At 42.9% G+C, this 72089-nt stretch overlaps 1 protein-coding gene, 1 long non-coding RNA gene and 1 pseudogene across 2 annotated transcripts; all 3 read right to left on the reverse strand.

Annotated features, from left to right (window-relative positions):
• Positions 1-6903: 6903 nt before the first annotated feature.
• Positions 6904-9182, reverse strand: LOC135933710 (uncharacterized; annotated as a pseudogene).
• Positions 9183-23883: 14701 nt separating this feature from the next.
• LOC134639261 (glutathione hydrolase 5 proenzyme-like) lies at positions 23884-48675 on the reverse strand. Its single transcript, XM_063490380.2, has 12 exons — positions 48540-48675; positions 35154-35281; positions 34968-35075; positions 29000-29177; positions 28751-28911; positions 28392-28538; positions 28134-28264; positions 26459-26643; positions 26179-26270; positions 25308-25414; positions 25022-25132; positions 23884-24935 (listed from the first exon to the last, which is right to left on the reverse strand). Exons 2-12 carry the CDS (start codon positions 35164-35166, stop codon positions 24798-24800), a joined length of 1371 nt encoding a protein of 456 aa, XP_063346450.2. The 5' UTR covers positions 35167-35281; positions 48540-48675; the 3' UTR covers positions 23884-24797.
• Positions 48676-51128: 2453 nt separating this feature from the next.
• Positions 51129-54463, reverse strand: LOC134639078 (uncharacterized). The gene is made up of 3 exons (XR_010095308.1): positions 54388-54463; positions 51325-51497; positions 51129-51229 (listed from the first exon to the last, which is right to left on the reverse strand). It is a non-coding gene; the product is annotated as an uncharacterized LOC134639078 (long non-coding RNA).
• Positions 54464-72089: the final 17626 nt, after the last annotated feature.

Below are 72089 nucleotides of genomic sequence, written 5' to 3' on the forward strand. Positions count from 1 at the left end.
TCAACGCTGGACTCTTTCTCACCGCCTGTGTGCATCGCGTCATCCCCGGAGGAAGCTGCCGCTAACTGCGCTGTTGAAAAGGCTGTGGAAGTCCCTGTATTAAGCACGTAAACCTGTGACACAAAAATCACCGAACTCGGACGACCAGAGACTGTTTTCCTTCGTGGTGATGAAGGAAAACACTGGGTTGGCACAGTGTTGTCAACTCCTCAGTAAGGAAAATCGCTATTGGCTGTCCTAAAAGTCTCTAGTAGTCGCTAAATGACATCATTGTCTAATTTGCATAATTGCTCATGCTAATGTAATTGTAACCTAAGTTGTTGGAGAGAGAAATAAGATCGTGGAAGAGACATAAAGTGAGTAAAAAAACATCCTAAATGCATTTAGAATTCATTTACAACTACAAATAAAATTTTTTTTTAGCAATTATTGTTTTTTAATGTCACAATTCCAACCAAGCTCCTTTATCCGGGCCTGGACCGGCAAAAGTGACCCAAAATTGGCACTCTGGTGGAGTTACTTTGTGTGTGAGAGTTTGTGTTTATAAGTAATTTTAAACCTTGTGATCCACAAAACAGCATAACAGTAAAAGAAGAACTGACTGCGTTACAGTCAGTGGGGGAGCAGCGGCTTCGCTCATGCGCGATTCATTTGCCGTTTGGACGCATAGGTGTGAATGTCTCCTGCCCTGATAGCAGCTGGGGGAGGACAATCCTCCACCTGTCAGTGCTTTGGCACTGGTGAGGTGCCCACGGCAGCACCGCTGCTTGTTGAGAGTAAGAGCGATAAGCGTTTTCACGTCAAAAAGTCGTCATAAATAAGTCTCCAATAATACCAGAAAAAGTCGCCAGATTTGTAGCTAGTCGCTAAGGGGGTCTGAAAACTCGCTAAATATAGCGACAAAGTCGGTAAGTTGGCAACACTGGGTTGGCATGTAAAAGGGCATTTATTCCCTTCAAGGACCTGCAGTTCAAAAAAGTCCACACACAAATCTTTTTTACGCACACACAAATTCTTTTACACATACAAATCCTGATTTACAAGTACAAAACTGATTTACAAGTACAAAATATTTATGACCACATTTTGAGCCCATAAAAACCCGACCATAAACAAGACGCGAATATCACACCGGAAACGAAGCACCCTACAGGAGTTTCCCCGCCGGAAGTAGCATATGCTAAGGTGCACATAGTCTAACAGTGATATAAGTGACCATTTGCCAGTCTTTGCACCTTATAATTTATCATCATAAAGTTAACAGAGATGAACATAAGATTATTTACAAGAGAATTAGAACAGAGAAGACATTTAACTGTCTTGAAAATGAACTTTTAAAGCAAGATTGGAATATTGTATATGAAAATAAAGAAGTTAAAAAACCTTACGAAGCATTTTTAAGAACACATTAAACACACATTAGTAACACATTACTTGAAAAAAAACTGCTCAGTGGTTGAAATCAACAGGAAACACAACTATGCAGGAAGACCATGAATGACTAAAGGACTACAATAAGCCAGCAAAAAAAGAACACCCTATATCGAGAATTCATAAAAAAGAGAACCTTAGAAAATGAAAGGAAATATAAAACTTACAAAAACAAAATATCTAATATAATGAGAACCTGTAAAAGAGAATATTTTATTAAAAGGTTAGAACACAATAAAGATAACACAAAAGGTATATGGAATGTCATAAACAGTATAATCAAAAATTAATCAAGGAACAATGATTACCCTGGGTACTTTATAGAAGAGACAAAAAGTATTAACAAAATGAAAGAGGTAGTAAATGGTTTTAATGAATTCTTCGTAAATATAGGGCCAAAACTGGCAGAGGAAATAAAGGTCGATGGAATAGAAAGGGACACTGGTGAAAATATTGAAAGGAATAGAAGCTCAGTGTTTCTAAGAGCAGTGGAAGAGAATGAGATATATGACATGGTTAGAGGACTTAAGAACAAAACCAGTACCGATTGGAATGATATTGATATGGTTACAGTAAAGAGAGTTATTGATGGTATTGTAAAACCGTTAAAATACGTTTTCAACTTGTCTTTTCAAAAAGGTTTTTTTCCACAAAAAATTAAGGTTGCTAAAGTTATTCCCATTTACAAAACAGGTGAAAAGCATCACTTTACAAATTATGGACCAGCATCAATACTCTCCCAGTTTTCTAAGATACTAGAAAGACTGTTTGTAAAAAGATTTGACAGTTTTGTGGGCAAACATGAATTGCTGACAAATAGTCAGTATGGGTTCAGAAACAACAGATCAACAGCTTTGGCATTGATAGATTTAATGGAAGAGATAACAGAATGTATGGATAATAAGAAGTAAGCACTTGAAGTTTTTTTTAGATTAAAAAAAAACATTTGATACTGTCAATCATAAAATTCTAATAAAAACACTGAAAAAGTACGGGTTTACGGGACTGGATAAAAAGTTATGTAGTGAATAGGCAACAATATGTACAAATAAACGAGTATAAATCTGGATCCAAAAATGTTTATTATGTATATAAATGATATTTGCCAAGTATCGAAGATTCTAAAGTTTGTAATATTTGCAGATGACACAAATATATTTTGTTCAGGTGTGGAATTGCCACAGGTTTTGGAGGTGATCACACAGGAATTAAAGATATTAAAGAAGTGGTTTGATATAAATAAATTATCATTAAATCTAGATAAAACCAAATTTATGTTATTTGGAAACCATAAGAAAAATATCAAAGTAAAAATATGTGTTGACAATGTATATTTAGAAAGAGTAAATGAAATAAAATTTCTTGGTGTGATCATTGACCACACCATCATTGTTAGGGGGAAATTGGAAAGGGGGCATTGCCGTTCTGGGGAAAACAAAGCAAATCTTGGATCAGAAAGCACTGCACATATTATACTGTGCTTCACTACTACCATATATGAGCTATTGTGTAGAGGTCTGGGGAAACACATACAGAAGTAATACACAAACAATAACTATAATGCAGAACAGGGCCATTACAGTAATAAATAATGCGGGGTACAAATGCACTCTTTATCAAAATGCAAACTATAAAATTCCAAGACTTGGTGAAGGTTAAAACAGTGCAAATAATATATAAAGCAGGAAATAAAATGCTTCCAAAAGACATCTGTAAATTGTTTATAGAAAGAGAAGGGGGGTATAACTTAAGAGGGAAATGGAATTTAAAAATACAAAGTGCTAGAACAAAAACACAGTATGTCTTTCTCAATAGTAGGAGTTAAATTATGGAACAGTCTAACAGAAGAAATAAAAGAAAGTAACAAAATAAACCAGTTTAAAATAAAATATAAAAATCAAATTTTAAACAAATATAAGAATGAAGAAAACAGGGTTAACCCAGGACGGTAATTGAAGTGATGTTTTGGTTTGGTGAAACTATATTGTGATGTTTTTTTGTTTTGTTTTGCTGTTGTTTTATTTGTTTGTTTGTTTAATTTAAAACTAAAAGAAAATTAAATGAATGAGATGTAAAATTTGAGGGAGTAGGGCCAAATAAGTGTATACTTCTGCCTACTGCTTTTCAAACAAAAGAATGGAATGATATTATGTAATGATGGTGAATATACATGTTTGAAATAAAAATGAACTGAAGTGAAATAAATATGACCAGTCTTTGGATAAATAGTACTGCGACCATGTTTTGTACTTCTCTCATGCATGGATGAGGTGCATTCTCACAATTCAGTAAGCGCTGGATTAATGTTACTGTTGATTACATAAGAGGAGATGTGAGTTAATTTTGTGTGATAACTGCCTATGGAAACTGTTTTAAGGTTCTTTAATTCTGTTATTATCAATTGTTGTCATATACGAAGAGTGAGAGGTGTATGGTCACTAGTGTTGATTAAGTTGTTTTATAATATTAATGCAAAATGTGTTCACTGCCCTGTGCAGGTTGGTATTTTTGTTGGAGTCTGAAATTGTGCGAGTGAGACCAGTAAATTCACCTGCAGCGAGCCAGGATTCAGGATCCCAGCTGCAATGCAGGAAGGTTTGCAGCCTACTTAGAAGTGACAGCCGCATTACTTCCTGACAGATAAGCTTATGAGATCTCAAAACAATACACTACCCGGGTAGTACTACTAACATTAACACTATCCACACACACTTCACACACCTGAACTGAAAAGACTGAAAAGAACTCTGAACTCTGAACTGAGTACACAGACTGACAAACATGGACTATTGGAATTTTCTCATTGTGAATTGTTGAATGACTATTTATGGTTTTGTTTAAATAAATGTTAACTGTTTGTTTACCTGTGTGTCACTTGCTCCTTAGTCGATTCCTAGAGAACATAAACCCAAGATCCTAACTTCCTCTACATTCTGTAGTGGTAAAGTATCATGTGTTAAAAATAAGTTTTTAGCGTCACGCTGAGACAGGATATTCCTCATTTCAGAGATATTGCACAAATGGAAGACAGCAGTCCTACATATTTGTTTAATATGTGCATTGAAGGACATATCCTGGTCAAAAATTACTCCAAAATTACTTTCCTGCAACCAGGAAAGAAATTACTAGCCAGGGAGACGTGGCTAGTCGTTGCTCCATTATTTATTCCAATTCAAACTCATGCTCTCTTTTGTTACTTTATAGTATTACAACTGTGTATTTACTTTTTCCAAAAATAGCTCACATTATGATGATGATGATGAAGCTTTATTTGTCACTTGCAGTTGCCTGCAGCAAAATTGGACCCCTTCCAACCATACATACATTACACAAACATCCCATTGGGGAGACAGGTCAGAAGAGGGAGCTTACAGAAAAACAGTGAAATGTACAACACAATAGGGGAGTGGAGGAGGAAAAAAGAGGACTCTACGCAGACTGAGCTCCTGGTAGGGGATCAGTATGAGAACAGAAAACAAAAATTCCTCAGCACAAAAAGCACATGAATCTTCACACTGTAACACCATGAAAACACATGACAAGCAACAGGGATGGGTAAATGGGGTGAGAGGTCGCCGGTGTAGACAGCAGCATGATTCCACGCTGGCCCAGTCAATCGCCATCTGCATCGGGTGGGTGCAACCATCGGAGGCATTTGGAGGGGGGAGGGGGGTGAGTGTACATCTGCGTCAGTGTACATGCATATGTGTGTGTGTGTGTGTGTGTGTGTGTGTGTGTATTCTGTTCAACTTGAGAGAGAGTGTCCTTTTACCTGGTTAAGCAAAGTCAACAGTCCTGATCCAACGCAGGTGTCCTTAAAGGATAGGATCAGAGAAAATTTGTTGTTCAGGAGCCAAATGAGTGAAGGAGATGATTGTTTGAGTTAATGTGAACAACTGCATGCAATTTCACAATTGGTCTAATGTCCTTCACTGGTCACTTGGTCTGTCAATTTCCCATTGCAGAGCCGTGAGCGTCTCCAAGATCTTATCCATATTGCGTTCAATAAACACAGTGTGAGTACTCAGGGATTGCCCATCGTCAATCACGTCGGTCAGCCTTGTGGGACCACTTTCTTTGTTCTTCGATAAGCTAGGTTCAAGCCAGCTCCAATCAGCCAGAACTCTGTTATCATGGTTCCGAATGTGTAGATCTCGTTCAATGTCCTCTATTGAGAGTGTCGCCAGACACATGACGCAACCGACCATCGAGTATCCGGCAGCAAGGGGCTCTGCAGGACAATCAGGCTCTCCCGAGCCCAGGCTTCTCATCAAAAATAGGGTGTCAATTTCGTTAAGGGACCAGTTGATCAAATTCATAATTCTTTAGGTTTTAGAGAACAAGACTGAGAGACTCTCTGAGGGTTAGAAAGTTACATGAGAATACACAAGGACATGAGAAGCCAAGCAGGAACCTAGAAAGAAGCTCAATTAAGGATACTCATCAAGGGCATGCGCCGACTATACTCCTATCCACAAAATGTTCGATTGGATAAATTCATTTGTCACTGATAAATGTCCTCTTCCACTTATTGAAACTTGCAATTATCAATCTATTGTTATTTCAGATCATGCCCCCCTATTGATGAGATGGGGGTTGGATGCCTCACAGTCCTCCGCCTCTGGGAGTGGCCCTTTCTATTAAGGAGGCAAGAGTTCTGCATGTCCTGGTGACGCTCCACCTGTTTCACAGGTGGGTGCAGCCTGATCTATCTAGTGAAAGTCTAGACAGACCAGACCAGCTCAACCACACAGACACTTCCTACCCGATTTGAGGACAAAAGCAGAGTATGCAATATGTGGGACACACACACACACAAATGGCAAATGTGAGATCATGGTAATCTAAGCAGCTTGAACCGAAAGTGACTAAAAATTGTCAAGGCTGAGCAGGACTCAAGCGAAGACTACGAATCACAATAAACAGTTTTTTTTATTTACATAACACAGAGTGCACTATATACAAGTGGGGAGAAGGGGTCCAGCGAATCCAGAAGTCCATGGAGGGGAGGGGCTCCACACGCTCACTGCAACTGCCACAGTCACGAACAGGGTCTCAAGGCAGGGCAGGGAAAATCGAATAGTTATGTCTATAACTTCTGTTCCCTGAAGGAGAGGAACGAGGTACAACACATAAGTATGGGATATCACGCCCTCGCGTGTCCTGGCTGAAGAAACCTTTATTCACGCCTTTAAGGCAGATGACGTGTGATGACACGCGCACGGCCCCGCCTGCACATATAGCCGCTGTCATCACAGTCATCCCTCAGTTCGATAGCGGCTCTTCACCGAGCCAAATTGCTCAGTGGGGCCACCTTGTGTTGTACCTCGTTCCTCTCCTTCAGGGAACAGAAGTTATAGACATAACTATTCGTTCCCTTTCAGTCGATTCACTCGGTACAACACATAAGTATGGGACATATATACACTCCCCGCAGAGCAGCCACCGAACCGGAATCGGGCCACCACTTCCTTAGTGAGTGGTAGACCCAGCAGAAAGGACAGTATGAGCCACCGAAGGGGCTGTAACGTCCAACCGATAAAACTGCACAAAAGTGTGCGGTGATGCCCAACTAGCTGCCGCACAAATATCAGCTACAGGCACCCCTTTAAAAAGAGCCCATGAGGTTGCCATCCCCCTGGTGGAATGAGCCCTCACCCCGTGGGGCAAAGCAAGACCTCTGGTGCCGTATGCCAGTGAGATAGCTTCTATAATCCAGTGGGACAGCCTCTGTTTGGACAGAGATCTACCTCTATTTGGATTGGCGAAGCAGACAAACAGCTGGTCACATAAACACACATTCTGAGTGCGCTCAATGTAGGTGCGTAGCACACGCACTGGACAAAGAGAATGCATCCTCCTCTGCTCCTCAGATGCAAAAGGAGGGGAGCAAAAGCTCAGCAACTCAAACTCCATTGAGCTATAAGATGCAGGCATGATCTTGGGAAAATAGGCAGCATTTGGACGCAATACGACCTTGTGGCCATCAGGAGAAAACTGTGTGCAGGCGGGATGCACAGACAGCGCATGAAGGTCACCCACTCGCTTTGCTGAAGCCAAAGCGAGAAGTAATGCGGTCTTATATGAAAGAAATTTCATATCCACAGACTCAATAGGTTCAAACAGGGGGCTACAAAGGGCCTCCAGCACCAAAGACAAGTCCCAAGCAGGGACACTGGACTTAAGCACGGGTCTCAGCCGGCGAACTCCTTTCAGAAAACGTATGGCGAGGGGATGTGCACCTGGTGTCACCCCGTCAAAGCCAATATGACAAGCAGATATAGCTGCTAAATAAACCTTAATTGTCGAAAATGAAAGGCCCTTATCCAGCAGCTCCTGCAGGAATGTCAAAACATCCACAATAGAGCATTGAAATGGGAGAGTGTGGCGGTCCTGGCACCATTGCTAGAAGGCTCGCCATTTGTAAGCGTACAAGCCTCTAGTAGATGAGGCCCTAGCGCTCTGAATTGTCGCTATCACACTAGGTGGCAAACCCTTAGCAATCAAGTTTAGCCTCTCAGCAGGTAAGCATGAAGGTGCCACAGATCTGGGCGCGGATGAAACACTTCTCCTCCCGCCTGAGAGAGGAGATCCCTGCGGAGAGGAAGCTGCCAAGAACTCGCTGCTAGCAGGCTGATTATTAAAGGGTGTAACCTCCATTCTCTCACCAGAGGACCCCCCCTGGAGAGAAGGTCCGGCCCCAGGTTCAGGTGAGCCGGGACATGGGTGGCTCTCAGAGACAGAAAATGAACACTGCACCATAACAGCAGAGAGCGAGACAGCCTCAACAGGGGAAGAGAGCGTGTTCCTCCCTGCCTGTTGAATTGTCCGTCCTGACTAAGACATGCTGGCCCTCCAGGACTGGACGGAAATGCTTTAGAGCTAAGAACACTGCTAACAGCTCTAAGTGGTTGATGTGCAGCTGGCGTTGAGCTGCGGACCAGATCCCTTTCACTGATGCACCCTTGCACAGCGCTCCCCACCCTCTTAGGGAAGCATCTGTGGACACCACCTTGCGAAACAACACCCTCCCAATCCGAGAGCCCTGATGCAGCAGCCTGGGCTCCCTCCAAGGACGGAGAGCTAGCATGCAAGACGCGGTTAGCGGCAGCCTCCTCCGGGGATGACGCGATGCACACAGGCGGTGAGAGAGAGTCCAGCGTTGAAACGCTCTCATTTTTAACAGTCCAAGTGGCACTACGGCGATCATAGATGCCATCATGCCCAACAAGCGTAATATCGTCTGGAAACACAGTCTGCGTCCCAGCTGAAACTGAGTGAGGCAGCGATGAAACACGGCCACTCTGTGATCCGACAAACTTGCGCGGCTGGAAAGCGAGCATATTTCCAAACCGAGGAAAGAAATCTGCTGACTCGGGATTAGCGAGCTCTTTTGAAAGTTCACAGAGAACCCCAGCGTCTGAAAGTGTGACAGAACCAGTGACAGCTGTGTCTCCGCCTGCTCTCTGGAACAAGCTACGAGAGCCCAGTCGTCTAGGTAGGCTAAGATGCGGATGCCTCTCTCTGAGGGGCGCTAGCGCTGCCTCGGCACATTTCGTAAAGGTGCGAGGAGCGAGCGACAGCCCGAACGGCAGCACTAGGTATTCGTAGGCTACGCCCTCGAATGCAAATCTCAGAAACTGCCTGTGTTTCGGGTGTATAGCCACATGAAAATAAGCATCTGTTAGATCGATTGTCGCAAACCAATCTCCCGGGCCGACTGCATTCAAGAGCTGTCTGAGTGTTAGCATCTTGAACCTGTACGTACGTAGATACGTGTTCAAGACTCGCAGGTCGAGGATGGGACGAAGCCCTCCCCCTCTTTTCGGAACAACAAAATAACGGCTGTATCAACCTTTGTCTGTCTCTGAAGTGGGGACCACTCGTATTGCTCTTTTCTGCAATAGCGCCTTTATTTCCTCTCGGAATATCATGGCCGCCTCGGTGTTGACAGTCGTGTTTACGACTCCTTGGAAACGAGACGGCTTGACCCGGAACTGCAACCGGTAACCCATGGCAACGGTTCGCAGCACCCACGGAGAGGGGGCGCAAGCGCGCCACTGAGGGAAGTGAGCAGCCAGCCAGCTGACCTGCAGCACCGTAGGCGGGGCGTTGTCGCCCCCCAGTGTGTCTGCAGGGAACTGCATCACCTGCCTGACCTGGCTCATTCTGCCCGCAGGCTGAGCATTTGTGATTGTTTGAGAATAAACAACACTCTTTATTGATTGTAACATGGGAACATGTACATTCACACAGTTTGTTGGAGGCACCTTTTCTGGGGCACAACAATGAAAAACAGCGGGAACACTCGATGTGGTCACCTGAACATTTAACACACCTGAACAGGGAGTTACCTGAGGCATTTTGTGTGCAGGGGTTTTGTGCTTGGGAGACAGTGTTAGGAAAGTGCAGCGCCTTCTGGGGCTGACAACCTGAACAGAACTTAAGCGGCACCTCTTGTGCGGCAACAGAGGGGTAAAAGCAGCGTCTCCCTGCTGCTGGACCCCTTCTCCACTCGAAACCACAGCTAGGAGGGCTGAGGCTTCTTCCTCCTGGGCGTCGGGTCCCGCTGGGGGCCCGAGGGTGGGCCATTGCTCCAGGCCGACTGGCGTGGAGCTCGGGCCGGAGGATGTGCTCTCGCTGGCGGCACACCCACTTCAGCAGTGGGTGCCGATCTCTTGCCAGTTGGCAGAGGAGCGGCGGGCCTGTGAGAGCTAGCTGCGGGCTTGGGTTTCGGCTGACGTCTGGGGATGATGTCGCGCAGAGCTTCCGTCTGCTTCTTCCTCAGATCGAATCTAGCCTGAATGGCTTCAAGTGAATGTCCGAATAACCCAGACGCAGACACTGGTGCGTCCAGATATACAGCTCTGTCGCTATCCGGGACGTCAGAGAGGGTCAGCCACAGGTGCCTCTGCGCCACTACTGTCGAAGCCATCCCTCTGCCCAGGGAGAGCGCTGCACAGCGAGACGCACGGAGGATGTGATCTGTGGCGACTCTGACCTCGTTAAGAAGAGGTGCCAGCGGGCTGTCATCAGGAACCAGCGATCCGAGCTCCGCCAGGCCTGGTACGTCTGGAGCATGTTGACAGAGCTCATGGCGCGAGCAGTGCCGGCCTGAGCCCGATTAATCTTCTCCAGCTGCGAAGCAGAGAATCTGCAGTGCTTGGACGGCAGAGTTGCGGGGCCGCCGACACCATGGTTATGGGACGGGGCCAGATAAGCAGCCAGAGACGGCTCCATAGGGGGTGGGTTAGCTAAGCCAGCCCCCTCGGCGCCGTCCAATTCCATGTACTGTCCATAGCCGGGCACAGTGACGCGGGTAGACAGAGGTTTGTCTCATAATGCTGTTAGCTCGCAGAGAAAGTCTGGGAACATGGGAAGGCAGTTTTTGGCCGTTGCGGGCTCCGGTGGGAGGAAAAAACCCGCGAACGGCGACGGCTTCTGAGCTGGCGGAGGAGAGGGCCAGTCCACCTGCAGCTTCTCAGCAGCACGGCGAAACAGAGAGAAAAGAGAGGTGTCATCGTGGCCGACCGGCGCAGCAGCGGCGGCACATTGGGTCGACAATGAGCTCTCCTGCTCATCCTCCGACAAACCATGGATGTCCAGGCCAATGTCCAGCACGTCATCGTCTTCCTGGGGAGCGCTGGCGGGCTTCAACCCAGGCTGAAGCCCGTCAGCGCTCCTGCATGGTTCTGGCTCGTCATCGGCTAACCCGTCAACATATTCCATGTGGTCAGCCCAGCTAATTGCGGGGACATCGACCGGAAAATCCTCATCTTCGGACTCGGACGAAGCCGGGGCTCCAGACTCGGAAAGGAGAGGGTCATACCGTGCGACAGCCGAGCGTCCCAGCACTTTTTCCACAAACGTCACCCGTCTTTCCAGGGTCGAGCGCCGGAGCTGGCGGCAAAATGCACAGGCTTCGGGCTCCATCAACGCTCTCCTAGCGTGGACGATCCCCAGGCAGACAGGGCAGGCATTGTGCTGGTCGCTGTCGTGCAAAGAGAAAGCGCATCCCTGGGGACAGGGGCGAACAGAAGATTTCTGCTTTGCTCGCTTCGGTTTGGAGTCCATTCCAAAACGCAAACGCTGCACAGGAAAAACTTGAAATTAGCGCTCCGCGGGCAGCCTACACACCAACAGCGCGGTGGAGGCTAACACCAACAGGGGCAGTTAAGCTAAGTTCAAGTCGGCAGACAACGGAGCTAACTAGCAGCAGCTAGCTAGCCCAACTCAGCAGAGGTGTTCTCAGCGAGGTGAAGAGCGTAAGAACTGAGGGATGACTGTGATGACAGCGGCTATATGTGCAGGCGGGGCCGTGCGCGTGTCATCACACGTCATCTGCCTTAAAGGCGTGAATAAAGGTTTCTTCAGCCAGGACACGCGAGGGCGTGATATCCCATACTTATGTGTTGTACCGAGTGAATCGACTGAAAGGGAACCCACAGAGCTCAGCAGCCAGCGCAACAAATTCTGGATCCTTTGCTTTTAGTTAGCATTAGCAGCACATCCTGCGTCCGATGTGAAAGGACTTTTATGCAGCGCACTGTGACTCACAGCAATGGTCCCGGGTAAGCCCTGACTTTGTGTTAAACTAATCCTAAAGCAATAATGGTATTTCTAACCACTGATATACCACAACTTTATCCTTTCAACAGCTGCTGAAAGTTAGGGGACCTAGCTTCCATCGGTTCTCTTTCATAGCATTCGTTTCGTGTCTCAGTATGGGAACGCCTCCTGCGTGACCTCATCAGAAGCGCAAATACCATTACAGGCTGGCTAAGTGACGCCCATGTCAGGAGGGGCTAGCACCTCCCTATATAATAGGCTGACATAGCGTCAGATGTCATTCAAAAACCTCTTCTCGCTTCTCACAGAAGCCTGTAGACAACTGTGGTATTGGGTGCTAAGCTAAACTGTCCACAGATTCGAGTGAACAACTCGGTCGCCGGGCGCTTTGTTCCCCGCATTTCAGTTGTCCACTAGCATACAAGCAGTAGCAATACTGTTCTGTAGCTAGTGCTGGTGTCAAGTAGCAATACTTTCACCCTGGGAAGTAGCAATATTTTCCCAAAGCGAAGTAGCAACACTTTGCTAATAAAGGTACCACTAGCTTCACCATCAGGTAGCAATACCCTTCGGCGCTAGCGGTTTTTACACATTAGGTAGCAATACCTGTAGAAAGGTAGCACTACTTTTCACCCCACGCTAGCTCAGGAATAGCAATATTTTCCACACTCAGTGTCGGTCTCGCTAACGTGCGCAACCCTCTAGCTAACCATGGCTACACTGACAACGCAGTTGCAAAACTTTGTCCTTGCGGCAAGAAGATTTCTGCCTGGGATACACACCTCGTGTGTGCGGCATGCCTGTGTTTATCTCACGCTCAGGCTGCCTTGACACCCGCACACGACTGTATCCACTGCGCGGCTTTCCCACGCAAACTACTCCGCCGCAGGCTAGCTCGCCAGGCTAACCTGTCGGGTGGCGACCCTTTGCTGTGTGAGGCTGCTGCAGCGCAAGGGGAAATTGAGATGCCCGATGATTTGGCCGCAACGCCAGGGCCGAGCTGGGCAGAGGTGGACCCTAAGCCCATCGCGACCGCTTTCCCGTCGCTGGAGGCACACGGAGATTGTGAGTTTTTCCCCCATGCTGGAGTCACCCGGGGAGGAGATGCTAACGAGGACGGAGATGAGTCGGCTGACTCGGAGCTCCTGCTGTCTGATGAGGAGGAGGAAGATTCCACCTCCTTGGCTAGCATCAGCTGGGCTGCAAAGCACTTGGCTACCGGCGAGGTTGAAAAACCGACACCGCCGTCTCCCCTGGATCTCGACATGCAGGACATGTGCAAGCGCGCAGCTGCTAGGCTCAACATCCCATGGCCCGCCATACAAACAGAGGTTGCAAAATCTTGTTTTGACGGTAAGAAATTGCCGAAGGCGAAAAAGACGGGGAAGCATGTGTTGCCTGTTTTCCCGGAGCTACTCGATGAGATAGCGGTGACGTGGAAAGCAAAACCTTACAGCGAGAAAAACCCCATCGCGGGGAGCTCTCTGCTGGATTGTGAGGGGATGGAGTCTATCGGCCTCTGCCAGATGCCACAAGTGGAGCCGTTGGTAGCGAGCCATCTTCACCCGAAGACGTCTCTGTCCTCATCGGCTCCATCTCTCCCCTCCAAGACAGACCGCTTCCAGTCTAACCTTACAGATAAGTGCTACAAGGCAGCGGCTCTGTCGGTAAGAGCCCACAACGCCTCCTCTATGCTAATGGCTTACCAAGCTGAGCTAGAAGAGGACATGACAGCTAAACCAGATACCACAGTGTGGGAAGAAATCTGCGTTATAACTGACCACGTCCTCCGCCTCCACAAGGTAGCCGTACAGGCTACTGGGAGAGCCAGGGGCCTCATGGTTCTTCAGGAGCGAGCATGCTGGCTCGGGCTCACCAACCTGACGACTAAGGAAAAAGAGGAACTCCTCGACACCCCTGTCGTCCCTCAAGGTCTCTTTGGTGCGGCTGTTACATCCATGCAGAAGAGATGTGAGGAGAAAAAGAGAGATGATGAGGCTCTGAAACTCTGCCTGCCGAGGAGGGCCCAGCACGCCACCCCAGCGGCACCGCGCCAGTCATTCGCGCAGGCAGCTCACCCGGTCCCCGCTTTCAGGATCCCCAAAGTGCCTAAGACGCAGGCAGCCCCCCAGGCTGCTGGGGCTCCTAAGAATCCTTGGACTCGGAAACAGCCTCCCCAGGCCAGACCTCGAGCGGCCCCTCCTCCTCCCCCTGCTGCACTACCGTGCTACCGTGAGGAGGAAGAAGCGGCTGGCCTGACAGCCTCTCCTCTAGGCGAGAGCGAACCCAGTTTCCCCCCTTCATGGGCCGCTCTGCCGCCAACCAGCTCCATTCCAGAACAAGTTCAACGGGACATGCTCCACACAGAGTGCATAACTCTGGCCGGCGTTCCTGTCACTGGACCCGCCAGAGGGAAAGAGAGCCAAAGTTCGCAGTGTTGTTTCACAAGCACTTCTCTCATGCATTCTGTATTAAGAAAGCCCCGACACGCGCATCCAGGCAGTTTGCCGAGGGCGCTGTTGAGTGTTGTAAAACACATGAAAAAATCAAACATGCTGAAAAACAGAGCAACGTCTGCCATAACGCAGCCCGTGGAGACTCGCGTTTCCACGGCTGTGATAATGCAGATGAGCCCGTCACCTCCCTCGCCTGCGACAGAGGTGACGGGACACCGAAATGCCGTATGTTTCGCGCTACAACCACAAGGGGGCGCCAAAACGCTATCTTTGGTGGAGTGGCCAGTGAGCCCTCTGTCTCTCCACATAAAGAGCTGGGCTACCTGCACTCAGTCAGCATGGGTGCTGAGGACATTGGAAAAGGGCTACAGGCTGCAATTCAATGTCGCTCCACCACATTTCAAAGAAATCATTTACTCTCGTGCTCTGGGCGGGTCTGCCAGCTTTCTCCTGGAGGAAATTTCCACCTTGAGAGACAAAGGAGCTATAAGAGTTGTCCCTCCCGAGGAAATGCACAGCGGATTTTATTCAAGGTATTTCCTTGTGCCAAAGAAAGGGGGGAGGGGGATGAGAGCCATTCTGGATCTCCGTGCCCTGAACCGGCATTTAAGGACATACAAGTTCAGGATGTTGACACACGCCTCGCTGCTACGGTTTGTACAAGCGGGCGACTGGTTCACATCAATCGACCTGAGGGATGCTTATTTCCACATCCCCATATATCCCCCACACCGAAAGTATCTAAGATTTGCTTTCCAGGGATAGCATACGAGTTTGTAGTCCTGCCTTTTGGTCTCTCACTGAGCCCAAGGGTGTTTGTAAAATGCACCGAGGCAGCAGTGGCCCCGCTCAGAGAAAAGGGCATTCGGGTGGCCACATACATCGACGACTGGCTGGTGGCAGCCCCAACCCGCCAGGAAGCGGCTTGTCACACAAATGCTCTCATACACCACCTAGAGAGTTTGAGTTTCCAGATAAACATGGAAAAGAGCACACTGAAGCCAACTCAGTGCATTACTTTCATAGGGCTCAGCCTAGACTCCCTCCGGGTGAGAGCTTTTCTGTCCCCAGAGAGAACAGCGACCATACGGTCATCCCTAGCACTGTTTCGCAGAGGCAACACAGTGACCCTCAAACAGTGCCAGAGGCTGCTAGGTCTGATGGCTTCTTCTCTAGTGGCGATAACACTGGGACGCCTGCACATGAGAGGCTTTCAGCGCTGGGTGGGCTCGCGGGGACTAGACCCTCACCGAGACGGCCACCGTCGCATGAGAGTCTCTGCAGACTGTTCACTCGCTCTCCGCGAGTGGAAGAAGCCAGGTTTCTTGTCCCAGGGCGTTGCCATGGGGGCAGTTTCAGCCAGGAAGGTGGTCTCCACAGATGCCTCTCTTTCGGGCTGGGGGGCCACCCACGAAGGCAGAACAGTGAATGGGGAATGGGGCCCTCACATGCGCACACATGCTCTAGCTCACGAGTGGCCAAGAACCCTCCTCTATGCTTTTCCCCCAGTGGCCCTCATTTCTCCAACTCTGGCCAGAGTGAGAGAGAGAGGTCACTATATGATCCTGATAGCCCCGCACTGGCCAGGGAAGCACTGGCTGGCAGAGATTTTTCAGCTGCTGTGCAGCCCACCTTGGCCATTACTACGCAGAGACCTCCTGTCTCAGGCACGAGGGGAAATATTCCACCCCCACCCAGAGAGGCTAGCTCTACGGGCTTGGCCCGTGAGTGGTTTAACCTGAACACAGTGGGGCTCCCTCATAGTGTTATCGACACTATTCAGAGTTCTAGAGCATCGTCTACTAGGACGCTATATGAGCACAAGTGGCGTGTGTTTGAAAGCTGGTGCTTAGAATCACAGTCCATCCCTTTTCAGTGCTCTGTGGCTGTGATTTTGTCATTTCTTGAGGCCCTGATTGATGAAGGTAAAGCCTTCTCCACCATCAAGGTGTATTTGGCAGCAATTTCAGCCTGCCATATTGGTTTTGAGGGAAAGACTGTTGGTCAGCATCCCTTAATATGCCGTTTCATGAAGGGTGCACGGCGTAAATTGCCTACATCTAGGCCACTGGCTCCATCGTGGGACCTTCCTACAGTATTAGCTGCGCTCTCCTGTTGCCCATTTGAACCCCTGGAACAGGTTGAGTTAAAATTTCTGTCCTTGAAGACAGCTCTATTAATTGCTTTAGCTTCAGCTAAGCGTGTAGGAGAGATCCACGCTCTCTCAGTGCATCAGTCATGCATTCAGTTCTCCTCGGATAATACGAGGGTCAGTATGCGGCTCAACCCTGCCTTTATCCCAAAGGTTGTTGGCACATGTTCCCCTATAGAACTGCCGGCCTTTTACCCACCGCCTTTCTCCTCAGAGGAGCAACAGCGGCTGCATACCTTGTGTCCAGTCCGTGCTCTGCACATTTATATGGACAGAACCCAGAGTGTCAGACAAAGTGACCAGCTGTTCGTGTCCTGGGCTAAACCACACATGGGAAAGCCTGTGTCTAAACAGCGCCTCTCCCATTGGATAGTAGGAGCAATTGCCCTGGCCTATACTAGCAGGGGCCTTCAGCCTCCTGCTGGCTTGCGTGCGCATTCCACTAGAGGTCTGGCAACCTCATGGGCTCTTTTTAGGGGAGTTTCTATTCAGGAGGTGTGTGCAGCTGCATGCTGGGCCTCACCTCACACATTTGCTAGATTTTACAGGTTAGATGTAACAGCACCTAACCTAGCGCATTCAGTCCTCAGTGCAGGTTCTTCCCAGGTGGGAGCTTCTCCCCTGTGAAGTGCTGTTGGGGACAGTTGTCTTCTTAACAGGCATGTCTGGCAATCCGGGAGTCAGTATTTCTCCCATAGTGAGACACGAAACGAATGCTATGAAAGAGAACTTAAGGTTATGTATATAACCCCGGTTCTCTGAGTAGCATGAGTGAGTGTCTCACCAGACCGCCCTCCTTGCTATGGAAGCGAGGAAGAGGTGGGCTTGTTTTGAATGACATCTGACGCTATGTCAGCCTATTATATAGGGAGGTGCTAGCCCCTCCTGACATGGACGTCACTTAGCCAGCCTGTAAGGGCTGGCGTAATGGTATTTGAGCTTCTGATGAGGTCACGCAGGAGGCGTTCCCATAGTGAGACACTCACTCATGCGATATATATATATATATATGTATATATATATATATATATATATATATATATATATATATATATATATATATATATATATATATATATATATATAGATAGATAGATAGATAGATAGATAGATAGTTTTATGACATCTGGAGGAAGTTGATTATGGCACTGTGGGACACAATGAAATTGAGCGTGTGTCACCAAAAAGGTGTGTAAAAAAAAAAATATATATATATATACATATATATATATATATATATATATATATATATTTGAAATGCATTTCATTTATGTTTAAATAATGGCAAACACTTAAACACATAATTAATTACTTTGTTGTACATATCTGGCACATTTTAGAAAAAAATCAGGGTAAGTGAATTATGTGGACATTAAATGTTGCCTCAAAAAGAGAATCCCTTGCTCTGTTTCCTGGTGTTTAGTATTTAGTTTCGAGTTTCGTTTTGTTTTTTTGCAAGTGTTTTTTCATGGTGTTTTGCAAGTGCAATAAAGCAGCCTCCTTCAGTTAACCCTTTGAGTTTGAGTCCTGCATTTGGGTCTACATCCTGCCTGCCGCACAGCCGTATCGTGACAGAACGATGCAACCACACAATGGACCCAACAGTGCTCGCCCCATCTGAAGAGCTCCGTGTGAATATCATTCTTTCTCTGGACAAACTATGTAATCAGTTGCTGGATCGTCCTGAGGAGAAGTATCGATCGGTTCCCGGTCTCCCCTGGCTACTGAGTTCCCTTCATCTGCTTATACAGGATTTTCTCCTTAACACTGCATCTTCACCCACCAACTGCAACCACTCACCTGCCACCTCCGCTGGAGGATTTGCTGCCCAGCCCGCCGGAGGACTTGCTGTATGAACTACCCGCGTGAATAATTATCATCTCACCCAGTTTATCCAGCATTTCCACACCACAGCAGGAGCAGCCACATCAGAGTTGTTCCACATCACCATCACTTTTCCCTGCTGATCCTGCTCCTTCTTCCAGGAGGACGCAACATCCACACCACTGGCAGTCATCAGTAGATGCAGTGAGTCAAAAAGACTTTTGTTTTGCTCCTTCCGACCCAGGAATTACAATTTCAGAGACTGTGTTTTCTGAGGCTGAAATTTCCCACTCGATGAACTTAAAGGACTGTTTATCTTGTGCTCTGCCTGGACATAGAGATACAAAAGTCTGTGTTCTTTCTGCTCCTTCCAAGCCTGGACCCTGTGTCAGTCATTCCTGAGTCTATAAACTCTATGACAGCTAACTCAGGTTTTGTCGTATTTGAAATTGTAAATGCAGAGACCATATTTTCTGGCTCCATGGACTTTAAAGACTTTTTTAATGCTCCTTCCGAGCCCAGGAATGTAATAATACATACAGCAGATGCTGGCTCCAAGTCTGCATCCTCAAAGACTGTTTCTGTTGTTTAAAAAATTGGCTTTTCCAGAGACTCTAATTTTCCCCAGGGGTTCCCCAGAGGTTGGGTTCCTGACCTCATCTGACTCTGGACCCCTGGAAGTAACGGAATCTGTACAGCCTGTGAATTTAAAGGACCGTCCCCAACGTCTCGGGTGGGAACGGCTGGTGTCCAGCAGGAGCCTGCACCTGTGTCTGATTTCGCTGGAGGCACTGGTGAGCCCGTCCAGCTGGTTAACGTATGTTCTGGAGCCTCAGGAGAACCAATATCACCACCAACTCTACGTCCACTACAGCTTTCAGCTCAGCTTCCTGCTCAGTTTTCAGCTCAACTTCCTGCTCAGCCTGCAGCTCAGCCATCTGCTTTGCGAGAGGTCTTCATACCTGCTGATCCTGTATCTGCCACCGCTGGAGGGTCAGAGGGGCTTGTCCAGCTGTCTTCAGTTCCTGCTGGAGGGTCCGAGGAACGGCTTCAGCTGTCTTCTATTCCTGCTCAAGGGTCAGAGAGGTTCCTTCAGCTGTCTTCTCTTCCTGCTGGACGGTCCGAGGGGTCACTGAACAATACAAAAGTCTGCTCTTCTTTCTTGTCCTCTTGTTACTGTTGTAAGGACTGCACTCACTTTCAGCTCACTCTTTTCACTCCCATATGGGGCAGCAGCTGAGGTGAGTATAATTTGGTCTTCTGCGTTTAAGCCTTTATTCTTAAGTTAGTGACTTAAAGTCCAACCTTCTTTTCTCTTTCAGAGTTTAGCAGTCCATGTGTGTCTTCCTTTAAGTTAAGTTACCACTGATTACACTGAAATAAACCCAGTTACCACAACTAATTGATGGCTTTCTTTGCATTCTGACCGGATGAGGCCATGGTGATAACAATTTTAATTTCATTTGAACCTCCTAATTAACAATCAGTCTTCGTATTTCCATCTTCTTAATATTAATTTTTTTTACATTTATTTGTCCTTCACTCACTCCAAGCAGTACCACCATACTTGTCAATGCTCTTGTAACATCTCATTTAGATTACTGTAATTCTTCTTGTAATCTCTTGTCTACTCGTCTTACTTTCAAAGCGCTTCATAACCTTGCTCCCCCATATTTATCTGTCTTCTTCATATGTACTCACCCCCTGGTACATTCCGCTCTACTTCAGCTTCCCTTCTGTCTGTTCCACCTGCTCGCCTGACTTCCATGGGACTCAGAGCCTTTAGTAGTTCTGCCCGAGACTTTGGAATGCACTTCCACCAGATCTTCGGACTACAAACTCTCTCCACTTTTAAACCGCGTCTTAAAACCCATCTATTCAAAATTGCATACCCTTGATGATTAAGTCTTAGACTATTATTACCTTTTTTAGCTTTTATTCCTGCTTTCATACTTTCATCTTTCATACTTGTTTTATTTTTCATTTACCTTTGGTTTTTATTTTGTTGTACTAATGTAAAGTGACCTTGAGGGTCTTTAAAGCCGCCTATAAATAAAATGTGTTATTGTTATTTTCATTATCATCTTGAACAAAAACATTCAATCAATCAATCAATCAATCTTTATTTATAAAGCACTTTTCATACAAACTGTAGCACAAAGTGCTTTACATGGTTAAAAGCAGCCCACCTCACCCTCCCACTCATTCCCCGCACTGTCATTAACAGAAGCGGTCATGATACACACATCCCCCCACCCCCCCCCACACACACATACACACACACACACCTAAAGAGTAAAATTGGGCTGGGTCCGTATTAGCCAAGTGAGGAAACACTATCACAGGGAGCTGTCTGCACCGGGAGCCGGTCACAGACCGCAGCCTCCAGGCTGGGCACACAGCAGGAGGGAGGCTAAGAAGCCCCCCAGCCAGGCTCAGAGGACCCACAGGGCCCCAGCAGCCACGGTCGATCACAGCCCCGGTGCATATTCATCCATATGAAGGACATCTTATGCTATAAAACACAGACAACATGCCTCATAAATCAACCTCTTTATATTTCTGTGCAGATTATTGAGACTTGCAAATTTAAAATGTGTTTCGTAGCTAGGAATCAGTGCATCATAGTCTTTTATGAAGCTTGGAGTTTCTGATATCCAACTTTAACTCATTTCAATACCCTCTCCATCAAGACTTTTACTTTGGAAGGTATAGCCTTGATTTTTATTTTATTTTATTTTATTTTATTTTTTTCACTGCAAGCCAGCTGGTGTCCCTGGTGGAGGTTTAGTATTTACATCAATATTATCTGAACATTATCCGACACTGTTATTCAGTGCACAGCCAGACACGCAGTTGACCTGTCAGTAGCACAGCTTTGAATTAATTTTTTGTTATTTTCTATTGTGGGTTCCAATCACAATTTTTGTACATTTTGGAGCCATTTCCTGTGATGCTGGTGAGTTATATCCAAATGGGTGCATTGTCATGGTGTGCAGCTTTGCCTGGAGACACAAGTCTTCGCCGGTTTTTTCTGTACTGGCCACAGTCATGAATGTTAAGTATGAATGCAGAATTTGTGCCTCACACATAAAAGTAGAGAGAAATGACATGGTACTTGTTAATGAGCCTTATGAACAATGTTCCCTCTAAGCTGCGCACGTGCGCAATTGCGCACTGCTGGCACGGTCTCTGCGCACAGAAAATCTGCGTTGCGCACAAAAAAAAAAAAAAAAAAAATCTAACCTGAATTGAAATTAAAATTAAAACTTTAACAATTCTGTGTTGCAGTGTTAGTCAGTAAGTGACTGGCTGCTCCTGTATGGGATTAGAACGATGCCACCTTATCCCATAGTCCAGCCAATGATGCGATTCACATTCGTATATATGCAGCTAATCAACGTCGTTGACAGGCTATGACAGCGTCCTTATGTGCTGACACCGGTGTTTTAGCTAGCAAAGCGGCGTGGCTGATGTGGAGTGAAGCCACGTTAATGACAACGTGTACAACCATTGGAGATGTGAGCAGGACAGACGGAACAAATGACGGGAAAAGTGTGGACTTTATACCAGTTTTTAAATTGTGTTGATAGGCCACGTAAAACCAGAGTTATGATAAAAATATCTGCAATGTTTGGTTTTCTTCCTGAATACTGTCGTTGTTTATATTTAATGCAGGAAGAAACGGTAAAAACGGCGTTTTATAAGGAAAACGCTCGAAAGCACTCTCTGCCTGTGAGCAAAAACAAACCCTCCCAACCGCCCCTGCCTCCCCTCTGCCTTTCCTATTCGTCCAAAAAAGTATCATGTCGACCAATCAAAAAATGATATGGCAATGTGGCATCTAGTTGTTAAGAAACGGTGGGAAGTTTTAGGAGTGACGGCGGTGTTTTGAGATGTGAGAGATTTGAGACGTTTAGCGCAAATCTTGTGTAGTTAGTGTGTAGTGTAGTCAATAGTTTTGTTGTGTGTGACAGAACAATGAGGCGACTGCTGAATGTTACAGGTGTTACAGGAGTGATACATCTCCTGTTGTCAGGCCTGCAGGTATCAGGCTGTTGTTCTCCTTTATCTCATAGTGGACACAAATTATTTTTTGGAGTGGCACAAATAATTTCTGTGGCATCAAATTTAATGCAGACACCTGATTGTTCTGTAAATAGTTTGAAATGTTTATTTTAAAACTGCATTGGCTGCATTTAAAAAAAATAGCTGCAAAAAACTTTGTTTGCCAAACTGAGTTACTTTTTTGAAGGAGTTACTATATAATTAATTGCTCAACATTGGTCATTATATACTATATTTTGCAGACAGAGAGTGACTCTCTCCCAGACCACAGACTCAGACTCATAATACAAGTCAGAGCTTTGTTTAAAAAAAAAGAAAGAAAGACAGTTGTGTTTTCGAAATTGGAGTTCCAATTATTTTTACTTCCAATAGTGTTAACATACTACACAGGCCAATGGCTAGATTTTTTTACATTTTCATTGTAAGTGGGCTAAAGCAGTTAATTAAAGGTAGTCTAACATAAATATAAATGCTGTAATTTGATTTGATTTTAATAAACCATGTAACTTGGATGGATTCAGTGCTGGTGTGACCAAAGTGCACACGTCTGATGTCGCTCACAGTGGTCCAAGGGATCGCTCAGGGAGTTTGTGTGTTCGCTCAGACACGTGAAAAATTAGAGGGAACATTGCTTATGAACACTATAGTTCATTAATGTTTTGGGTATCAGTTTGTATTAGGGGTGGTGGGGTCAGTAATTGTGTGATGCTTTATTCTGGTTGTCTCCTGTAAGTTTAGTATGTTGCTTTCATACATCAGAAAGCAGACATGTCTGTTTATACAGTTTAAAAACTTTGCTTGGCCTCCTTCTTTTTGCTCTGCTGTGCAAAAAGGAGGAGGCCACAAGCCTGTAATCCTGGGGGCCACCGGAACATGGCGTCTTTGGTACAGGACCGAGGGATGATGTCTTCCACAGCACTGGGACCCTCTGCAGGCTCAGGTTCTTCATGAAGACTTTATAAAAGTCTCCACAAAGCTTCGGGGCACAGGCCTTGAGAACATGGGGACTCACCCCATCTGGTTCAGCAGACTTGCCTAAGTGGAGTCTTCTTATTTGTCTCTGAACGTGCTCATGAGTGAAAGCATTAGGTAGGGAAAGGGCATCAGGACGTTTAACGGAGGCTATGGTGCAATGTGGAGAGAGTGTTGTGGCTGTGGATTGCAGGTTGACGATAGGAAACACAGTCACAGACAGTGCTTTAATGCACTGGACAAGACTACTCAGTATTTTCATGCAACATTTGAACTATAAAGTTTCTGACTGGTGATTTCCAAAAGGCAGCTTGGATGTAATCCAATAATGGAAACAAGGCAGACATTAAACACTGAGGAAAAGAATTTATTGTACACAAAACTGACAGTTTCAAAATAAAACATATCCAGTTCAAGACGAGGTTGTCTATTCCTATCACTAAAACACATTAAACAACTATGAAAAAACACTGTTGCTTCACAAACTACTTGTCTGATTAACTTTTAACTTTTACCCTGACCACATCAGCAGAATTGCAGTTTTGGTTAATTACCCACATTTTATAACAGCAAAACAATAGAATGAACTAAGCAAAAAATCTTAATATGCAAACTGAATAAAAAAAAAAAAACAATATTAAAAAGCATTGAAATGTAGCTAGTAATATTCAGATAAAAACTGACCTTTCTATTTGGCTCTAACAGTCTATGAGATCTAGCTTTGTTGATGCTGACATGCCTGTAACAGTAACTACAGGTTATGCTGTGGGTATTTTTGTTGTTGTTGTTGTTGTTTTTGTTGTTTTGAACTACAAATCAATTGATAACTTAGGGTACACTTTAGGGCAGCCCTACTTTATCTCCCTTCTGGACAATCCAGTGGGCTAAAATTTACAAAGTAAACATGAATTTGATGAGACTTGAAAATATGAATTGTTTACTGGTGGAATGGAACATGAAGTCTCTAGTCTCTAGCTCTTTTTCCAACAGACGCTTATATAACCAAAGATTTCTTCAGTCAGTCTCAACCTGCTGGCCTGCTGCTTAGAAAGAATGCAGGTTGAGCAATCCCTAAAAAATTTTCAACAAACATTTGTTTTTGTTTTTTTTGCAATGCTGTCTTTGCGCTATTTTGCATGAAACCTTGGATTTAAATAATCTGATTGTTGCATTGTTGTCAATATTACAAACTTTTTTAGACACATGTGTAAAGCATGAATGATCTATCAGGTAACAGATGAATATAGATTGTCCAATGTTGTAGCTACAGCAGTGTCCATAACCTTAAAGCCATGCTGTATAACTAACATCACTGACTTTTGGTCTCAGTAACCAGCTGGTTCACCTTTTTTCCTTTCATCAGACCATGCAGAGATACAGCTGCCCGCCTTTTCCACAGCGTTAACTACGTTGTAGAATTGTGTTATTTTATGTCCCTTAGCTTCAAGACCATCAACTACATCCTGCAGGGCAAAGAGGAGAGCGACTCAGATGGAACAAAAGCTGTAGAATTTCTTAATTTATCATTTGAATACACTGAATATATTACCTTTTCAAGCTTAGATTCAAGTTTTACTTCACTTTGACAGTTGACAAAAAGAACAGGAGTAACAATTGCCTCCTTAAGGCTCTTTCCAAACCAAAGGTGGTTCATGACCGCCTTGAAGAGTAAAAAAAAAATATAAGATGAGAAAGTGATGATTACAGGATAAATTAGGGTGAAGAATCTTTTTACTATGATGTAAGCATTAACAGCAAATACAGGCATCAGTCTGCATCAATTTATTTTATTTAATATGTAATGGCACTTATGTGTGTTTACCATGCATACGTACCGAGGCCACTGCCGGTGGAATCATTTCAGCACCAGACCCTCCAATCACCAGCATCTTCGACTGAGACTTCAGCACAGATGGTGCTGTATTGGAGGGAGGCCGCTCCCCTGAGAAATACAACAAAGCTCTTGAATGGCAGAACAAAACTAGAAAACAGAAATCAGTCTGTACGCACATATTTGTGCATAAATCATTCATACAAATGTTTCATACACAAATCAGTGATTGTATTTTTATGCAGTATTTTGTTTATACCCTACAAACAAATTTAGAAGTGCCTCTGCCTGTGCTTATCAACAATTGATGAAAGTGAAAGTGAGTTCTCTCTACTGAATCTGTACCAAGCCTGTCAGTGTGTTAGCAGCATTCAAACATTAATCTATGCGCTAGGGAAAAAGTAGTTTGTAATGCTGGTTATTACTAAAGTAAACTGGTTAGGACTTTGTATATAAATTATAGCACACTGTTAGCTCACCGTGGATACATTTAGTACAAAAATTTGTTCCAATTAGTAAATTTGTATCATTGTCCATAAAAATTAATGCATATTATTTTCTCATATTTTCCTACTGTATGTTGATCCTGTGTAACTCTAAAAAATTTACATGATGTGCTTCAGTTTGGCAGTTTTGTTTGATTGTTGTTTTAATGAAAGGTCCGATGATGCGTCACAATAAATTATGAAATGCCATTTTCTAATTTCTGCAATGGTACTATTTTGCTATTATTAGAAATTACTTAAAGAAATATGTCCTGTCAGGAAAATAATTTCAGGAAAAACATTAAACTCTTTTAAATAATCCGCCTTCTTCGTCTGATTACTTGCATTTCATAAAAAATAAATGTAAAAAGTATCCTGCTGATCTCCTACCAGGAGAGGTGCTATTAGCTCTATTACAGAAGTCAAACAGCTGGTTGTTGAGAATGATTCCAGTGCTTGGAGAGAGGACCTTGGAGCCAAATCTGTAAACAAAAAATATTAAAGTAACTACAGCACCAAGAAACTCTTTGTAGTAGAGAAATAGTCTAAAAATAAGTTCCTCCATAATGTCTTAAATCTTCAGTTTCAAGAAAGAAAAAAAATATACACACACATATATAGATATATATACACACACACATATGTGAAACAGAATGATGCAGGTACTGACTCGTCGTTGATAGTGCTGGTGACAGACACAGCAGATCCATCTTCAGCCAGCACAGATAAATGTGTGGTGCCGATGCTGTCCAGACACGGGGTGTCGCCGTAATACTGGGGATCATGAGTCCTGTCGCTGCTGATCAAACTCCGTATGCTGTCTGCAAAGCTATCCTCTGTCAAATTCTTTGCCATCTGTGTGAAATACAGAGAATTACTAAATAACTAAGTAAGTATGAGGTGAAGGTTTAATTAACACTAGGGGTTATGATTCTGGTTAGTGATGAAGCTCCACATGTGACTGGCAAAGATATGTTCTCTAATGCTTTGTCATCTGTGTGAACTACAGAGCATCAGAAAACATCACATTACACAAAATTGACAAATACTAAAATAATAATAATAATACATACATACATACTAACATACTTAGAAACAAATATTAAACCAATTTAGGTTTATGTGCTTTTAAAATTTTTTATTTATACTTATATGTTCCAAAAGCTACATCACTGCTCAGAATTACACTGAAATGAAAATGCAGAGTTACTGGGAAAAGCTGACACTCAAAGAAATTTTTCACAGTACTCTATGCAGACATGTAAAATACTAAGTACACCGTTAGTGCTTCTATAAGAACTTTAAGGGTAAGTAGTAGCCAGGTACTGATAATCAAATTCCCTTGATTAACTGATCATTAACAAAGGTGAGCACCTATATAAAAGCACTTTGTTAACACAAAGTCAGAATCTCACCCCAGCAAATTAACCCAAAGTCCAACTGTGCAAAGCTCAGAGATATTACAAAAAAACTTCACACCACAACTCATTATCAATGTGCATAAACTGACTGTGGTGGGATGTGGTTTGTGGATGAGCTGCAGGCGAGGGGTGGAGCAGAGGGTTCAGGCAGCAGAGACTCATTATTTTCATCATGTCCCCCCTTTTTAGTAACACGCCGGGGCCTGGAGGCAGAGGTGGCAAGTAGAAGTAACTAGTGTTAAAAAGTGAATCTGAGTGAAGTTAACAGCAGACTTGACCTTTAGCTAGCAAAACACCATGAGACAAACTGCACAGAAACAATTTGTGTGTTTGTTGAGCTGATAGAAATGTTGCACAGCTGCTGGTGATTATTGGATGAATATGATTGCCTTTCATGTGTTATGTTTCGACTCAAATCGGTTTGATGTATAAAGGCTCGCAGTAACGAAATAATAACTTCTCTCAAATGTGTTAAAGCAAAAGTAACGAAAGTTACTTTTGAAAGTGTAAGGAGTAGAAAGGACAGATGTTTGTTTAAAAACGTAGGGAGTAAAAGTAAAAATTTGTTAGAAACATAAATACTCAAAGTACAGACACCTGAAAATTCTGCTTAAGTACAGTAACTAAGTATTTGTACTTCGCTACTTCCCACCTCTGCCTGGAGGAGAGGGGATGCAGCTGGATTTTTCAAATATACTGATAATTATAACGTAAACAGGTACATTTAAATTATAAGTAAATTTTGCTAACAATGCTAATATTATACTCATATTGAAACCAGGGCATTCCCTTTTAAATATTTTACACTATACATTTTGTGTTTTGTGATGTGGTATTGCTACTTTTACCCGTTTCGTCACTTAAATAGAATCACACTATATGCAATAAAGTAGGTGCAAATCTGTAGGATTTTAAGATACTTACTTTGTCTGAGCTGAAGTTTGGATCTCTGATATATTTCTTTAATCCATTGGCAAATTTTAAAGCTTCAATATAACGGTGATAAAACAAAATCTTTTCATCAGTTGCATTAGGTTCTGAATTCATTTTGTATCCTGAAAATATAAATAATTGTTATTTCTTTCATTTAAAACATTGATTCTTAGTGTATCACATTTGTAACGATTGATAAGGATCATTTTCTTATATGAAACAAACTCTACATGCTATAACCAACAAAACCTTTCATGATGTTGAGGATGAAGCTGAGGATGGCTCCTCCTGAAGGGGGTGGAGGGAAGTACATCCGGTACTCTCCCAAAGAAATATTCCACGCATCAGTCACATTAGCTTCATATGATGCCAAGTCCTCCAGAGTGAGTTTTCCTCCTGAGCAAAAACAGTGAAACGAATTATTCTGTTGAGCAAAAATGAACACAATGCATTTCATAATCAAGACAGCTCACAGTGTAGCCTGTGAAGGATCATGATAGATTTTTCAAAAACCAATCGATTTTTAAAATTTGTAATTATATCATTGTGCCTGGCAAACATAGAAAATGGTCAGAAAAGAGAGCAGGATCAAACCTGTCTGACAATACCTGCTTTCTGTATGTCACGGATTAAATTCTTTGCTATTGCTCCGTTGTAAAACACATCTGGTCCCTCGTTTGCGATCGTCTCCAAAGTGTCAGCCAGTTTCTCAAATTTCACAGTATCACCGGTCTTAAGCAGGTTCCCATTTTTATCTAAATATAACTCCCTAAAAGACAAAGACAGTGAAATAAAGCTGAAACATTCATTGTTTGCTCTTCGTATTTTTGAAATCACATTGTGGGTGTATTTCATACCGTATTGACGTATTATTAATGCGTGGGATGTAATGACCTTGGTAGTAAGGAATACGGAATCCTTCTCGGGCTAATTTGATGGTCGGCTGAAAGAGGTCGGCCCACGGCAACTTCCCATAAAGCCGGTGTGCCGCTTCATAACCTCGAATTTCTCCAGGAACCCCAATCCATCTGCTGTCTGGTTAGATAGATAATGGATAGTCAGTGCTGCTAAGTAACTCATACATTTACTTGTGTTTTAAGTAAACTGTAAGGTCCTGACCTTTAATGATCTGAGATGACATTTGTTATAATTTGGTGCTCTTTAAATAGTATATTCTGCTCCATTTTCAGAGGGAAACTGTCACAGCCTGGGGCAGGGGTGCCCAATCCCAGTCTTCGAGAGCTACCGTCCTGCAGCTTTTAGATGGATCCTTGTTCCGACACACCTGAATCAAATGAATGGCTTGTTATCAGGCATTTGCCAAACTTGATGGCATGCTGAAGAGGCAATCAAACCATTTGATTCAGCTGTGTTGGAGTAGGGATGCATCTAAAAGCTGCAGGACAGTAGCTCTCGAGGACTGGGATTGGGCACCCCTGGCCTGGGGGATCAGCGAGACGCTGATCGGCTATTTCTACCTTTTTCTCTCTCTCTCTCGCTCTCTCACTCCTCCTCTCTGTGGCCGGGGCGGAACTCATTGTGGGTTCACGCCCTCGGCCCACGCCCACGGAAGGGAAACACACCTGATGCCCATCAAGGCGATCGGCATTTAAGCCAGGAGGAGACTGCTGGTCTTCGCTGGATCGTTGTCTGCCACGTGTCAGTGAGAGTCGAAACTACAGCACAGCTAAGTCAAGAGTCTATAGTGAACTTTGTAATTAATTCTCGTTTCCTCGTCTACAGACCTCCTGGATACCTTCCCTGTGTGAATCTTTGTGTCAAGTGTGAGGAGCGGATCTGCGGTTGTGAGTGTGGAGAGTTGGAGAACGAGTGATTTCCCCCTTTAGATTTCCCTGGAGCCCCATCCCTCACTTTGTTGTATATAGCACTGCCCTGCACTTCCTGTTTATACACCTGGTGGATTCTGTAAATAAATCCTTGTGTACAGTTGATCCTGGAGTCCTGCGCTTGAGTCCCCCACGTTGAACCATAACAGAAACACTGTACTTTTTAAGTGTGTGTGCATTTGTAACTAATTATGTTGGAGATAACATTTTGCATTTTAGTTTTAGTTTATTTCACTATATTTGCATATTTACACTATTTCTGGCTTATAGAAGCATTTAGCATATCTTATACTTACTTTTCTTACTGTTTATGCAGCCTGTGTGCAGGGGTGTAGCACAGAACTCTGGGCCCCATTAATAAAAGGTGTCTGTAGCCCCCTTTCTTTTCTTGATCCATCTTTCTCATACGCTCCCATTTTTTATTGCTGTATAAAGACGCTTCTTAACAGAGACTATGCTCATTCTATATATGGATCCACAGCTTTGCTTCAAAGTCAACACACTATAGACGATCAGGAAGTAATGCAGGAAGGTCATTTGTACTCTGCTGACAGCAACAAAAGGGACAGGGACATGTGCATCCACAGCAGCCTGTGTCTCTGGCCCCACTTCAGCATTTCACAAGATTTCCAGCTTCAGTAGAAATTAGCCAAAGCAGAAACAATGACTGATTAAGATGGACTTGTGAGGAAAGTTAAGATTCGTCCTGGGGTAGAATTTATATTATCTGGAAACCAGAAAATGGGAAAGATGGGACAACATCCTGGCAAGCTGTCTATTGTTGAACAGCCCATTCAGAAACTGATCTTTCTCTTAGAGGCCGTTTAATGTGACGATTATATCTTTTAATGTATGAAGACTTTATGTGTGAACATTCTCTGCAAATATCGATAGTATCAATACCATCACAGGTATCAGTATCGAATTGATCCTAACGCAGTTGGATTGGATTTGAATTCTTTTCTATCTTCAAAGTCCAGTATGTGTCCCACTGTCCATCCATTCGTACATTCTCCATCACAATTCAGTCTTGCGGGGGGGGCTGGAGCCTATCTCAGCTGTCTTAGGGTCAGAAGCGGGGTACACCCTGGACAGGTCGAATTTGGCAAATGTGTAATAAATCAGCTCAAAAATCATGACACATTGCTCTCCCCTACATAAGCTCCCTTTATAGGTTAAAAGTATTGGTATCAGCAATACTGATCTTAATTTACTTAGTATAGGAGAGATACCAAAATTTGTAGTATTGCGCAGACTAAATTCTATTTCGAGTATGTAAAAAGCTGTGTGGTTAAGCCCCCAAAAGTTGATTCTGTTCATCTGGACGTAGCGTTTTCAATTTTGTCACTCATCCAAGTGACTTCTTCAGTCTCAGCTGACTGCAGGTTTTCCCAATCTTATACCCTTGGGCCCTCTCCTCAATTCAGAGATGGTCTTTCCGTGTGGTTAGGGGTTATTTTAAGTTTAAAAATCATTAATATTATATTTCTCTTTGTTGTTAAAACACACACATAATTTGGTGGAAAAGTAATATAGTAGGACACTTTAGCCTACCCTATTGAGGCCGTGTCACAGTCAAATTTCATTGTGCTCTGGGCTGCAATTGCTTATTAATCCTTTTTTGTCTTTTAGCAAATGTATTTAATAACAGTATTTTAAGTTTGGAACCAATTTGCCTCAGTAGTGTATCTTCAAACCTATGTAATTCTTTTGTTTAGTCTGAAAACACTCTCTTTATGTTTCCTAGGGGTGAAATTCCCCTAGGTGGCACTGTTGCATTTTAGTCATAACACCCCCTGACCACCTCTCCACAACAGTAAGCATGTACTTAGTTTTTCAGTGTGCCATCCACAAATTCAAACTCTATCATGCAAAAAAAAGAAAGCCATACATGAACATGATCCAGAAGTGCTGCTGTCTTCTCTGGGCCAAAGCTCACTTAAAAAGGACTGAGGCAAAGTGGAAAACTGCTCCGACATCAGACAAATACATTTTTTTAGTTAAAAAAAAAAAGTGGATCCTGCATCCTCTGGGCTAAACAGGAAAGGGCTTTAACATTGTTAAGTGCAGCTTATTATTGTAGTGGGTTAGATTTGGTGGATGTTGGTTCATACATCGGCGTAACTTTGTGCTGAACATTGGGAGCGTCAAGAGCTCTGTCTAAATAAATAAATAAATCAGGGTAAATTCCCAGATGGTTAAACATGCAAGTATTTTGCTGGTAATACCTGAGACGAAGAAAGAAAATCAACAGCGTATTTATGCAAGATAATTTGTAATTTTATTGGGGGGGTTATATTGGGGGGGGGGAGTCTGATTATTGGGGGGGTCATAACCCCCCTAACCCCTCTGGAAATTACGCCTGTGGGTTCATACATGGTGTCTGTGAACGCAGCATGAACATTCACCCCTCCCTTAGCTGTTTATCAGAGGTTGGTTATAGGAACAGCTGTGGTCCACTCTTGAGCTCTAGCAACTTGCATTCATTCCTGTTCAAGGTGATCACAGACTGTTAAGTATTGCAGACTGGATTCAGTTCCCCTGGAAATTGCTTACTCTGTATAACTGCTAAAGTAGGATTATCATGGGTTATCTACAGTTTGGCATATAGTAGGGTGGACCCTGAATGACTGTTTCCCCTGTTTTGTTGCAGGCCTACTCACTGCTGTTGTCTTGTTGTAGCCTTGTTGTTGTTTTACTGTAATTTATAGACTGGCATTCACTTGTTCCTTGTTTTATGGTATTTTACTCTTGATTGTTTGTTATATTTTAAACATGTTTTAAAAAGGAGTTGTATCTTATTTTTTCTTGTTGTCTCGTATTTGTTGTTTCGTTTATATCTCATTTACTGAGTTGTTTGATATTTTATATGTTTTGATTTATAGGTTTTGTTGGGGGTTTTTTGCTTTAGTGGAGGCACGGCAGCTTGTTGTGGGGGCTAGGCATGTGTGGTGGAATCCCACCTGATGCATGTGCGTGTACATACACACTAGGAAATAGGTATGATGCTAGGACTGCAGTGAGACTACACTGGTGAGTAACTGGTGGCATCCTTGGGCACTCCTCCCTGTAGGTTGCCTCCCCAATTGCCGGTCTCCACCATTTTGTTTAATTATTTTACTGACCTGCTATTTCAACCAGGGTAGCACTGTTGCAGCGAACCTTGTCCTTTTAATTAATGTTTGCTAATAAAGTGTTTTGATTAACGGTTTTTGTGTTGTCAGCCCTGCTACTTAAGAGGTTCTCTGGTTTTGCAGCTCTATGCTTTTAGTAGTTTTGTCTAATAAACTTTTTTTTGACTTGCCTTACCTCTGCTTGTTAATAACGAGCCTGTGGGCTTCTGTAACTAGTACAAGATTTGCACTAGTTACTGTAATCTCTCCTGGGGTGTAACTCCCTCCCCAGGTGGCGTTGTCAACATCGTTTTGTTACCTTTACTGGTTATCTGACTTCACACCACCACATTATCAATACTCAATTCAAAACCTTTGAAGTTATGGGATTACATTATTACCTATGGAATTGGCTGCTTGCACATCTGGCAATGCAACATCAGTGCTGAAAGGTGTACACAGGTCTTAGAGCAACTTATGCTTCCATCGAGTTGACATCAGCAAGACCAAGCTAAATGGCATACTGCATCTATTACAATAGCATGGCTTCACAGTAGAAGTACCTGGGTTTTAAAATGGCCTGCCTGCAGTTCAAAGAAAAAACACTGGGTGCATGAAACGGAAGATATGCCAAAAAGGACCCAGGACTGTGGAGCAGCTATCCTTTGGCAAACAAAAATGTTTGTATGTGTGGTTTTGTTTTGTTTGTTTGTTTGTTTTTTGACCCAGTATTTAAATATATTTTTGTTCCTGAGTAAATTATTTTCTTGTGCTTTTGAGTTTGATGATGTTTCCTTTGTGTCCAGTCTGTCTCTGTCTCATCTGAGAGTCCTGTCTTTAGTATCTTAGTGTGTGTGTGTGTGTGTGTGTGTGTGTGTGTGTGTGTGTGTGTGTGTGTGTGTGTGTGTGTGTGTGTGTGTGTGTGTGTGTGTGTGAAGCTCGCTTCCATACAATAATGATACTGAGGTGAGTTGTTTAGGACGTCCAGAGCTTTCATAAATTCTCATACAAAATTACAACGTAATTGAACTTTTTTATCAGAAGGAAAATGTGATTTTTAGGAAACTCAAGCCTGCTTTAATGTTAGCTTATAACCAGTTGTTGTTGTTTAGCTGGTTCGCTGTTGACTGCCTGGAGTTGGAAGCGCTGATTGTCCAGTCTGCTTACAGTAATTAAATAATAATCTTTATAAACTCCTTAGTGTGTTAGAGTCCTGACTTTAGTTCAGGAGATGAGGTTAGAGGTGAGGAGGAGGGTGACATTTTAATAAGATACCAGTCATGCTGTCTCTTTCCTTTGCTTCTTTGGTGACAAGAACCCTATCTCAGATGATAAAACGTAGGTATGATCCTTCATATTCTGAGTTTGTCTTGCAGACTAAGGTGCAGAATTTTAAAAATACCTCTACAGATAACTGACTATACCTTTAAAACCTTTGTGTTACATCTTGTGCATGATTTGGAGAAAGACCTGTTAAGACCTGTTTGGAGAAAGACCTGTTAAGACCTGTTTGGAGAAAGACCTGACAACTTCAATCTCTCTGGCTGTCTCTGAAACTAAGGAGCATGTGTTTCATGGTGTTTATGCTAGATTATTCTGATAGTGTCATATAGGACACCGACTCATTGTCTTTAATAACTGCCAACAGCCAAACCCTCCGGTGGTTTGCTTGATCTCTCTCTCTTTTTTTTTTCTTTTTTTTTTTAGTATCCCAGTTTTGCTTTCTTGAGGAAAGAGGAATGACTCACAGTGTGCATTAGCAGTCACCTGTACCGAATAAATGAGCTGTGGCATAAAGGTGAGTCCAAGAGCAGATTAGACTATTATATTATAAATATTAGCATTATGGCAGAAAAACAGCCCACCTTGCTTCCACTCCACAGTCCACTCTGTGGTGTTAGGACACAACTTAAGGAGGTCAGAGGTCACATTTTTGGGGACAGTCTCTCTGGAGGTGATGATTTTCACTTTACCTTTGAAAAGATGACATATTATTACTGTATTCCCCAGCAGGGCTGAAGTGCTACATTAGAATAAGGATATCTTGTTACCGGAGCTGTCCATCACAGTGAATATGAGCCCGCCTCCGATCCCCGAACTCTGTGGGTTGATGATGGAGGTGCACAGCAGCGCAGCAATGGCAGCATCTACTGCAGAGCCGCCTTTCTGAAGGATGTCCCTGAAACAGTTCATTGTTATCACTTTATTGTTATTTTTATCATTAGTGTTAGGGGTGCACAATTAATTTAATTTTAATCTTTACTAAATTTGTGATGTCCTACAATAAATTGCCATGACTTAATAACACGATGATGTGTTGTCTTTGTTTTTACTGCATGTGCTAGGGATGCACAGTTCATTGAATTTTAATCTCAATCACGTCCCGCCATAAAAGTGACCATACTGTTTGCAGACAAACAGGAGGATCTTGAAATCTATAAACCACTTTTTTGGGTTTCTGTGGGGAGTCTAGCGTCAGGACTGTAGGGTAATTTCCAATAGTCCAAGTTCAAAAAAGAGTCTATGGCTGATGTGTGTTCCTGGTTTCCAAAAGAAATGCTTCCAATTGAATTATGATTTGAACATTGTTTATTTATTACAAACTGAAGAAGTAACAATGAACAATGAAAAGTTCCAAAGAATGAGCATTTATCCAGAACTACCTGTGCACATGGTCAGAAAACTGTGAGACTCAGAACCTCTCTGTCCATGCTCCTCCTCTTTCCATGCTGCTATTGCACTTACATACTTCAAGTGGTAGACACCTTTTAGATTATAATCCCAAACAGTGACATGTCATTACCTTACAAATGTTCAAATTTATTAATCCTGACTAGATTAATTATGTAGCAAATCTATGATTTATAAAACAAACATGAACTCCATCGTAAATTAAAATATAAAGCAGACGCTTTGCAGCTACATTACCGGCCCCTAATTGTTCTAATAATGTATTGCCTGAGAACAGTTGCCACATTTTTTTTAACTTTACAAACATAATATGAATCTCATTGCTCATTGTTTGCTCATTGTTGGCTCATTGTTGGGGCTTAGTCTTTACCACTTGCCCTTTCAGATTCCACAAGCAGACAAATCTTGGTGATGGGGCTGTCCAAAACATTAGTCTTGGCGGGGACTCGGCGGACGAGACCCTTCTTGTCTGGAACTGTTTTGAAGATGTTTCCCATAATCCATGAGTTTCGTGTCTAATGATGAGGCCAGCTCTGTGTGCACTGCATGAATTGCTAAACAAGTGACTATTATGCCATATCTTTTTAAGATTGTTCTTCCACATCTTAGTTCGAATGTGCCGAAGTAGTCTACCCCAACCCGGGTAAAGGGTGGATCATCTGGCAACACTCGCTCTTGTGGAAGATCAACCATCAGTTGTTTTTAACTTTCCCATGTAAGCGACGACATGTCACACACTTTGCGATGATCTTTTTAATGGCTGTGATGGTGCTTGGGATCCAAAACTTCTGTCGCAATTCAGAGAGCATGTGATTGCGCACTCCATGCCCAGTTTCTTCATGTATCTGTTGGAGGACTAAGTCAGAAATGTGAAAGTCTCTAGACAAGATAATAGGCTGCACAGCAATTTCTGGCATAGCTGCCCAAGTCAGCCTTCCACCAACTCTCAACAGATCCTCTTGTAGTACGGGGTTGGGTTTGTATAAGTGGCTAGTGCGCTTCATACTTTGTCCCTTGTGTTGAGCTGAAACTTTTGAGAATTTCTCCTTTTGACAAAATCTGATTATGTCAAGCTCTGCTTGATCCAGGTCTTCCACTGAAATTTGTGTAGGCTTAAAGCTTGTCTTGGTACTGTCAATCTGACTTTGTATCAGCTGTCAATCATTGTCTAGGTTATTGTCCACACTAGCTATATATAGCTCTTTATGTTTTTGATAGAGACTCCAAAGTAAGGCTTTAAGTTTCAGAAGCCACACCACTGCTCTTTTCAACTTTATCCATGAGGAGAGGTAGTTTATCAGTCTCTTGAATAGAGCAACATTTTCTTACACCTCTATCTTGTTTACTGTGACTCTCTTGATCTCAGGATCTCCAGAAGTGATTTCTGAATAATTCAATGGCATGTTAGGCCATAACTCTACCGGACTGCAAAGAAAATCTGGCCCAGACACCCACATTGTGTTCTTCATAAATTCATCTACTCTTTGCTCTCTCGAGGTGCAGTCAGCTGGATTCTTGTCTGTGCTGATGTGTTTGCACTGTTCCACATCAGAGCTGCAACTCTGTTTGCCACAAATGTACGAAAACATGTGGTCTCATTCCGGAGATACTGGAGCACCACCGTACTGTCTGTCCAAAAACTGATTCTGCAAGGCTCAGTTGTAGCTCTCTTCTCAGGACACTATCCATCCTAATGACTACTGTAGCCGCAGTCAGTTCCAGACAGTGTATGGTAGGAGGCCTTAGAGGTGCCCCTCTGGACTTGACCATCATAAATGCACATTGTGTCTCATTGCTTGTGTTACGCATGAGTAGGTAGCTGACTGATCCATATGCATCCTCACTTGTGTCTACAAAGTGATCTAGTTGCACAAATACATAATTTCCAAATTCTTTGGGTTTGAAACAAAGCAGGAAGGCTGGTTAACTAGTCAAACCACCGCGTCCTCATGTGCTCAGGTAAGTCATCATCCCATCCAATCTTCAATCTGCACAGTTCCTTCTTGCTGGCAAAACCACTGGTGTCAAAATGCCCAATGGGGCATACACTTATCCAATGACAGAAAGAAGTCCTCTTCTTGTGAATGGGCCATCTTTGATGTCGATCTTAAATCTGAATGCGTCTGACTCAACATACCAATTGAGACCAAGCACCCTCTCGAGTGGAACTTTGCCATGATCCAGGTCCAGGGTTTTCATTTGTGCTGCCAGTTCAGATTTTGGGATGGAGTCAAGCACCTTCCTTCTGTTGCTCATCTTGACACATTGACATAGCTGCCTCCTCTGTAGCTACAGACTTGAGACAGTCATCAACGTATAAGTTCTGCAAGACTATTTGAACAACTTCAGCTCTGAACTGCCTACTTTGGTCTACAGCGCACTTCCTCAAAGCAAAATTGGTGCAACTGGGTGAGGATGTGGCCCCAAACAAGTGCACAGTCATCTTGTGCTCAGTCAAAGCTTGATTGCAGTCGCCACCTGTCCACGAGAGGAACCTAAGTAAGTCAGAATCATTGTCAGGCACCTTCACCTGGTAAAAGATTACTTCCACTTCCACCATAATTGCAACAGGTTCCTGTCTAAATTGTATTACAACACCAATCAGACTGCTGGTCAAATCTGGACCCTGAAGAAGTTGATCATTCAGGGATGTGCCCTGATAGGATGCTGCTCAGTCGAACACAACTCTTCACAGGGTGGTATACGGCGTGATCCGGTTTATACCACACTTTTCCTTCTTTGTGTGCCAATTCATCATTTGACAGTAGCCTTTTTTAAAAAGGTCTTCCATGAAGTCTCTGTACTCTCGTTGGAAGCAGTCATTCCTAAGAAATTAAAACCTCAAGCTACATGCTCGTTGCTCAGCAACTGAGCAATTATTTGGCATGTTGACCAATTTGTTTTTCAGAGGTAGGCATATTGTGTGGTGGCCGTCCATCACTTTTGCAGATTCCATGACCATGTCCACAAACTGATGGTCCTTGCTTGACATTTCCGCTTCATCATGTTTTCCTCCCTCTGGAAAATCCACCATGAACTGTCAAAGCTACAGGTTCTCTAAACCACTCACTGATATGCGGTTTGCCATAACCTTGGTTGGGCTTCTTTTGTCTGCATGACAGCAATTTTCTCTTAAAGGTCCATTCACAGTCCAACCTAGCTTGGTCCTTACAGTGTACGGTCCATTACCTACACTGCTTACAACCTCCCATGGCTCCATTGCTTTAGGTACATTTGCTCCAATAAGCAATCTAATGTCAGTCTCAATTTGAGGCAGTTTTACTTCTTTAACCCTTGGAGGTCGACGGACGCGCCAGCGCGTCAAAATCACATGGCCAAGAAGGGGGAAGAGGGGGAAGTTTTAGGAATGACACCAGCGAGAGAGATAGTGAGCGAGCAAAAGAAAGAGAGAGAGAGAGTTTTGATACGTGAGAGATTTGTAACGTTTAGTTATGCTGATGAATGTCACAGTTGCTCCAGAAAGCCACCAAAGACAGACTGAAATATAAATGCTGTCTCCAGCTAGAAAACAGGAGGACTAATACACTCCACAGAGTTTAGGTCTGTGGTGTGCTCCTCTGTCTTATAGTGGACAGAAACTATTTTTTTGGAGTGGCACAAATAATTTGTGTGGCATCTTATTTAATGTAGCACACCTAAGAGTTTTAAACACTTATATATACTTTTTTTGTTTGAATTTAGATCAATTGTGCTAATACAGTATGTCAAAATTTAAAAAATAACTCTAATTTCAGATATTTGAGGTTGTGCTGAAAAGAATGATATCAAACAAGGCAAGATACACAGTTTTTAAGGTGAAATACAGAGGTCAAATCAAAAGTAGTCAAAAACGGTTAATTATACCATGGACCCCACAGGGTTAAGGTAAAGCCACCTTTCGAGATCCTTCTGTAGGGGTATGTTTTCTTTCCCTACAGGTATTGTCCTTTGTGTGAAGACATCTGGCAGATCAATAAAGTTGTTACCAGATAAACTACTGACCTCGAAGCCTGACACCACATGAGTTCATTCATTGATCTCAGTAGTATGTCAGTTTTCCTTCCAGTGAGCTTCAATTTATCCATTAATGTCTCTGTACAAAATGTGGTAGAGCTTCCTGGGTTCAAGAAGGCGTAAGTCTACACTACTGCATTTCACTTCTTGGCCTTGACCTGGACAGGAACTATTGCAAGTGTGCAGTCGTCTTCCCCGGCCCCAGTTGGCCCACTATCCTCAGACTCTGCACAGACAAAGGCACTTAAGATAGTTTGACTGTCACTGTTCTTAGTTTTCTTTTCTGCATCAGCAGACAAGCTGGAGACAGGGTAGAAAGGACTGACTAAGACCAGTATAAGGTCAGTTGCAATAGTCCAAGTAGAAGGAAATGAGAGCATTAATTACAATTTCACCATCTTTCACTAAAGAAAAGGCCTCATTTCAACATGGAGCAGAGATGGAGCTGTGTTTAGCCACTAAGTTAAAAATAATAATATAATAATACATTTTATTTATAGGCACCTTTAAGATCCTCAAGGTCTCCTTACAATAATACAAATATGTCAAATATCACACCAAGATTTTTTGCATAGGGTTTGGTGCTGGACAGATTGTGAAGCTGACCACAAAGCTCTGTGATGGAACTAAGCACTTTGAGTGCTCAGTTTCAGTAGAAAAGAAATTTAAACAATTAATTAATTAAACAACAATTTAGAAGTGAAAGGAGTGCTCTATGGATTTAATCCCTATGTGTTAAAGTTTGTATCCAAAGAAGCAGAAAAGAGTCGCATTGTGTTGGCAAATAAATAAAACAGTGGAAGTAAAATGGTTACATAGTGTTTCAAACAAATAAACTGAGAAAAATATTGAAAGCTGTAGCAAAAAGAGGTAAAATAAGACTGAAGATCACGAGGTTTAAGTTAACTGAATTTAACTTAGAAAAAGCTGAGTAATTAAAAAAAGAAATGAAAGAATCAGAAAAATGTTGAATGTAAGCTGATATTCTTTAGGGGACTGGGAAGACTTGATACTAGAATTGTGACTTAAACAAGCTGCTTTCGACCAAGAAAGGTATGAACTACATTCCAGGTTCCTTCTATACCAGGTAGGATTGTGCTAGGTAGCTGATATGCATTTACATGTAAATGTTTTAGTAATATCTCTGTAAAGATTTGTTTTCATGTTGGCTTAAAATAAAATATCGCTGCTGGTACTGTAACTTAAGTATGGGTTTAAATGTAATACTTAGGAGAGGCAAAGCATGATATCCACACATTGGTCCAGCATGTCTATTACATTTGCTGTGATTCTGGGATATTATTCCCTATAATCCTCTATGTTGTCAGTACAAACAATGTCAGTAAAAACAGAGATTTGTCAGTTGGAAACAAAACAGGTCTTAGATCCGGATCTTTAAAGTGAACGATGGGATTCTATTCCACACACACACACACACACACACACACACACACACACACACACACACACACACACACACACACACACACGCATGTCTGGTTTGCTATCCTCGTGGGGACATCCCATTGACATAATGCTTTCCCTAGCCCCTTACCCTAACCCTAACCATTAAAAATGAATGCCTAACCCTAACCCTTACCCTAAACCTAACCATAACCTAATTGTAACCCTGACAGTAAAACCGCATTTTGAGTGTGAAAATTGCTTTCAACCCCGAGGGGACCTGGATTTTGGTCCCCACGGTGCAGAAAGTCCCCACCAGGATAGTAAAAGTCAGATTTTGGTCCCCACCAGGATAGTACGAACCCGTACACACATACACACACACACACACACACACACACACACAGAAGCAGCAGGAAGAGAGACAAGTAAGACAACAGTGGGTCCAAAGAAAACCGACTGGAAAGGTGGAAAAATTAAACAGTGAAATCTGGATGCACTTCAATTGCATTGTAATATAAAGACTAACTAAAACTTTCTATGATGCTACTTTTTTAAAGTAGAGAGAGCCAATGTATATTTTGTTGCGTAATTGTCCATCGTTTTACTGTAAGTGGTTGAAATTTTATAAATATTAAAGATGCAATCAGAGACTGGATTTTTTTTTTGGCAAACTGAGATGGGTATTTGTTTTTGTACTTTAAAATTTATTTTTGTTACATGTTGAGAAAAATAAGCCATAAAAATAATAAAAAATTGACATAATGTATATTTTATACATTGGTAATTTCTTTTACTCAAGATTTTACTTTATTTTTGTTAATAAATTACTTTTGGAAACAAAAAATTTGATGACATGCTTGGAGCCAAATAAGCAGACTCTTTTCAGTGAGCTGAGCCATAAGAACCAGCTCTCTTAAAAGAGTTAGAATTCCCATCACTAGTAAGAAACATAGTTTTAAATAGTTCTAAATAGCATTACTATTATTATGACCTTCAGACAAATATATTGACCTCGAAGAAGAGGTCAAAGGTCAAATGTGGCATGATATTTTTAATTTTTATATTGTACTTTTTATATGTTGACGATCAGAGATGGTTAGTAATGTGTCAAGTGATGAGTAAAGTAAGGGAGTACTATTGCAAAAAAGTAATTGGATTACTGTTACTTTCCCTTAAGCACGCTGCGTTACTGTGTTACTAAACTGTGATTTTGTTTGTGAGAGTGTCTCATGACAATGGCGTAAGTGCGTGCGACGTTCGTGGAAACAGACGTGTGTATGTTGGGGGTGTCCAAATTCATAGGCTGCATCCTCCTGAGGCCACATTTATAGGCTGATTACGTTACAGTGACGTGACTAAGGCTGTCCAAATTCGTAGACTCCTCCAAATGCAGCTGACAAATGCGTCCTCCCTTTCTCCAGATTTAAAGGATGGGTCGGGTGTATCCTTCATGGCCAACCATATCCCAGAATTCATAGCACGACCCAGCCAATTCCAGTTTCCAACAATGGCGGCAGCTACTTTTACAGTTTTAATACTACTCTTATTACTTTTTCTGGGTCACAAAATAAACTTTGAAAATATTTTCAGGCGAGAACGTAGCTGTGTAAACTTCAAATATCTGCTTGGTTTATGAAGACATCACATATTTGCAAAAGTGCTCCAACGTCTGTTACCCACCAGCTCGATAGCTAGCCGGGGCGAGAAAAGCGAACTCCTGGCACATCGTTTTCAAACCCCACCCCCCGCGATCTTTCGCTACTCGGGTTAAACATGATATATAAGTCACTTAGATAACTTAAAAATGCTTTTGTTTGGCTGTTTTCAGTGTTTTATTTGTTTGTGAGTAAATCGGTTTGGCTGAGATTAAAGTTATAGTTTTCACACAGCTGAATAAACGTCAATCAGAAAACTGATTAAACAGAAGTGTGAGATGATTGAGAATTTACGCCAGTGTCCTGTTATACTTTACATAGCAAGGAGCATATGGCTGAGTTTATTAGACTCCATCGAGACAGCTGGTGACGCAAAACTGAAGGCTAGACCGTCCAATTTCACAGCCGCTCACTTCCGGTTTATCCGGTCTTTGGATATGGCAAGCCATTTCAGCCAAATATTGTGAATTTTCTAACACGGCTGGTTAAGAAATGGCGTAAAAAAATGCTGTTTAATAATTCAGAATGCTGTAAAAAACTACGTTGACCCCAAAAACCGCCCTATTTTATGCCAGAGAGTGGCGCCTTGAACGCTACTGCTGAATGCAATTGCTTGCCCTATTCAGAGGGCCTGGCCCACGTAGGCCGCGAAGGCAGGGTCCTCAGGAGGATGCAGCCTATGTTTAAAGCGTGGAAGTACTGACCTTACTTTGAGTTTGATTCCGTAAAAAGTGACAAAAACATTAGCGTCTGCTGTACACTGCGTGGGAAGAAAACTTCTTTTTACAGCAATAAAAACAACTAAACTTCTGAGCAAGTACCTAGCACGCTGCCACAGGAATGTGAAATTTACAGAGAAACCCCCGTATCTTCCCATTGACATGACCACTGTTTAAATTCCCTGCTGACTTGGCCTCAATATGTCTAGAGGCAAGAATCAAGTGCACCCAAGAGGAATAAGCGCATCAGTGGTCATGTGCGCAGCACGCAGAGGGAGAGATGAAAGGAGCAGCGGCAGAGCATCGCAGTAGTAACACTGTTGTATGATTACATGTGCGTTAATGAACCTGTAAGTGTTATTGCCTTTGACAAGTTAAAGGTAATAACACTTGGTTATACTTGTTGGTGCATGTTAAAGTTATTGATACCACGTCCTATTGATGCAGCACTACGGAATCCCGTAGAAGCTCATCAACATCATCCAACAGCTTTATGAAGACTCATCCTGCCAGATCATCCACAATGGAAAATTGACCAACCTCTTCACAGTGAAAACCAGAGTGAGGCAAGGCTGCATGCAGACACCGACAACCTTCTTGATCGTCATGGACTAGATCATGAGAAGAACCACAGAGGGCAGCAACACCAGTATCCAGTGGACCCTCACCAAACAGCTGGAGGACCTGGATTTTGCAGACGATGTCTGCCTTCTGTCCCATAAGCAGTAACATGCACAGTTCAAGCTTACCTGGCTCGCTGAGGAGGCAGAAAAGACCGGCCTGAAGATCAATGTCAGAAAAACGGAGGTGATGCGGCTGAACAACTGACAAGAACATCCACTGCAGCTACAGAGAGAAGACTTGGTGGAAACCGACCGCTTTGTCTACCTAGGAAGCATACTCAACAGCGATGGCGGCGCAGATGAAGACGTTAGGAGCCGGATCAACAAAGCAAGGCTTGCATTCAACACCCTGCGACCCATCTGGAACTCCAAAGCCTTATCTCAGTGCATCAAGATCTGCATTTTCAACACCAATGTGAAAGCAGTCCACCTGTAGGGGTCCGAGACGTGGCGGGTGACCAACACCATTACCAGCAAGATACAGATTTTCATCAACAAGTGCTTGTGACACATCCTCAACATCAGATGGCCTGAGAAGATCTCGAACACAGACTTGTGGAAGAGAACCAGCCAGAACCTAGTCAGTCAAGACATCAAGAAGAGAAAATGGGGCTGGATAGGCCACACACTTCGAGAACCATTTGACAACGTCAAAAGGCAAGCACTGGACTGGAACACACAAGGAAAAAGGAAAGTGGGGAAACCCAAACAGACGTGGAGAAGATCTGTCAAGAGTGAAGTGAAGGCCACTGGAATGGCATGGACCCAGCTGAAGAGAACGGCGCAGAACAAAGTCCGTTGGCGTGGTGTTGTTGCGGACCTATGATTCACCAGGAGTCTACAGGAAAATTGATTGATTGATTCTTGTGGAAGACAGGACAAAACGGAGAAACTGGCATCCTGGTGAGAGGATCTTTTTTTTTTGTTTTTTTTGTTTTGAGCAAGTTATTGATGGCGGAAACTGCCAATCCAGTACCAGAAGGGTGAGCTGCATAGGGAATGGAACCTGGCATCTTGGTGCAAAGAGCTTTTTGCATTTGCGAATGAGGAATAGAGACAGAGAACCTGGCGTTTTGGTGCCGAAACATCTGCTGCTTAGCATATGAGGGCTAGCTGCGGAGAAGCTGACATCCCGTCGGTAGAAAGATTCACTGCTGCTTTTACTGTGATAAATTCAGAGAAACTGGCAACTCTATATTAGAAAGCTTGCTGCTGCGTTTGAGAATGAGGGGTAAAGAAGGACCAGGCATCTCAGTGCCACCTTGCTATTGCATTTGCAAAGAAGGGATAGAGGAAGAGAAGCTGGCATCCCGGTGCCAAAGCTTGCTACTGTATTTGCATAGGAGGGATAGAGGAGGAGAAGCTGGCATCCTGGTGCCAAAGCTTGCTACTGTATTTGCATAGGAGGGATAGAGGAAGAGAACCTGGCATCCCGGTGCCAAAGCTTGCTACTGTATGTGCATAGGAGGGATAGAGGAAGAGAACCTGACATCCCGGTGCCAAAGCTTGCTACTGTATTTGCATAGGAGGGATAGAGGAAGAGAACCTGGCATCCCAGTGGCAAAAGCATGCTGCTACATTTTGCCAATGGGGGATAGCACAAGTTGCGAAGGAGGGATCAAGGGAAAGGAAACTGGCAACGCATTGGTAGAAGCCATGCTGCTGCTTTTTTAAATGAGGGATAAAGGAAAACTTGACAACCCAGTGCCTTTTTTTTAAACTATGCTGAGAAACTGGCAACCCGATGGTCGAAGCTTGCTGCTGCTTTTGTGAATGAGGGATAGAGGAACCTGGCAACCCGGTGACAACATTAGCTGCAGAGTTTAGCACTGGAGGGATGAGTGGCTGAGAACCTGGCAACCCGGTGCTGACGTTTGCTGCAGGGTTTAGCCGAGGAGGGATGAGAGGCAGGGAACCTGGCAACTTGATGCCGAAGCATGCTACATTTTACTACCGATGGATGGAGAACTGCCGACTCTGTGCCTTTTATTTATTTTTTTGTCTTTGCTGAGAAACTGGCAGTTCGCTGGTAGGAAGCTTCCTGCTGCGTTTGTGAATGATGGATAGGGAAGAACCGGGCATCCCAGTGCTAACTTGCTTGAGCATTTAGCGAAAGGAGTGATGGAAAACATCACAGCGATGGAGAAACAGTAGAGCATGGAGCTAGCGACAGATTTCCGGCTTGCATTAAATGGTGTTATGGACTGATTCTTATATAGCGCTTTTCTACACTCCCGGAGTACTCAAAGCGCTCTACAGCATGCCACATTCACCCAATCACACCCAATCTCACTGACTCTAAACTGAGTGCTGTCTAACCACATTCACACACATTCACACTCCGATGGATGCATCGGAGGGCAACTTGGGGTTAGTATCTTGCCCAAGGATACTTGGCATGCAGACTTGAGGAGCCAGGATCGAACCCCCAACCTTCTGATTAGTAGGTGACCAGCTCTACCTCCTGAGCTACAGCCACCTCCTCTGTTAGGAGGAAGGAGGAATGAGCTGAGCTCGTCCCTGCTACCTGGCGCTGGAAGGTGGCTGGAGCTACAAAGCACGCTGTAGCTTTTGCTGTTGGAGTGGCGATTTGTTGGGCGCGTGGGTATGGCGTGCCTTCTGGGTTCGGCGCTGACGTCCGTCGGCTTTCCAGCTAACTTGCGCCGGCCTGTGGGACCATTTCAGAGCAATGTGAGAGGAGTTATGGGTTTGCTGGTGGGCAACCCTGCTGGCTTTTGCTGAAGTGGCGGGCGGCCAGAGTTACTTCATAACTGGATTTAGCGGAGATAAGACAACTGGATGGATCAATGTAGCAGACCGTATGTCAGGTGGCGAGAAAACTGCTATAAGGTCGTCAACATTCAGTCTCTCGGAAACGTTGCCGTAAAGTTCAGTGTGTTTCTTGGATTGCCGGAGGAAAAGCGATGAACGGAGAGCTTGAGTAGTTGTTCGTCTGATGGGCTGACGGACGAGAGGGCGATTGTAGCGAATGGAAGGGTGAGTAAAATTATGTTACTCCTGTGAGATAAGCTGTGTTTAAAGGTATTCGCCGAGAATGGACCCTGTTTGCACATAAACGAGAATGAACAGCTCGATGAACTGGGGGAACCTAAATAGATAACAACCGGAAGGAGCATGTTTGGAGGCTTGGTCCTGCTCCTGAAATTCCAATACATAATCTCCAATTGCTGAACATTGCTTTAACCGAGGAATTATCCAAAGTGGCAGTAATCTTATATACACTCTCCCTAATCTAGCTGAGTGGCTGGAAAGGAAGGTCCAGACTTTGCATGTTTCTTGCCAAATCGCAGGCCCCTTCCCAGCTGCACCAGCACATACTGAGTATAAGGATCGGAAAGCAGTGAAACAACAGAGAGCCAAACCTGCTACTGTTCTGCTTGGCAGTCAGCAGGCATCGAAGCACTCTTATCTTTCTCCTAGCCCTGCCACTGTACCACACTTGAAGAAGAGGGATCGTTTCAAGCCCTTCACTACCTCAGTGCCTATGCTGACTTTGCCACACTCACCTGTACTGCCAGAGCCACCTGGATAAAGGAAAAAAAATGATGTGGAAATGTGGGAGAGGACATTCCCTAGAAAATTGCACTCTGAAGAAGCCTTGTGGGACATGTGGAGAACAACATCTGCTCATACTACATGATGTCACTACTGCAGAGAGCATTCTGATCGTAAATACATCCTCCAACATGTTTTTTTGGACCAAGTCAGCCATTCAGGGAGAGTAGTGCTAAAGGTTGTCCCAGTGTAATCAGTAATTATTTACTAATTACTTTTTTCAAGTAACTTGACCAACACTGTTGACAATACACCAAACTTATAAGAATCATGGTTTCTTAGTTATAAGGCTATTTCTCCATTTTTGAACAATAATGGAAGGATGGAAATTTTTAATAAATTTTTAATAATACCACACAGTGCAGCCTTACAACTCAGAATTATTTCAAAACTATTGCTATTGTGTTTGCAGACAGAAAGATCGCAGGCGCGCACTCACACATGTCTGGTAGATATGTCTCATAAATAGGGAAATGGCGTGAAGATTTTGCATTGACCTGTATTACGCACATCACACTGAATTTTGCCTTTTATGAAATGGCATATTGGTTTTGTAAAGAAGGTGAAATTAGAATGTAGTTATGAGTAGTTATCTTGTAAATAGATATAGAAAAAACATAAATCCATGATGATGACGCAGGTTACGCCATTCTCAAAGATGTTTTAGCGCTAAAGTTTGCATTTAGAACAGTGCATAATATTATGCGTAATGTGAATGCAAAAATGTGTCAGAAGTTTGAAATGTTACTCACCGTCCAATCTCTGAACATTTCCCGGAGTCTGCGGCCACTGCAGCTTTTGAGAACGTGCAATCGGGGTCTTTGCGCGACGGGGTAAAAAAACATTTACATTCACATACTCCGCAAATTACACCAATTATAATTACAGCAATAATTAAGAGTACACTTAAGAAGATAACCCAGCATTTCATATTTTTGCATCCTAGTCTTTCTTCTCCTGACTCAGGCATCGCTGTTTGCTTCTCTGCGTAATTCACTTCCTCTGAAAGTTTACAGCTTGTTCATTTTCCAAGATAGCACAGTGACGTACTGCGCACATATATCCGCTGTGTGGGTACTGGTAGGCGCAGCGTAGCGGAGACGTGTGTTTGTTCATTGGTAAGCAGAGCTACCTTCTACGATGTTTAACGCTGCTTCCTCTACCTCTCTCTGTGGAACTGACCAGTGGAACCATGAAGTGCCGATGTTGCGGTGATACGGGGTTAACCTGTAATATTGGTGACTCTTGGGCTTACAATGACACAACCATTCAGTCACATGAATTTCTTTCTTTATTTTATATACATATGAATACTTTTTCTCACTTTTTCCCATAAAACCCTGTGTTTGTCAATCACACTTCACTCAATACAATTTGTTTTTTTAAATAAAACATTTTATAGTCAGACATTTTTGGATTAGTAGCTCCTTATTGCCCCCCTCATTCCTTAATCCTCTCTCTCTCTCTCTCTCTCTCTCTCTTTCTCACACACACACACACGTGTCTGCAAAACCTCAATACAACCAGACATCTTTGTAGAGGATTTTCCTCCTGTTGTCCTGCTGCTTAGAAAGAATACAAGTTCAAGGCGCATTGTCACTTTTCTAACTGGAAATTATGTAGTTGTTTCTGCACTGTAAGTGGATGTTTTTTTTAGCATTATATAAATTTTCAGTCTTTTGGTGCCTCATCCCAATATTGAAACATGCTGGAATCAAAATCAAAACAGAAATGCATAACTGCAAAATAGCAACATTTATGATAACAATAACGATCACAATATAGCCAATGGTCTGTATGTATTGTACAGCCAATATATGAGTGTTTACCTAAAAAAATAACATTTCTGAGCTTTTACAATGTTGTCTATGCACTTTTATAAATTACATTTAAATAATTAATTATTATATAATTAATTATTTAAATGACTTGATCACTGATTTATACTTTCAGTATATCCAGGCTTTTCTAGACATGTGATTGAATTATAAGTATATGATCTGTATTGTCCTGACTTTTACAATAGAAGAACAAGTAAGAAATTGTACAAGATAGATGAGAATGTGCACAAATAATCTGAGCAGAAGAGGGAAAGAATGTCAGTCACACATGTGGGTTGTTGTTTCTTCTTGATCATCTTTAGTGATATTCGGTGACTTGTTCAAATATTTTCCAGCAGTACAGAATCTGCTACAGATTTTGTGGCTTTGTTAATGCAGGAAGGTCTGAAACTTAAAGCTATGCTGTCTAACGTAACTGACTCTCTTCGAGAAAGAGAGTGTGTGTGTGTGTGTGTCTCACACACACACACTTCTTACCTGTTGTTGACATTAATGTCACTGTTTAATTACTACTTTGTACAGCACTTTGGTCAATTCTCTGTTATTAAATGTGCTTTATAAATAAATGAAATGAAATGAAATAAATGAACATAAACAACTGGAGTAGCAATTGTCTCCTTAATGCTCTTTCCAAACCAAAGGTGGTTCATGAGTGCCTTGGAGAGAAATAAAAGAATATCAATCTTAGTGAGGGGAAAGTGAGGACTACAGGATGGATTAAAATGAAGCAAGTTGTGACCATGACACTTACTACAACAACAAAGACGGGCATTAGTCTGTGCCAATTTATCTTAGTGGCACTTTGTGTGATTACTATGGACATAAACTGAAGCCAGTGCAGTTGTGATCATAGTCCCACCGGCCCCTCCAATGACCACGATCTTTGACTCGGACTTCAGCAAAGCTGGTGCTGTAGAGGAGGGAGGCTGCTCCCCTGAGAAATTCAGCAGGACAGGGCTACAATACTACAATCTTGACTCATCCATGTGACAAAAACAAAAAGAAAATGATTGGGTGTCATTCACAAGCAGTATGCACACGCAAATCTATGTGTAAATCATATGTACAAACATTTGACACACAAATCAGTGATTAAATAATTTCATATGGGAAGTTGTTCAAACTCTAGGAGCAACTTCAGAAGTCCCTCTTACCGTGCATACAGACAATGAGCAATGAATAAATGATGAAGGCCCGGCTGTTACAAGTCTTTAAACTGAATATTAATCACAGTATCACAGCAATTGAAACTGGCTGACTGGCCTCCTAAATTACTATCCCCAAACTGAGTAACACCTTTATTACCCTAATGTGTGGAATATGTGTCAGAAAGTTATGAAAGGCTTATATAGATAGGTGAGCTGACACATTACTTAAAGAAATGTCATTTCAGGAAAATAATTTCAGGAAAAAAAAATTAAACTCTTTGTGGTATTAGTATTGAAATAATCTGTCCTCTTCATATGATTACTTGTATATAAATATTAAATGTAGAAAGCATCTCTTCACCAGGAGAAATGCTATTAGTTCTATTGCAGAAGTCAGACAGCTGGTTGTTGAGAATGATTCCAGTGCTTGGAGAGAGGCCCTTGCAGCCAAATCTGTAAACAAAAAAAAATATTAAGTTTTTATCAAAGAAAGAAAAATATCTGATAGCTGGTTTCTAACAGTGAAACAGAATGATGCAGGTACTGACTCGTCATTGATGGTGCTGATTACAGACACAATAGATCCATCTTCAACCAACATGTGTGGTACCAGTGGTGTCTCGATTTGAGGCGATTTTCCTAATAATCGTTTTCATGAGTCTCGTTAGTTATTTTTTGCCATATGACATCAGCAAAGCTCTTTTGTGAAATTCTTTGCCATCTGTAGGAAATACAGAAAATTAAAAAAAAAAAAGAAAAGTAATAAATTATTTTTTTTACACACACACACACACACACACACACACACACACACACACACACACACACACACACACACACACACACACACACACACACACACACACACGGCGGTGGAGACTTCGTGGCCCAACATATCCCAGACTTCATAGCGCGGCGGTGGGTGTGGATAATTTTGCTGAAAAGAAAAAAAGAACACCGGTGGAAGCGGAGCGGCCAAAGAGTAAACTTTTAAAAGTAAGTACTGAATATTATGTAAATTATTTATGTGCAAATGTTTAATAATGAAGAACATTTAAACATTATAGTGGGTCACGTGTTGGCAAAGTTATGTGACATTAGTGATGTTTGTACTAACTTGGTTTTAAAGCCTTTACTTTAAAATATACGCTGTTCAATAGTTGACCTTAATCCTACAGAGAATGTGATGATTTCATGGATAATTAAAGTCAGTCATATATCCACAAACACAAGCTGAAAGTCAGTGATGCTGCTCGGTTTGCAGTCCTGAATATGACGGCACAAGCAAGATTCGCTGCACTGTTAATGTTAGCTATGTTATATTGCTGCCTCTGTTCGGTGGTGTCGAGCCAAACGGCCTTTAACGTGTGTTTGAACGAGCTGACGGTTCACTCGTTAAGCTGAAAGAAAGATGCTTTAATCACAGGAGTCACACATGTGTCCACTGGACCATCTGGGAACTCTTCTTGTTTAGCACTCGTAATAACACAAACACTAAATCCTCCTTCTCTTGTGCTGTTTTGTAGCAGTGTATACACCTGAGACTGTCACCTGTCTGTCTGTGCTGCACTCTCTCTTTTTCTTTCTCTCTGATTGTGTAATAAAAGTATGAACATGTATTTATAAGTTACACTTGTGTTTGAATCCTGCAGCTTATCACACATTTGATTTCCATGTGTGACAACTGCAAGTGGCCAGCGTGAGGACAGACTGAGGGACCCACTGCTGCACATCATCTGTGAGGCTTTGCACCCCTGATGATCCAACAGGACAAACTCAGCAGTGTGTGAGGAAGAGGAGGAGGAAGAGCCAGCAGCAGCTGACAGATGGAGAGAATGGACAGACTGTTCCCTGTTTGTGAAGGACTGCTAGAAAAGTTTACAATAACTAATTGTCTGTCCTGAATCAGTCTTATTAGGTAATGTTCAAATAATGTTATCATTCCAGTGTTTTCAGTGTGGGAGAAAGTACTCAGGGCCTTCAGGTTAAACACTATGAAAGGCAGAAACAAGTTTAATATTCAGAAACCTAAAGTATGTATCAGCAGCAGAATGGACCTAAAAATAAATGTTTGTTTCAGTTCTATGAAGCTTTGAGTATTTTGGATTAGTAGTACTGCTGTGTTTGTTGTATCATATTGCTGTAATTGTTTATATGCTTTATATATTCTGAGGTAAGTTGATCTATAGTGTTACATCATATTCTATAAGGATGTTATGTGTTTGTATACTTTCTGCCCAGTTTGACCCATTTAGCAGAAGTAAGCCTGTTTACGGCTCTGATATCTATTCTGTATGACTTAAAGCAGTTATGACATGGTCTGATTTTCTCACCCAATAAAGGAATATTTAATATATCAGTCTACTCTTCATTCTATCAGAAACTGTTATCACAGCTCGTACATTTGCTTTTTCCACATATATGTAAGCATTGAACCAAATTTAGTAATGCCAACATATTAAAAGAACAATATTTGTCTCTCATATATAATACATCTATATACACACTGTCAAAGATACTTGTCTTTGAGTGAAGATTTAAGGTGATAGGACATAAATAAATGCAACTTGAATCTTTACTGAAGCTCAGTATTTGACACGGAGTTCAAACTCACTGCTGTAATAACTAATAATGATTATTATAATAACTATAATATTGGCCATATTATATTTACATTACCAAAGTGAGATGACTTTAGTCTCATGAACAACATTAGTTAGTAAATAAAAATTAGCTAATCTTAAAATGACTTCAGTACAGAAATGAAGCCCAACAATCATGTTTTACAGTCCTGTGGTCTCAGCCTCAGATACTAAACAAATCACACAAAGCTCATGTAGAAACAAAACATGTTCTCCTTCATTTCTGTCAAACAAAGCTGTATGAAATGTTTCCAGCTGTTAGTGTCATGGTTGCTAAGCCTGAGGCTAGACCGTCCCATTTCACAAGCCTACAAGCCTCGCACTTCTGGCCTTAGCGGTCTTTGAGTACGCGGCCCTTGAGGACCGTTAAGGCTGCGTACTTTAAGGCTGCAGACCCTGAATTGGGATACAGCCATAATCTCTCCAGCATGTTCTGGGTCTGCCCTGGGTCCTCCTCTTGGTGGAACCCCAGGGCAGAGCTTCTAGTGGTTGAGCTTTTGACTTTTAGAAATTTTGCTACTCATTTCTGTCAATTGTTACACCACTTGAAAATTAAAATTAAGTCATAACTAAATGCACTGTTGTACCATTTTGTTGCATTGTGTGCAACCAAAGCAGGTTCAAATCTATTAATGAATTTTCTTAGTAGTATTTCATGATACTTACTTCATCTGAGCGGAACTTTGGATCTCAGATATGTTCCTTTAATCCACTGGCAAATTTTAAAGCTTCAATATAACGGTGATAAAATAATGTTTTTTCATCAATAATCTTCGGTTCTGAACTCATTTTATATCCTGAAAATATAATCAGTTTTTAGTGGGCGTGTGCCTGTTGGCGTGTGCAATAACCACTAAGTGCATTATTTAAACAGATCAGTTCAAAACATAAACGTATCCAACGAGCATGAGTTTGTGATTTCAAAGTGTAAATGAGCAGCAGCCCATACAGTTAGTCTCTAACACAAACCTTTCATGATGCTAATGATGAGGCTGAGGAGGGCTCCTCCTGCAGGGGGTGGAGGGAAGTACATTTGGTATTCTCCCAGAGAAATATTCCACGCTTCAGTCAATGCGACTTTATAAGAGGCCAAGTCCTCCAGTGTGAGTGTTCCTCCTGAGCAAAAACATTGAAACAAATGATTCTGTTGAGCAAAACTGAACAGTGCATTGGGCCTTCTCTCATCTGGAGAGCACCGGGTGCACTGTGAGAGTCATGTTTTTGATTTCTCCAGTTTATTCATAGACCCACATAGCAGACTGGTGTGGCCCAGATCTGGTGTCAAGCCAGCACCACTGGCTGACTTCTGGCATGGTAAGTGGCATGTCATCCAGATGTGGGCCAGGCCTGGCGTAGAAGGCACCATTTATGTGATGGCATGCCACATCTGGCCTGATTGTGGTTTGGTTTATGTGGCCCAGGTTCATAGAAAACAGGTCTGACCTGGATCTGGCATCAAGCTGGCACTTCTGACTGACTGGTGCCTTGGCTGGGTGCATGTCAACCAGATGTGGGCCAGGTTTGGCAATGATGGAAGTTAGAAGACCCAAAAGTTGCAATACTATACTGCTATGGTAGCCAATGTTTCAAATGCAGGTTTCTCAGGTTTGTGAGTGTACACTTTATCCAAAACCTAGTGAGGGTTTACTCAGGTTTATCGCTGGGTGGCTGTAGCTCAGGAGGTAGAGTAGGTCACCTACTGATCGGAAGCTTAGTGGTTCGATCCCTGGCTCCTCCCGTCTGCATGTCAAGAGTGAATTTGTATGAATGTAGTTAGGAAGCACTCAGTTTAGGGAAAGTGTGTGAATGTTGCATGTTGTGTAGAGCACTGAGTAATCTTGAAAAGTAGAAAAGTGCTATATAAGAATCAGTCCATTCACTGTCTGTATAGAGTTTCATCATATTACTTTTGCTCTATTATGTTCCGGCACATATTGTTATTACATGGCTTGATTAAGGCACATATTAGGCTGACATCTGGGGCCAGAGATGAAATGGTTCTGAGCCAGCACAGGCCCAGCAGTGTGTCTGCAACTGGCCTTGTGCTGGCCCATGTGTGGATTACCTCTGGCAAACCAGATCTGGGCCACCAAAGGGCCTTCATTCTTTGCGGTATGTGGGCCATATGTAAGCACATTGTGTGGGCCAGATCCGGGCCATACCAATTTTGCTATGTGGGGAGGAATAAGAACATTACATAGTACCAGGATTCGGGTGAAGAATAAGAAACAACACAAGATGGATACAATAAAACCGCCAAGTCCGTTGAAACTGACTGGAAATGTGGTTGCAAGCTGGAGGACTTTCAAGCAGCAGTTCAAACTGTATATTGCGGCTGTCGGAGTGGATCGCCGGGCAGATGAAAGAAAAATAGCTATGCTGCTCACCATCGCCGGCACAGAAGCAATAGAGGTTTTCAACACTTGTGTTTGCTCAGCCCAAGGACAAAGATATCTTCGATGAAGTCATAAAGAAAGTTGACGAGCACTGTCTGTCAAAGAAAAATGAAACGTACGAGCGATACGTCTTTCGCTCACGCTTACAACACCAGGGTGACTCATTTGATTCTTTTCTGATATACCTCAAGATTAAAGCTCAGCCCTGTAATTTTGGTGATCTCAGAGACTATGATAGGAGATGAAATAGTGTTTGGAACTAATGAGAAGAAGCTCAGAAAAACTGTTGAGGGAAACAGAACACATGCTGGAAAATACTTTAAGGATCAGTCAAGCCAGTAAGCTAGCACGACAACATATACTGACTTTTAGAAAGCCTGTTCAAGGAGCAGCGCAACAAGAAAATGAGGAAGTGAACGCAGTGTCGATTAAAAGAAAGCCATGGAGTAAATTCAAAACCAATGACAACAAAAACAAAATGTATGACAATGAAATGTTCACTTGCAAGAGATGTGGAGAGAAACAGACCAAAACAATGTCCCGCATATGGGGAAAAAAAAAAAAAAAAAAAAATGTGCAAAATCTCTCCCTCTCTCCCTCCCTCTCCCTCCCTCTCGACAAAACCATTATGCAAAATGTGTCTCTCCAAGAAGAAGGGACAAAAAGTACACACTGTGCAGGAAGACACAGACGACAGCAATGATCTAAGTGAAACATTTTTCATTAAGATGGTGTCACATGAAGATGTCAGTGCACAGTCTTCAAGAATTGACACTGTCCAAAGTGTTGGTTCAGTCACAGATGACAGATAGACTGCTCCACTGTTCGTCAATAGGACATTGGTAACATTTAAAATTGACACAGGGGCCAAAGCTAATTTAATCAATGAGAAGGATTTCAAGGCACCAACTAGGAAGCCTAGAAGATTTATAGAAAAAGTCACACCGCTGAAGGCCTACAATAACCAGCCAAAACAAACAAAAGGTAGATACAGACTTAAAGTGACAGCAAAAGGCAAACAGCATAACATTTTGTTCATCATTGTGCTTGATGGACGAGTCACTTTTAGGAGATAAAACATCTGAGGACTTAGGACTAGTAAAGAGGATTTATCAGATTATTACTGACGACATAAAAGTAGCCAAACAAGTCAAAAGACCGGAACACCAAGAGGATGGAGGCTGAAGGAAGTTCAGACATTATCAGTAAATTTCCTTCAGTCTTCAAAGGACATGGAACATTACCTTACACCTACAAAATCCAGCTCAAGGATGATGCCGTGCCTGTGGTGCATGCCCCAAGGAGAGTGTCTGCTCCACTACGGGCAGGTTTGGAGAAAAAAAAAAAAAAAAAAAAAAAAAAGAGCTTGAAAGAATGACTCAAATGGGTGTCAGTGAACGAGTCTGGGAGACTGGGTGAACTCTAGTAAGAGTCTGCCTTGATCCCAAAGATCCAAATGAAAATATTAAAACAGAGCATTATCAGATCCCCAAGAGAGAGGAAATAATGAGGTTTTTTTTTTTATTTTTATTTTTTTTTTACTTCCGGCGCCCCCCGTGTGCGGCAGCCTGTTACAGCAGCTCTGCTCATTCTGAGTTTATTTCTTTCTTATCTTTTCTTCTCGTAATTTTTTTATAACTAACGTATTAGTAATTAGACTCTGCAACCATGTTCTACCGTTTTGTGCTAGTTCTGGTCGTTTTTCTTAGTTTTTTTCTACTTTTTTCACCCGTGTCTGGGGACCCAGAGCAGGGATCCTTTGTTTACAGTAAGGATCAGCTGTTAGCGCTGCGTCCAGCAGCTGTACTGCCGGCGGACAGACTCGACATTCCCAGCGAGCTGAGGAGGAAAAGACGGGGGTGTCGTGCTGGGAAGGAGCGCCGTCGGCCGAGAAGGAGACGTTATCGACCATCTCTTCCTTCTGTAATTATTGGAAATGTACGTTCTTTGCACAATAAATTGGATGAGCTCACGTCGCTAACCTGGTCACAGAGGGAGTACCGGCAATGTAGCATCATGATGCTAACGGAGTCGTGGCTAACATCGCTAACTCCGGACACGACAGTGACACTACCGGGATTCCAGCTGCTGCGAGCGGACAGGACGAGAGAGAGCGGTAAGAGGAAAGGAGGGGGACTGGCAGTGTTTGTGAATGACAGATGGTGTAACCCTGGGCACATCACTGTAAAAGAACAACTCTGCAGCAGAGACATTGAGCTGTTAGCCGTTAGCATGCGTCCGTACTACCTGCCCCGGAATTCTCGCATGTTATCGCGATAACAGCGTATGTCCCCCCCTCGGCCAACGCGGATGCAGCCTGTGACACTCTCCACTCAGTGGTCAGCAGACTGCAAACACAATCTCCGAGAGCCCTCCTCATAATATCAGGGGACTTCAATCATGCCTCACTGGACTCCACACTGCCCACCTTCACCCAGTATGTGACCTGCCCAACCAGAGACAATAAAACACTGGACTTACTGTATGCCAATGCTGAAGAGGCATACAGTTCATCACCTCTCCCTCCCCTGGGCAGATCTGATCACAACCTGGTGCACCTTGTCCCTGTGTATGAGCCCTTAGTGCGCAGGGAGCCACCAGCCACCCGCACAGTACAGAGATGGTCGCAGGAGAGCGAGGAGGCTCTTAAGGATTGTTTTGAGTCGACTGTGTGGGAGGTGATCTGTGACGACCACGGAGAGGACATCGACAGCCTTACTACATGCATTACTGACTATATTAATTTCTGTGTGGATAACACCATACCTACCAGGACTGTACGGTGTTTCTCCAACAACAAACCTTGGATTACCCCAGAAATTAAAGCCGTCCTCAAGCAGAAGAGGAGGGCCTTCAAATCCAAAGACAAAGAGGAGTTGAAAAGGGTGCAGAGAGAGTTGAGGGGACTGATAAGGAATGGGAAGGACAGCTACAGGCAGAAGATGGAGAACCAGCTTCAGCAAAACAACGTTGGTGAAGTCTGGAGAGGCCTCAGAACCATCTCAGGCCACAAACATCAGAACTCTCTGCCTGGGAGGGATGTGAGGTGGGCAAATGAACTGAATCATTTCTTCAACAGATTTGATTCAGCCATGAGGCAGTCTCCAACATCGGCTGCAGACTCACCCACCCCCACTGCTGCTGTTCCACCTCTGACACCTCAGACACTTCACACCTCCTCTATTCACCCTGCTCACTCCTCCCCACCCCCAACAATAGCATCCAATACACAATCAACACAAGGCTCCAGCCTGTCTCTCTCAACCACCCAGGTTAGGAGGGAACTGAGGAGGATTAAAGCCAAGAAGGCAGCGGGCCCAGATGGCATCAGCTCGAGGGTCGTCAGGTCCTGCGCGGACCAACTGTGTGGGGTGATGGAGCACCTCTTCAACCTGAGCCTGAGGCTGGGAAGAGTCCCACAGCTCTGGAAAACCTCCTGTGTTGTACCAGTGCCAAAGACTTCACGCCCCAAGGACCTCAACAGCTACAGGCCGGTGGCTCTGACATCCCACCTGATGAAGACCCTGGAGTGGCTGGTCCTGGCTCAGCTTCGGCGCCTTGTGAGCTCATCACTGGACCCACTTCAGTTTGCCTACCAGTCTGGCATTGGAGCGGATGATGCCGTCATTCACCTCCTACATCGCTCCCTCGCTCACCTGGAGACCGCTGGAAGCACTGTGAGAATCATGTTCTTTGATTTCTCCAGTGCCTTCAACACTATTCTTCCCTCGGTTCTGAAGGACAAGCTGGAGAACTCTGGAGTGGACCATCACCTCACTACCTGGATTTTGGACTACCTCACCGACCGACCACAGTATGTGAGGACTCAGGGCTGTGTGTCGGACAGGGTCGTCTGCAGTACGGGGGCCCCACAGGGAACGGTTCTGGCTCCGTTCCTCTTCACCATCTACACTGCAGACTTCTCCCACAACTCCACCCAGTGCTTCCTGCAGAAGTTCTCTGATGACTCTGCTATAGTCGGCCTCATCACTGATGGGGACGACAAGGAGTACAGAGGACTGACTCAGGACTTTGTGGACTGGTGCCAGCTGAACTACCTCCAGATCAATGCCAATAAAACAAAGGAGCTGGTGGTAGACTTCCGCAGGCACAAACATCCTCCACTGCAACCACTGAACATCCAAGGTATGGACATTGAGACTGTGGACAGCTACAGGTACCTTGGTGTTCATCTGAACAGCAAACTGGACTGGACTCATAACTCAGACGCCCTCTACAGGAAAGGGCAGAGCAGGCTGTACCTGCTGCGGAGACTCAGGTCGTTTGGAGTGGAGGGCCCACTCCTGAAGACCTTCTATGACTCTGTGGTGGCCTCAGCCATCTTTTATGGTGTGGTCTGCTGGGGCGGCAGCATCTCTTCTGGGGACAGGAAGAGACTGAACAGGCTGATCCGAAGGGCCAGCTCTGTTCTAGGATGCCCTCTGGACCCAGTGGAGGTGGTGAGTGACAGGAGAATGGTGGCTAAGCTGTCATCCCTGTTGGACAACATCTCCCACCCCATGCATGAGACTGTGACAGCACTGAGCAGCTCCTTCAGTGGGAGACTGCGGCACCCACGGTGTGGGACGGAGAGATTTCGCAGGTCTTTCCTCCCCACTGCTGTCAGACTGCACAACAAAGACTTTAACTGATCAAACACACACATCCACAAATGTGCAATAACACTAAGTGCAATAATCTTTTCTGGCATCGTTGTATTTTTACTCAGTTGTATATAGCATTTTTATCTTATTGTATATTTTATTCTATTTTATTCTAGTGTATATAGTATTCTATTTTATTCTATTCTGTACAGTTGTGTACTGTATTTATTCTTATTTTATTTTATTCTAATTTTTGCTTCATAACTTTTGCACTGTCCACTTCCTGCTGTGACAAAACAAATTTCCCACGTGTGGGACTAATAAAGGTTATCTTATCTTATCTTAAATGGCAGGAGCTACGTTTTTTTTTTTTTTTTTTTTTTTAGCAAACTGGATGCGTCACACAGATTTTGGCAGCTGAGGCTAGACCCAGAAAGCAGCAGGTACACTAGCTTCAATATACCATTTGGGCATTGTTTCTTGAGGCTCCCATTTGGAATTAAATCAGCACCAGGAATCTTCCACAGGGCAATGGAATCCCTGATCAAAGGGCTGAAAGGCACCAGAGTCTACATAGATGACCTCGTAGTTTGGAGAAATACAAGACAACAACATGATAAAAGGCTGGAGAAACTTTTGTGGAGATCTAAAAAGAATGGACTTAAACTGAATAGAGACAAGTGCCTCTTTGGTGTTTCAGAGATGACCTTCTTGGGAGATAAGGTCACAAGTGAAGGGGTTGAACCTGATCAGTCAAAGGTACAAGCCATATTGGATATGCCTGCACCCACTGACAAAAAAGGTGTCTTGCGAGCCGTGGGAATGATTAAATTTCTGGGTAAGTTCATTCCTAATCTTACCTTCAAGACATCATGCCTCAGGGAGCTGCTACAGCACAACACATTATTTGTGTTGACAGCCCAGCATGAGAAAGAGTGGAAAAAATTAACACAATTCCAAGGAAAATGACAATGCACATGACAACAAGCTGACTGACAAAAGGATGAAACTCAAGCACAGATAGAAAAGGAACTACGACAAAACTGCAAGGCATCTGGAACCGCTTCAGGAAAGAGATGTAAGGATTGCAGGTCCAGATTTCTGGGACAAAAAAAAGCAACAGCACTCAGTGAAGCAGGGCCCAGATCGTTTGTTGTTCAGACAGAGAAGGGACAAGTGTTAAGAAGAAACTGGAGGAGTCTGTTAAAGAAACAGGATGTTAAGCATCAGGACACAGAGACTGGGTCTGAACAACAAGGTGCTAACCCTGATGAGCACCACAGCGAGCCTTCATCACCAACTCCAATGTCTGAGAAACTGAGAAGGTCTACCAGACCTAAGAAACCTACAGAGAGGCTCATAGAACAAGTGTGAACTGTTGTGGTGAAGAATTGTTTGTTGAAATTATGTTCTTAAAAAAAGTTACAAATAAATAAATGATAATTAATTTAGAATAGTAATTGTTCACACTTCAGACCTGCTGAGTTATAACGTATATTGACCGTTTAAGTTGTCAAAGGTAAAGAGTTCTAATGTGCTTGAGGGGTGTATGGGACTCATTTGGTTCAGTCTGGAAAATGTTTGGATTTATTTTGTTTGGCTTGTGCTACAACTTTAAGTTATGTAGAAAAACACTACAGAATGTAGTTTGTGGCACCATTTATGACATGTTAAATCTTAGACAAGAATGTTCAGATTTTACAGAGTGACAGAGTAACGAACGGAGAGCTTTTTCCCACTCGATAAAAGTTCATGTGAGGGTTCCCAATGGTTAGGGGCAAATGCAATCGCATGGCAGGATGCTGTAAATCAGGGGTCCCCAATCCCAGTCCACGAGGGCCGGTGTCCCTGCAGGTTTTAGATGTGTCCTTGATCCATCACAGCTGATTTAAATGGATAAATTACCTTCTCAACGGCCGTTTCTCAATTCTCAAGTACGCGAGTACGTACTCGCGTTCTCGGCGAGTACGTATTGGCCGAGAACGCACGGGAGTACGGACTCGCCGAGAACGCGAGCACGGACTCGTGATTTGTACAATTGGAACACCAGCGTATGTGATGATGTCACAGGTCCGGAGTTTTTACTGCCGTCCCCTCTTAATTTAACTGTGAGTAACATGTTATGAAGCTTAACTTTAATCACAGCCAAACCGGTTTACTCAGGAACAAATAAAACACTGAAATAAACCAAACATTAACATTTAGAGGTGATCTAAGTGACTTATATATCATTTTTAACCTCAGTAGTGAAACCTATATTAATAAAAACAAGCAGGTGAGATGTTAGAACGCTTTTATTTTTATTTTAGTGGACATTTAATACAATAGACAGCTGCTGGGGTTTGTTTAACCTGAGTAGCGAAAAGACCGCGGGGGTGGGGGGGGGGTTTGAAAACGATGTGCCGGGAGTCCGCTGTTCTGGACGAAATGCATTCTGGGATATTTAGCTGTACCAAGTCCACACCGATGCATGCTCGATAAAACGGGCGGAGCGAGAACACATCCGGGACTTTTTCGCGTTCTCGGCTTGATGCGTACTTCGAATTGGAATAGTACTTGGTCTCCGACTGATGACGTATCACGAGTACACGAGAACGCAAGTACGCACAAGTACGCATATTGAGAAACGCCCAACGTGTCTTGAAGTTCTCCAGAGGCCTGGTAATGAACTAATCATGTGATTCAGGTGTGTTGACCCAGGGTGAGATCTAAAACCTGCAGGGACACCGGCCCTCGTGGACTGGGATTGGGGACCCCTGCTGTAAATGGACCAAACATCAGTCAGGCGAACCACAGAGATAATCCATCCACAATACGAGGTTAGTCATTAATATACTGCTGCATGGGCTGGGCCAGTGTTGCAAACTCGTCAGTAAGGAAAATCGCTATTGGCTGTCCTAAAGTCGCTAAATAACGTCATCACCTCATTTGCATAACTGATCATGCTAATGTAATTGTAACCTACGTTGTTGGAGAGAGAAATAACATTGTCGAAGAGAGTAAAAAACGTCCCAAATGCATTTAGAATTTATTTAGAATGACAAATTAAATTTATTTTAGCAATTATTGTTTTTTTTTTTTTTTTATGTCACAATTCCAACCCTACTCGTTTACCCGGGCTTGGACCAGCAAAAGTGACCCAAAATAGGGGGAATATACGTACTTAACACGTTTATTGAACATCTTGAACATTCACGTTAACAAAAAACTCTGTAAACATTTATCCACTCTCTCAGTCACTCTTGGGGAAGCACTTCAAGTCCTTGAGATGAGGAACCAAAGCGATGTAAAGCACGTGTTCTCAACGATATTAATAGGTCTGCAGTTTGTTGCAATCCACTTGGCATTGTGTCAGTCAATGTCCGACGTAGACTTATTGAGTCCCCGATGCTTCGTGAGTGTTTTATCGCAAGCTGGGTGACGCATTAGCTAAAGTGCTCATGCAAAATGAAATGCGATTAATATAGATTAAAAATGAATGATATTTAATTGTGATTAATCAAAATTAACCCACAGTAATCCTGTGATGAATCTGATTAAAAATTTTAATTGTTTGATTGCACCAATATATATCAGTGTATACTTACCTATTAGTATATAGGTTTTTTTTTTTTTTTTTTTTTTTTTTTTTAAAGTTGCATTTCACAGGAGAACCTGTGCTAAAAGACTGAAGAAAACTATTCAAATTCTCTTTAAATTTAAGCATACATTATTTGTTTATTCTCCATTTACTTCATTATATTACATAAATGTTTATTACAAGCTTAAATATAAAGTTGAAAAAGTGTAATTGCAGCCAGGCTATTGATCAAGTAATCGCAATTAATAGCTAAATGTTTTAAATGAAAATAAGAAAGAAGTGTATGTCTCTGTGCCCCCCTTTCCCTGTTAATGCCCTACCTGCCCCCCTGGCAAAACTTTGCTAGACCCGCCTCTGCACAGTTACCAGCTGTCAGCTATGTCGAAAAGGAACCTGGTGTAGAAAGTAATATTAAATACATTCTAACAACAGCTTATCAAGCTTAAACGTGCTGCTGGACCGTGCTGTTTTCTTTTTCTGGCGCAAAGTGGGCGATAAACAAACAAGAGAGACGGGACTCGCGACAGAAAAGCCGATCAGCTGATCATTGATCAGTTTCATGATTGAAGTAGTAACGGGAGAGGGAGGGGGAGATAAGAAGAGGCAGTCGCGCCATATATCGGTTGTTAAGCTTAACGTGGGAATGCTTCACAAACATTTAGAGATGAACTTACACACTTGCTTTACTTCTCTGGGAGACCTTTCTCAGAGATGAAATGCCGGTTTGGCAGCGAGGCTACAAATGCTCACCCAGACTGCTGACAGGTCTCGCATGCCGCAGCCGCTCTATCACGTGACACATACTGCTCCGATGTGCTAAGCCTTAGCAGTTAAGGTCATGAGCTGGGTTACGCCATGTCGCAAGTTTTGTGAGGAGCTTTTGTGATATTTAATGGATCGGATTACATTTTTTTTTAATTTCTCTCCGACATTCGACCCAGTAATTTAGTCCAGTATTGGATCGATACCATATGTACTATCAGATCGGTACATCCCTAGTTTAAACGCAGAAGACCAAATCAAACTCACCTCAGCTGCTGCCCCATGTGGGAGTGAAAAGATTGGGCTGAAAGTGAGTGCAGTCCTTATATAATGTGTCCCAGGTGAGTTAAATTAAGGGACACATTCCAGAGCCAATCAGTGTTGAGAAAGTAAAAAAAGGAAACAAGCACAGTGAGGAAAAGGGTAATTAAAGTAAGAAGCTTTACAACACTGAGTGATATTACACTGCTCAAATAAATAAAGGGAACACAAAAATAAGACATTCCAGATCAGAACGAATCAAATATTCTTATTAAATACTTTTTTCTTTACATAGTTGAATCTGCTGACAACAAAATCACAAAAATATTTTCAAAAATGATGGATGATTGAGCATGCATCAAGACGTCTCACGTGCAAGCTGGAGGTTATTACTTAATGACTCATTGTTCTTCCTGAATCAGAGGTTTAATGAGTGGGCAATCTTCTTCTTATCATAGGACTTTGTGTGCCTTCACCTTCTACACTGACGCCTTTTATGGCTAAATACTGTCTAGACATCTAAATTGGTAAGCTGTTCACTATAATACCTAATATTATTAACTGCCCCTTATGCTTTGCTTGACGTTTTACTTCCCTTTGGCATATCATGTGATTCAGATCTGCTGGGAGTTCTTTTTTTCTAGCTACTGCCACTTCCTCTGATTGCTCTTCACTTTGTTTTTCACTTCTCCCTCTGCATTTGCAGTTGTTTTTTTTGAAGACTGTGCAAGAGCCTAAATAAACAGTTCCTGCCAACGCCCACTGTGTGCATCTTGGGTCCTCTTCCTCGCACTGCACACTGGCTCTGAGTGCTTTCTACAATTTCTTATAGGTTTCTACTGTAAAAGTGAGCTCAGTAAAGATTGTTTATCCACACACAGTGGATACATACACTCTTGTTTCGACAATGTGTCTGAAAAGGTTGGGTACACTGAAAAGAGAATTCAGTGATCACATAATTTATACCCCAATTTTCAATTGAAATAGTGCAACGACAACATATACATAGCAAAAGAGAGAAATGTTATTGTTTTTGAAAAACATTAGGAATATATAGGAAGATATATTGACTTAACTTCAACAACAAAATAGGTGCCATTGACTTTTAGTCAAATTGGACAGTCATAAATGCTGATGGTGACCAAGAATTTCACTTCAATCTTTATTTAGATTTTTATCAGAACAACAAAGTTTACCAAAAATTGGGACAAAGCATTAAGACATCTAAAATGTATTTAATGCTAAAATTAAATCTAAATACCATTGATACTTATTCAACATTGATGACTGTGGCCAGTGTAGAAAGGACTGTTGCATATGTGTGTGTTTAGAGCCGTGTACTAAAGACTGATATTACTTGGAAACATCAAAGCAAACAGCTCCTTGTCACAACTCGAACCGACAACCGTCATATAAGAGAAAAATTAATTTAAAGCTCAACAAGTGACATATGGACTCTCTGTCTGGCTGTATGTGCTGAACAGCAGTGCTGAATAGGCTTAAGATGACTCTACTGGAGAAAGAGGAAGAGAAAGAGGAAGAGAAAGAGGAAGAGAAAGAAATGTGGAATTTTTGGTCGCACCTTTAAGAGTACACTGCAAAAACAAAGTATATTTGTCTTGTTTCTAGTCAAAAATCTCATTACGCTTAAAATAAGACAAAATCAGCTACAAAGCAACATTCCAGTAAGATATATGAACTTGTTTCAAGACAGTGAATCTTGAAACTAAAGAAAAACTAGATAATTTTCACTTGTTTCATTGGCATATTTTTTCACTTATTTCAAGGTAAAACATCTGGTATTAAGTGAAAAAAATCTGCAATGAAACAAGTGAAAATTATCTAGTTTTTCTCTAGTTTCAAGATTAAGGGTGAAAATTATCTAGTTTTTCTCTAGTTTCAAGATTAAGGGTGAAAATTATCTAGTTTTTCTCTAGTTTCAAGATTAAAGGTACATCTTTCACCATCGAACAATGGTGCGTGACAGCTGCTTTTCTCTGCAGATGGATCAAGCCACTGACAGTAACAAAGACTGCTTACTGATAATGTATTTCAGATTCATTGATGGAGATGAGGGAGGAATTACTTTTCTGCAAACAAGTTCCTGACAGAGCTACTGCAGAAGAGCTGTTTACAATCATAGAATCTTACTTGAAAGAGGCTGAGCTGAAAATGGGAAGACTGTGTGGGGATCTGCACAGGCAGGGCGCATGCTATGGGTGGGAAATGAGGAGGGCTGCAAGCGCTCATCAAGCGCATCTCCACAAATGTGCAGTGGACGCACTGTATGATACACTGCGAAGCACTGGCATCTAAACGGCTGAGTCCTGACCTGAATGATGTAATGACTGATGTCATTGCCTCAATCAACAACATCAAAACACGACCTGTAAAAACCCGTATTTCTTTCGGCACTGTGCGATGAAATGGGCTCTGACCACACAGCTGTTTTGTATCACAGCCAGTCCCAATGGCTGTCACGGGGGAAGGTGCTGTCTAGGGTCTTTGAACTGTGAAAGGTCCCTGGTGGAGGTTTAGTATTTACATCAATATTATCTGAACCAGCCAGAACTGTGTCTTCAGCCACTAGTCTTAACTTAAAAATGTAATTGTTTGCCTTTTTCGGTGTTTTATTTGTTCCGGAGTAAATCGGTTTGGCTGAGATCAAAGTTATTAGATTATTAGATTAAATAAAACTTTATTAATCCATCGGGTGGGTTCCTCCGGGATTTTCACACAGCTGAATAAACGTTAAACAGAAAACTGATTAAACAGAAGTGTGAGCCGGTTGAGAATTTATGCCTGTTATATTTTAGATAGCAAGGAGCAGACGGCCGAGTTTATTAAACTCCACCACAGCGGTGACGCAAATCTGAAGGCTAGACCGTCCCATTTCACAACCTCGCTCTTCCGGCCTTCTTGGTCTGCGGAGGACCCGGCTCACGTATACCGCGAAGCCCGGGTCCTCCGAAGGATGCAGCCGACGTTTTGGGACACAGCTATTAACTGTCGCAATGTTGGCAAAGAGAGGAAGTGACGTAAGATTTGCGCATGCGGGGTACAGATCGGGTTTCCGGTACGGATCGGGTAGCGACAGTGAACAATCGTGATTTGGAAAGGCAAAGAGTCTGAGAAGATTTAGTTGCCATTTACACACTGTAGTTGTATTGCCCCATTGCGGAGATTAAAGGTACAGGCTGTTTTCTTTTTTCTTAGTCAGTTTTTGTATTTTATGTTTTTAGTGGTGATCTAAGAAGACACTAAGCAAGTTGTGCAGCAAACATAGCAGTCAGCTGGAGGTATGTTAATTTAATATATTTCACATAAAAAAAGGAAATGTATGCACTGGCATTTAATTTATATTGTATTATCTCCTATAGGACGATTGTGTCTTTTTTTTCTTTTTCTGCTTTTGTTGCACTTTTCTCCCTAGTTTGTTTTAGAGTACAGGTTAAATTTAAAAAAATTTTTTTTTTTTGTTTTTGGTATTTGGGTTTCCTTTTCCTTTCCTTTTTACTGGGCCATTGGAGTATTAGTCAGGCAATGTGCAATCCCTGAGCTGGGGCTCATACCTTATAGAAATTAGGCCTTTCATAGGTGCTCATGGTGAATTGATTTGCTGTGTTTAAGATAACTTGATTGCAGTGATACCAGTCATTTCCTTAGCGAAACACTTAGTGCATGTGATAAAAGTAGTAATATATATAAATATATATAGACTTTTTCTTTTTTCTTTTTTAGAAAGACCTACCCCTCAAGAGTTATCACAGTTTACCTCTCCTATATAAGGCACAGCTCAGAGCCGCTGTATTTTTTTTCTCAGTACCTGCAGTGGACCAGTGCATTCTACCAATCAGCAAGGCTAACACTGTTCTTTTTTAACATAGACTTCATAAATAGTAAGGAAAACACTGCTATTATTGTATTTTATAAATGTGTATCAGTATACGATATTCAATCTATTTTCTTTTCTAAAACAAAAGCTTGATTTTTAGGAAGGTGTAAGAACGACACAGGAGACGTTTTACAGGTGGAAGGTTGGTGTTTTTTACGTCTTTTAAAATATACTGACAGCCATCCTCTGACACAAAAGTATCTCTGTACTGTGTGTCTAATATTAAAGAAATCATCTGCCAAATTTTATTTCATATAGTAACATGGCATGTGTCTGAGTTTCTTCAGAAACACCTGCTTTTATAGGTCAAAGACAAAGAAGGCCCGTTAGAGACCCTCTAACAAGCACAAGGTGTTTACAGAATTAGTTGTTTAAGTACAAGTTTTTGTTGTTTTTTTTAAAAATGATGTATTAACTGTGCTTTTCTCCGACTTGCGCACCAGAAGGTTTTTCTGGTAATAAACTGACGAGAAAAACGTTCAGACTCGGTGGTCGTAAGACCAAGCCTTACGCCAGGTGTGTATGCAAGTGTCTGTATGTGTGTGTCGGAATTTAAAATGGTTTAAATAACTACAAATTATCTATTCCCCCCTTGTTTTTATACCTACAGGCCAGAGACAGAGTGCGATGCGTGTGGAGAACCGGACACGACCTGAATAACACTGGAGAAATGGTAAGTATAGTCATAAAGAAAAAAGAGATGTGTATATTCTGGTTTCAAATGACGTAGTTTGTATATATGTTTTAACACACGTCTGTCTGCACAGTCAGCACAGAACCCCTCTGCATGATGAGGACGATGACGAGCCCATGACATTTCTGGAATATTTACGCCGTATAGAGCAGGAAGAAGACAAAAAACAAGCAACTACAATACAGACAGTGTGTGATAGTGGAGAGCTAGACCCCTGTTTTTAACAACTGGTCACCTCAGGGTGAGTGCGTGCCTGCTGATTTTATCAATGTTTTTGAGCACAGTGTATCAGACTTTAATTTAGATCTCTTACCTACCATACCCTGGTGCATTAGAATTAATGATGATGATGATGTTACACGCATAGATTTAGAAGACGGTTGTATAACAGATTCTCAACTAGCAGTCTTATGAAGCCTGCATGAATACCACTGGTGCTCAACTTTCTGACCAGAGTTCTAGCGACCCAACAGCCGATAACATGTGATAGAAGATAAACTTAACCAACAACAACAAGCAACAACAAGCATTTTTAATGTCTGACTTTTAAAGCCCTAGCCATGGACCCTCTTAACAAGTTATTCAGAGTAATGGTACCGCTAAGCCTGTTAGATGGTTTGACTTTGAGGTATTTAATCAGAGGACTGAAGAAATGATAACGAAATGTGATATTTTGCACAGAAGACTGAATAGTATGCGTGTCTGTGAGAACGCAACCCGTGCCACACCATCTGATGCTGCTCCTGCTGCTTCTGCTGCTCCTGCACACATCACAGTACATCTCCATTCCTCTAATGTCATCACTATTCCTTCTGCATGAGCCCTCCAACACTGACAATGTGTTAATCCTTCACAGACAAGAGCTGCCCTTACCAAACCTGCACAGGTTTGGTAAACACACTCATACCTGCTTCTAATGCAAGAGAATTGCGTGAGTGTATTGATTTTAGAGACATAAGCATGGATATTCCAGACCAGGTACCAGCGAGGGTAAGAGATTGTGTAGCCAATGTCATAGATAGGGCAGTGTCTGGCTCTCAGCCGGGCAAATGTTGTTTTCAGAGGCCCTTCCCTGGCTTCTGATGTACAGACTGTTTTAAATGCTGAAGATGAGTACAATGAAATTTTCTTGATGAAATAGCACAGGTCATGCAGAGTAATGATGGTTCTATAGGTGATGACGAATTAGTTTGTCACAGTAGCGCAGAACAGTAACGGTGGTGCCTGTTTAAGACTGGCACGCATACCATATGACAACATACTGTCAAAGAAAGGTAAAGATTTGTACATACCAAACAATGCCCCCAACAACTTGTGCTATGCAGAAGGCATTACAGACACCCAAACTTTTGTGGGTACACGTTCATAGCACATAACACACCTGGCTTTGATAACTACATACTTCTTGTAGGTTTTGAAGACCTGGAGAAGGGTCACACAAATTTAATACAAGAGGTAATGAGTATTATGTGGGACCATACCCAGACCCCTTCTTCTACGGCTATGACAGGATGTCTGAAAGTGGTGAGATTTATGGAATGGTACCAGACCGTCTCCCAGAATCTCCCAGTCTCCCTCTGATTTTCCATGCTGAATTGACGCGTTACTGTGTTAACGATGTTGATGACATGCTGGCTCTTATGTATGATGGTGCATATGTTGACCAGAATAAGATGTTTTCTAACTTCTCTTTTGAATGGCTTCAATATGTAGCCCACACTACCAACACAGTGGTAAAACACATGCTCCGAGGAGCCGAACAGAGTTGGTCCATATTTTGTGGATGGTTTTCACCCCACAAACAATACGGCTTATGAATTTGCAGGGTGTTTTCACCATGGGGTTAACCCTGTCAGCAAGGCATCCTATGGACTGCTGCATCACACGTTTTGTGATAAAGTGAATGCGTTGAGATCACAACAGTGTGAATGTGGTCGTGATGTGGGAGTGTGAATGGGAGGCATTGAAGTAGACAGTCCCCACATTTATGACATTCATGGACACATACAGAAAACCAGAACACCTGAACCCTCGAGACGCCGTCTTTGGAGAGCGCACCAACACCATGAAACTGTACCACAAGACTACTTGTTATGAAAAAATATTTTACTATGATTTTACCAGCCTCTATCCCACAGTGCAATCTAAAAAAGATTATCCTGTCAGGCACCCGCACATCATTTACAACAACTTTGACAGGCTGGGAAATTATTTCAGCTTTGTTAAATGCTCAGTACTCCCACCTAGAGGTCTGTTTCACCCAGTCCTTTCCTACAGAACAAACTGATGTTCCCACTCTGTAGCATGTGTTCTGAAAAGCAGAACCAGCAGACAGCATGCCTGCACACTGACAGTGAGAAGATGTTGTCGGGCACCTGGGTGTCGTTTGAGCTTGAAAAAGCTCTTGAGAAAGGATACAGGATTGTTTCTATTGATGAGGTGCGGCATTTTCCCCAATAAGAGAGACACATTGTTTAAA

This window comes from Pelmatolapia mariae, linkage group LG12, assembly GCF_036321145.2.
Source record: "Pelmatolapia mariae isolate MD_Pm_ZW linkage group LG12, Pm_UMD_F_2, whole genome shotgun sequence".
NCBI lineage: Eukaryota > Metazoa > Chordata > Actinopteri > Cichliformes > Cichlidae > Pelmatolapia > Pelmatolapia mariae.

What these genes read in the sequence shown, in the direction of transcription:
- LOC134639261 (XM_063490380.2), bottom strand. An exon ending in AGCTAATAGCACCTCTCCTG is followed by an intron (nt 25,415 to 26,178) that starts GTAGGAGATCAG and finishes TGTATTTCTCAG; the next exon opens with GGGAGCGGCCTCCCTCCAAT. An exon ending in TTGAATCTAAGCTTGAAAAG is followed by an intron (nt 24,936 to 25,021) that starts GTAATATATTCA and finishes TTTGCCCTGCAG; the next exon opens with GATGTAGTTGATGGTCTTGA.